Source organism: Silene latifolia, chromosome Y (genome assembly GCF_048544455.1).
Source record: "Silene latifolia isolate original U9 population chromosome Y, ASM4854445v1, whole genome shotgun sequence".
NCBI classification, from domain to species: domain Eukaryota; kingdom Viridiplantae; phylum Streptophyta; class Magnoliopsida; order Caryophyllales; family Caryophyllaceae; genus Silene; species Silene latifolia.
The window spans coordinates 376,334,297-376,406,385 of NC_133538.1; the positions used below are offsets into that span (position 1 = coordinate 376,334,297).

Sequence of the window (72,089 nt, forward strand, 5' to 3'; positions counted from 1 at the left end):
TCATCTCTTGGGGCTCCTTCCTTCCGTCTTGACGTGGGGATTTCGCTGCTATTAACGGTTCTTATTTCTTGCGCTTTTTTCCTTACTTTTGTTCTATTCGTTCGTTTCCTTTTGCTCGATTTTGTCTTTCGTTATGGGTATAAACCCTAATCGACGACCTGGAAAGGAGATTATGGGGTGTGATGGTGGTGACTCTGGTGGGATTTTCGAGTGGGAACCGGGTGAAGGGAGGGAACAACAAAAACATAACCTAACCCTAGTGGGAAAAATTTGGATGACGAAGGCGGTTAACGCGAAAGCGGTAATTGATACTATGACGAAACTTTGGAACCCAACTAAACCGATTATAGGTAATATTGTTGATGCGAAAGAGAAACTCTTTGTGTTCAAATTTCCTGACACCCGTGAGAAGGAGAAAGTCCTTGAAGGGCAGCTTTGGCACTTCGATAAAGCGGTGTGGTGCTTCAATGAACCTAACGAGAATGGGAAGACGACGGATGTGCCACTGTATCGCCTACCTATATGGATTCGAATTTACGATTTGCCTATAAGTGGGAGAAGTAACGAGAGTAATATCCAGAGACTAAGTGGACAGTTGGGGACGTTTGTTGCGAAAGGGGAGGATGATAGTGACGGTGTGGATATGGCTATTATATTACGGGTTCTACATGATGTTCGCCAGGCAGTGAAAGCTTCGGTAGATGTCAAAATGCGTGGAGGGGAGGTGGTTCGATTTGATGTAAAATATGAGAGGCTCCCAAATTTCTGCTATGGTTGTGGGTTGATGGGTCATGGGGAAAGAGATTGTGAGGAAGGTCCGTATGAGGAACACGAACTGCAATTTGGGGACTGGCTCCGTGCTTCTCCGAGTAAACTGATGAAGACAGCAGGGCCCGTACCTATGAAAGCAGCCAAGAACTTAAACCCGGCTTTTGAAGCGGAAAAGATGAAAAAAGAGGAGCTCGACATTGAAGCTATGATCCATAAACTACAAAATATTGCGGTCTCGCTGAAACATAAAAAGACTCAACAACGGGATAAAGGGGGAGATGGTATGACTGCTGTAGTGAGTGCGAGTGGAGAGCAGGAGGGGGAGGTAGAGGAGTTGGTGATTTGTAATATGGTCGAGGAGAGGGGAATAGGGGATGTAGGAGGTGAGCACGGGAGGGGTAGTGAAGAGCCGAACAGGGGGTCTGATGGTGTTGGCAGGTGGAGCAAGGTTACTCCTAAGGGTGGTACTTGGACGAGGGTGCAGCGAGTTGAGGTGGCAGAGGGGGGGGAGTGATGGCTGTTGATGGAAGTGGGGTAGGGACGGGCTCAAAAAGGAGACGGGATGGGCAGGAGATTGATGAGGAGGGCGTGGCAAAGAGACTTCATTGCGACATGGATGTGCATTCATCTGAGGGGTGGTTGAGGGCACTCAACCCCGCCGGGCCCAATGAGTATTTTGAGCCTTAACTACAGGGGTTTGGGCAACCCGGCTGCGGTAGGCGGTCTCTGTAACTTACTCCGGAAAGAGGCCCCGAGTTTTGTTTCTTGTGTGAGACAAAGCTTCGTAGTACAGAAATGCACAAAGTTAGGGGGAGGTTGGATGAGTATGAAGGGTATGCGGTTGATTGTGTGGGAAAGTCTGGGGGTTTGGCTTTTTTATGGAAGAAAAAATATGTTTGCTCGGTTATTTCAGCGACGGTACATTATATAGATGTGGAGGTTGGAGATGGGGAGGAGCAATGGCGTGTTACGGGATTCTACGGGTGGCCGGCGGTTTAAGACCGTCATTTGTCGTGGCAGCAGCTAAGGATTCTTGCGTCGACGTCTTCGTTACCATGGGTGTGCCTGGGTGATTTTAATGAGATCCTTTATTCCACAGAAATGAAAGGGGGCTCGCGTATTGACACGTCTGTCGCGTATCTGTCAAAAATAAAACCTAACGGTCTCAACTAAAAATGTAGTAGAGGCAGTCGAGTATCGAATCCTCAGGGAGGTAATGCAACTACAGCTACCTATTTCTAATCCTATGGTAACAATTGGGTTGATTGAATTTTTGATTCTAAACTACGGAGTTGAAGGGAAAGAGAAATAAAGCAGAGAGCAGTAAAGCAGGAAGTGAATTTAAACTATCAATAAGAGGGGGACATGTCGGGAATTCGGTTCACTACGGTAGTTCAACAACTTAGCGAAAGAAATGACTCAGACGAACTAATGCGAGACGGATATTAGAAGGTCCTTTCGGTCCACTTCCCACCCTAAAATACCACTAACTTAACTTTCGTCCTCATTAGGGTAGTCTACTGTTTATAGCAGGCCTATTTAGTCCAATCTTTCGATCCAGGATTAATTGTAGCCAGATTAATGGGTGACATAGAAGCGTGCACTCAACTAGGTCGAGAATTACAGTTATATTGCTATAGTGACAGAGTCCCTTAATCAATTCGTCTAATTCATTCACTACGTCGTCATTATTCTACCGCAGATCCCTTAATCCCAACATGAAGGGAGATTAGCTACTCATGTTGATTGTTAAACTAACAAAGATATAAATTTCCAATGAAGACATAATGAAATAATAATAAAACGCAATAACGGAAATTAGGGCAAGAAAGAACGATAACATAAACAGGAATTAAAGGCAACAAGAAGGTTAATTATTATTAAGGGAAGAGAGGAGATTACAATCTAAGCGATTCCGGCGTAAAGAACGACCGAGTCCGAGTGAAATAATCCCAAACTAAAAGCAACAGTTGAAGGAGAAAAATAACGTATGAAAGTAGTAGTAGCTTTCTAAAGTAAACTTTGATAATGAAAGAGATGCCTAATAACCTAGTTAAACGTAGGTTAAATAGGAAACAAACAATGTTTAGCGAAAATTAAACACACGGACTGAATCAAAGCCCACGCCCGTGAAAACCTCTCGATCGAGTGGATTAAAACACTCGATCGACCATCATCTCAGCAGAAGTCCCTCGATCGACCAGCAGGTTACTCGATCAAGGACTTGGTCATGTTCAGCTAACTCGATCGAGGAAGGAACCTCTCGATCGACCAACAGGGGGGGCTAGAAACCACTCGATCGACCAGCAAACAACACGATCGAGTACTTGTATCTTCAATTCAGCTCACGTCCTCACCCAAGTGCCTCGTAATGTGTGCCACGACGCTTCCAAGTGCGGTACTCTACTCTGGGACAATCCCGTCTCCTCTAAATGCATGCAAAAAGGGCAAAAAGGAACATGGTTCCACTACTTTCGCGATCATTCCTACAAAAAGGACAAAATACACCAAAGTAGCCAATTCGGGGCAAAATACCATAACAATAGTATAGAAATGCATAGAAATACGTGCTGAAATAGGCTAAAAAGACTATACATTAGGCACGTATCAAATCTCCCCAAACCAAACCTTTACTCGCCCTCGAGTAAACTCAAAACTAAACTAATGGAACGGAAATGATAACTCAGAGCTAGCTTAACTTGTCTACTTGAACCAATTTAATGCAACGAAGATCAACAGTTAAAGCCCAGTAGTCAATACGCAAACGAATTATAAGTCGTTCGAAAATAAAGGCGACCTATCGACCTTGCAAGACCAACAAAACTGGACTCTCACGTGGTCACTCTTCTCTCATGAAGCAAAGGGCAAATGTAATATGTAAAAGAGGGAAGAAAAGACAGTCACTCACCTAACTGCGACCTACATAGCATGCATGCAACAAAAATGAAAGACAATTCAAGTACTAATGCACACACTCCAACCAATAATGTCCGTCACAAACAGAGGATTTGCAAATAATATGGGAATAGTGAGGTTCAGGTGAGAAAAGGCAAAACAAGTTATGGAAATGTGGAGGTAAAAGCGTCAAGCTAGTTCCTAACAGGACCATAATAAACCATCCGGATCTCAAACTGACTGAAAAACTAAGTACTAGTGCCCTTCACTTGGCACAAAACTCACTAGACTCAAAGCACAATCTCCTCAAAAAATATAGAATAAGAGTGGAGGAGTCAGACGGTCACAAAGTTCCCTTTTTTAAACACATCGTCTGAAGCAACTAACTGAAACAACCAACCCTCTTGTCGATTGTACATCTTCGAACATCTTCTCAACTCTGACAAGAGGGGACAACTTTTTACACAATCTCTATTTCTTTCTTTTGCATATCAGCTCTTTTTTTCTGTTTTTTTTTTCATATTTTTTTCTTTTTCTTTCACGTTTTCCTTCTTTTTTTTTCAATACTTCTTTTTTTTTCCTTTCCTCCTTCCTTAATACAAACACCAACTCCAAACAAGATGACAGACCAAACTGCAATGGAAAACATACCACAAGAGGACAGACTAACTAGCTTGACTAGGCAGGCATAGTTTGGAATGTAGCTAATGGGTCAAAAAGGCAAGTTTTGGCTAAAGTGGAGCTAAATGGGTGAAAGATAAGAAGAAAGGGGAAATTGCAAAACCCTCCCTGCATGTGACACCAACCACAAACCCGAATATGTGCATTTGACGAGAAATTGAATGTCATAAATGTGCAAATGAGACAAACATGCTATGCAAGGAGTACTACTCTCAAAATTCCTAATGAACTGGTCATGAATGTCACCAGTTATGGCTTTAAAACTCAGAATTTTTAAGTAGTTTGCCAGTTTATAGGTCAAGTCTAGACAGTCAGCTATTATTTGAACAGAAATTCGTAGATCATGCGTATGACAAGGCTAAAAACCATCAATAAAGTGCAAGGCTCAAGTGAATTGACAAGTTATAGTGCATTGTCATCATGAGAATCTACCGTTCCGACTCAACCTAAATGCAAAAATAAACGTGAAATTTTTTTTTGAATTTTGAATTTTTCGATTTTTTTTTTTTTTTTTTTTTTTTTTTTTTTTTTTTGGATTTTTATGAAAATAAACAACAAATGCAAACTGAAAAATTAAACGTGAATGCAAAACAAATGCAGATGCAGACTCAAAAGGATGCAATACCCTCCCCAAACCAAAACGGACAACGCCCTCGTTGTCCTCCAGCATACACCAGCAGAAAAATGGGGGATGGGGGTATACAACCAATCAAAAGAAAAATAAATAAAGGAGACGAAATAAAAAAAAGAGTAAGGTACATACAAAAAACGAACTTCCCCAAACCAGCCAGAAAACTGGGGAAGTGAGTAGACCAGTAGCTACTCGTCGTCGGCACCGCCGTCTCCTAGGTACTCCGACTCAACAAAACGGTCTCCCCAAACCAGCAACAAACAAGGGGGAGACTCGGTCGTCATCATCCGGTGATCCTCGGACCGGTGCGAACGGAGGGTCACTCTCCTCCTCTCTGCGGCTCGGCCGTGCCGCTGCTCCGCTCAGAATCGCACCTCTCGTGCTACCGCTGTCTCCTCCGGCTCCTCCTCTGAGTCAGAAGGTAGTGGAGGGTACCCGTCCGCTGGGTATCGGTAGAAGGAAGGATGCGGCCACCCCTCTGGAATCGGTCGCCGGGCTCGGATATGGAACTCGTAGAGCGGGAATACAGCCAAAGCCATATCCCGTCTCATCTCAGTAATGTACCTGCACATATCCGAAAGCACGGCATCACGACGCCCTTGGTCCATGACCTCGGGCGCCTCTAAGACAGGAGGGCAGACAAAGTTGGCCGGAAAGGCCGGATCAGAAGGAGGTGGAGTGAGTGAGGGTGGAGGTGTGGGAGTCTGAGTGGGTGTAGGCTGAGGCGTGGGGGTCGGTCCAGCCTGGGAGCTAGAGGATGCTCCGGCCTCCCGCTTCCTCTTCCTAGAAGAAGAAGGAGGGGTAAGTGTAAGGTGGAAGGTGGGTGTAGGTGGCCTCGCTCCCTCAGCAGCAGTAGGGAGCGGTAAAAGTAGCGGAAGGGTAGAGCACGGCAAGGTAACAGACGTGGAACCACAGATCTACCACGTCCTCGTGCTCCCCTTCGCCTTTGGGAACCAGGCGAAGTCAGTCATGGCTCCCAGGTCAAGGTAAGAAGCCTCCCTATCAGGTGGAGTAAGTGAAGGGTCAGTGGGGTAAAGGTGGCGGGCAATCCTAGTCACTAGCCCGCCACAGACAACAGCGGTCTTGACCCGAGTCCCAATTCCGTTCCAATGCTGAGCTACCAGATAGGCAATGTTTAGAACAAACGGGGTACCGGAGTCAATGTTGAGGTACCCCGCGAGAATCGCTAGCTCAGTGTTGGTCACGTTATTGGGCTCAGGTCGCCCAAAGATGGTCTCTCCTATCAGACGCAAGTAGTAACGGGGCGCAGGTAGGTGAACATGAGCTCCCTTCCGTGAGGGGAAGGGAGTGTGAGTAAGCGCAGCCCAAAGTGGCTGAAGGAGGTCTCGAGGTGGGTCGGTGGGACCGTCACTAACTAGTCCTAAAACCTGCCCAAACTTGGGCAAGGTCCAGTGGTGTGACTCATTGCGGAGTCGAAAGGAAATGCAGGAACTGGAGTGGTCAGCATCATAAGAGTCGGTGTCAAAGGAATAGGAGCTAAAGAACTCGTACGTAAGGGTACGAATAGTAGCTTCCTGCATGGTAATCAGACCCGACATACCCGTCCCGTTCAACAAACTACAGACCTCCTCAAAAATGCCTAAGGTCTCTAGGTCGATCCAAAGGAAACGGGTGGGGAGAGGGGGCAACGAAGTAAAGCGGTTAACCGTTTCCGGTGAGCCTCGAAGTGAAACGTCTGTGGGCATCCGCCGTAAAGGTGTGAGGTCGCCCTCTCCTCAGTAGCCGTAGCCCCGATGGGCTGGAGGTGATGGCTAATCGGCTAGCCTGCTGGTGTGGCCTCGGTGGTGCCATGCCGGCTGCGGAGACGAGGGTGAATCCGCATCCAAAGAGGAAAAGGGCCTGGTAGGAGTAGTGGATGGTGTAGCTGAACCGAGCTCCCGCCGAGCTGGCCGCGGAGTAAACCGTCCCCTGCAGTGAGACAAGGAGAATCGGTGCTGCGGTGGTGACCAACGCGGAGCTAGTGGCAACAAAGGGGACCACCGACTCGCTCACGGATGAGCTGGAGGACGTACTAGTAGAAGGCACAGAACTCGCGTCCATCCCGCAAGGTATCAAAGGGCATGATAAGAAAATATGCTTTCCGTGGTTAAAACAACCCGCTAACCAACATGTGACAAAGAATAATAAGGCCCTATCTGTGAAGAAATCCGACTTCCAAAGAAGTAAACCCAACAATTCCTCAAAAATTTCGAAGGGCGATGTGAGTGGTGGTGATATGATAAAAAAATAATCGCTAAAGGCGAATACAACATGAAAACCAAAAATGGGAGCATGAATGACTCCTAGCGATCGAAGATTTCTACTCACAAAGACAGATTTCCCAATAATTCACATCAAGTAATGGCGATAGGGGACGGTAACGGCAGTTAATAACAAATGATAAGTAAGCAAGAACGAAGTTAAGCAAGCAAGGCAACAAAAAAACGTCGAGACAAATCGACATATTCGACTTACAGGAACCCTAATCGCGGAAATCGCGCAAAATTCGAATTAAACATGTAGAAACAGCGAGGAATTGCGAAAAGATCATCAACAAGCTAATTAAGGGCATATAAACACAGTTAAGTCGAAACAAAATCGACTAGTCATGGATTTTCGAACCCTAATTCAAATCACCTTAATAAATTCGATTTAAGTGAAGAGAAAATGCAAAGAGTATGAAAGGAACACTTACTTGATGATGATTAACCTACAATAAGCAATTAAACTTCAAATAACAAGCAACAAAGGCGGATTTTGATCGAAAAAACCGCAAACCCTAATTCCCTTTGAAAACCGTGAAAACGAACACAAAAGAGGGGAAAAACAAGGGGCTATTGAAGAATTAAGTGCGAGTGATGGAATGTAGGTGGTGGATTTGATGATTTTGGGCAGAAATTGGGGATTTGGGGGAAAATGGGAATCGCAATAAGGGAAGGGGTTAGACGGGATTAGGGATAAATGAAAAAGGAATTAGGAAAATAAGAGTTTTAAGATAGAAAAACTCCCGTGTCCTATTCATTTCACTCGATCGAGTGATTTTAAGTCACTCGATCGAGGACTTTGATGTCCCTGCTGCTCGATCGAGTAAGAACCCTCTCGATCGACCTTCTCCTCTTTGGCCCTTCTCGATCGAGTAACCAGACAGCTCGATCGAACCAAATTCCACTCGATCGAGTACAAAAAGTACTCGATCGAGGACTTCTTCTTGTAGGCTCCTTGATTTTTGTCTTTACTTCCTCGAAATGCGTGACAATTCCCCAAACCTGCGTAAAACATATCCAAACACATCCCAAAATACCAAATACGCAGAAAACACAGTCTATAGTCTTAGTCTAAACTAAAGAATTGTCTAAACTAATTGTCCTAATTAAAAGCGTAATAAAGAGGTTTAAAAGAAATTCAAACAAATATCTATTACAATTTGTTACACGGGGCATTTCCCCGTTTAATTCCCATCAGCTTTCAGTAGCCCCTTGGTGGGCTTCTGACTGGAGGACGTCACTTCAAAATGATACGACCGTCCTCTTTGATTTCCATGAGCTTGAATTACTGTTTGCAAGAGGAGGAGGAACATAGTTCCAATCTATGTAGGTTCGAACTGTCTTCGTTCTCGCCCCTCTGTCATCTTTGGCATCCTTGGCTCCAGTTTGATTGATAATGGTTGCACCATGTCCCTTGACAGCTCCTTTCTCGCCTTCATCTGTACCTGCAGTAAGGAAAACAGACGAACTTTCCTCCTTTTTGCTCTCAGTATGAGGCGGAGGGTTAGCAATAATAGCAGTATTCTCCAGATTTTCATCTGGAGTGTCAATAATAGGGTCAACAGAAGAGAGGGCATTGCAAGGCTGAGCTTGCATGGGAGCCCTCCGGAACTTGGACCGATGGAAAGTCAACTCCTCGTCCCCTACCCGAAAGGTCAAAGTCTTCCCGACGTCTATTATCGCACGGCGGTGGACAAAAATGGTCTCCCTAAAATGATAGGGGTGTGCACATCTTCGGGGATATCTAAGACGACAAAATCAACGGAATAAAGAACTTCCCGATCCGAACAGTACGTCTTACACACACCTAGTGGCCGCGATAAACTACGGTCGGCCATTTGGACAGTCATGTTGGTGCAAATCAGCTTTGTCACACCAAGTCTCTTAGCTAGAGATAAAGGTAGAACACTTACACTAGCGCCTAAATTGCATAGCGCATTATCAATCAATTGCATACCGATGTGACAAGGGATCGAAAAACTACCCGGGTCTGATTGCTTAGGAGGTAGCTTATTTTGAGATAGGGCTGACCCCACCTCAGTCAAAGCTACGGTCTCATTATCGTTCATAGTCCTCTTACGTGCTAAAATTTCTTTCATAAATTTTAAATAAGAGGGTACCTTGGTCAAGAATTCAAACGGCACGGAAACTTCCAAACTCTTCAAAAGCTCAACAAATTTGCTAAACCGTTGATTAATCTTGGTATTCCTGCACCGCCTCGGAAAGGGAACCGTAATTGGAATCTCGAGCCCCTTGTTTCTCGCTTCCAAAGTGTCTTCCGGAGCAAGTTCGGTATCCTTCTGACGCTTCTTACCTCTCGAACGAGGCCTTTACGTAATTTCTCGCTTAAACGAGCACTAGCAGGCTCTCGAATAAGCTTCCCGTCATCAATATCACTCGATCGAGAACTGTGCTCACTCGATCGAGTAGTTTCTTCATCAGCGTCAGTCGATCGAGCAAACTTACCACTCGATCGACCAACCTCATCTTCTGATTCACTCGATCGAGCAGGAACTCTACTCGATCGACCAGCTCTTCGCCATTTCCACTCGATCGAGCGTCGGACTTGATCGATCGAGTAACTCTGTCGTGAGTCCTTTTCTTTTAACAGAACACTGTTCATCATCAGTGACAGCTTCCCTCGGGTCTGATTTCTGTACTTCCGGTCCCTCATAAGAAAGACCGCTTCTCAACTCTATCAAATGTACCGTCTCATTTGGGTTCTTCTCATTTTGAGTCGGTAAATGACCCGGCTTCCTCGAGGATTGATTCGCGGCGAGTTGGGCAACTTGAGTCTCAAGTGCCTTTATGGACGCGTCTCTCTGTTGATCACTTGTGCTTCTTTGTTGATCACTCGCATGAAGCTGCTTTGTAATGGCTTGCATCATAGACTTTAACTCGCCCATTTCACTCACCCCACTTGAAGATGAACCGTGGTTAGGAGGGTTAAAAGACGGAGGCTTCTGATAGCCTTGTTGAGTCTTATGGGGTGGAATATCTGGCCTCTTCTTTCTGCTGATTCGGAGGAGCGGTGGGGTTGAGTACGTTCTGGTTACTCCACCTCAAATTGGGGTGGATATTCGGCTCGTAATGAGTGTTGTTTTGCCTGTAATGTTGGAAGGCAGCACATTGCTCATAAGGACTAGGACAATAATCAGAAACATGTCCATCTACCCCACACCTTGTACAGACGAAAGGACCGTCTGTCATAGCATTAACCTGGTACATCCCTCCCTTGAGAGCTCCCCCTAATTCATACTTGTCAAACCTCGCGGTAAGGGCTTCTAATGCGGCTACTGAAGAGGATTCAACGGCTCTCCTTTGGTTTCCCCTTGAATTCCCATATTCAGCCCTATGAGTGGCTAAATCATCTATAATCTTCCACCCTTTGGTTGCTCCCAAGTTGTCGACAAATCGACCATTGGTCATGGCATCTAATATAGCCCTCTGATCATCATATAAACCATTGTAAAAATGGTTACACAGGCTCCACTTTTCGAAACCATGATGCGGTATGGTCCGCACCAGTTTCTTAAATCGAAGCCATGCCTCGTGGAAGTTCTCGTCAGGCCCTTGTTTGAAACTTGTTATCTGAGCTCTAATGGCGATGGTTCTCGAAGCAGAGAAGTACTTCTTATAAAACGCCAATGCTAGCGAATTCCAATCTGTTATGCCGTGAGCAGCTCGGTCCAAATCCCTGTACCACTCCCTTGCAGCATCGCGGAGTGAGAAGATGAACATAGTTTCTTTGATCTGATCAGCTGTCACGTCGGTGGGAGGAGGTATGGAGCAACAGTAATCAATGAAAGTCTCCATATGCTGAGTTGCGTCTTCAGTTGCAGCTCCCTCGAACTGATTTTTCTCGACCATATTGATGTATGCAGGCTTAGGCTCGAACTTCCTAGCATCTCCCGGCAGTTCGAACCCTTTATAGAGATTGTCAGCCGTGGGCTCGGAGTGACTAGCAATGGTTGCTTCCTCAGCCATTTCGGAAATTCTCGGAAAAGTAATAGATTCAACGATGAATTGGAAACCGGAGAAGACGGTGGATTGTCTTGAAAAGCTCGTTCTCGTAAAAGCTACCACGAGAACCGGGCTCTTCCTCCGCTGTTGTTCTTGAAATAGTCTCCTTTTACGTGCAGAGATCTCTCAATCTCGGGATCAAAAGGTAGTAGTGGACCACCTTGCGACCTGCGCATAAGAAGAAACTACAGACAAGATATGAGAATAGTCTAAGGAACGATGTTCCTTAAACTAACGAAAGAATTAAAAATAAAACAAATAGTAAATTGAACAATTGCCTCCCCGAATGGCGCCAAAATTTGACACGTCGTCGCTTACATCAAAAATAAAACCTAACGGTCTCAACTAAAAATGTAGTAGAGGCAAATCAGTATCGAATCCTCGGGAGGTAATGCAACTACTGACTACCTATTTCTAATCCTATGGTAACAATTGGGTTGATTGAATTTTTGATTCTAAACTACGGAGTTGAAGGAAAGAGAAATAAAGCGAGCAATGAAAGGGGAAGTGAATTTAAACTATCAATAAGAGGGGGACATGTCGGGAATTCGGTTCACTACGGTAGTTCAACAACTTAGCGATAAATGACTCGGAGGCGAACTAATGCGAGACGGATATTAGAAGGTCCTTTCGGTCCACTTCCCACCCTAAAATACCACTAACTTAACTTTCGTCCTCATTAGGGTAGTCTACTGTTTATAGCAGGCCTATTTAGTCCAATCTTTCGATCCAGGATTAATTGTAGCCAGATTAATGGGTGACATAGAAGCGTGCACTCAACTAGGTCGAGAATTACAGTTATATTGCTATAGTGACAGAGTCCCTTAATCAATTCGTCTAATTCATTCACTACGTCGTCATTATTCTACCGCAGATCCCCTAATCCCAACATGAAGGGAGATTAGCTACTCATGTTGATTGTTAAACTAACAGCATATAAATTTCCAGCAGAAGACATAATGAAATAATAATAAAACGCAATAACGGAAATTAGGGCAAGAAAGAACGATAACATAAACAGGAATTAAAGGCAACAAGAAGGTTAATTATTATTAAGGGAAGAGAGGAGATTACAATCTAAGCGATTAGCGTAAAGAATCCAACGACCGAGTCCGAGTGAAATAATCCCAAACTAAAAGCAACAGTTGAAGGAGAAAAATAACGTATGAAAGTAGTAGTAGCTTTCTAAAGTAAACTTTGATAATGAAAGAGATGCCTAATAACCTAGTTAAACGTAGGTTAAATAGGAAACAAACAATGTTTAGCGAAAATTAAACACACGGACTGAATCAAAGCCCACGCCCGTGAAAACCTCTCGATCGAGTGGATTAAACCACTCGATCGACCATCATCTCAAAGGCCAAGTCCCTCGATCGACCAAAGCAGTTACTCGATCGAGGACTTGGTCATGTTCAAACTAACTCGATCGAGGAAGGAACCTCTCGATCGACCAACAGGGGGGCTAGAAACCACTCGATCGACCAGCAAACAACACGATCGAGTACTTGTATCTTCAATTCAGCTCACGTCCTCACCCAAGTACCTCGTAATGTGTGCCACGACGCTTCCAAGTGCGGTACTCTACTCTGGGACAATCCCGTCTCCTCTAAATGCATGCAAAAAGGGCAAAAAGGAACATGGTTCCACTACTTTCGCGATCATTCCTACAAAAAGGACAAAATACACCAAAGTAGCCAATTCGGGGCAAAATACCATAACAATAGTATAGAAATGCATAGAAATACGTGCTGAAATAGGCTAAAAAGACTATACATTAGGCACGTATCACGTATGCAATGGCAAATGAATAATTTCCGGTATGCGGTAGATGACTGTGGGTTGAGGGATCTCCCTTATGAGGGGTATGCGTTCACGTTTGATAATGGCCAAGAGGGAGATGCGAATAGACAATGTAGATTAGATCGGGCTATGGTCAATGGGGAATGGTCGGATAAGTTTCCTTATGCTAAGCTTCTACACCTTGATAGGGAGTGGTCTGATCATGCACCTATTAAGGCTCTGCTTAATGGGCGCAGGGATGCGGAGGGGAGGGCTCCTAAGATGTTTCGTTTTGAGCAGATATGGGTGGGACATGATGGATGTGAAGATGTCGTGAAGAGGGCCTGGGAAACGGAGGACGGGGAGCTGATTTCTTCGTTACAGAGATGTGCAATTGAGTTGCAAAATTGGAAGGGAGTGAGCATTGGTAAGGTCATGCGAGATTTACAGAAAAAACGGAAGAGGCTGAAGTGGTTGAATGAAGGAGGTCGATCAGTGCGAGAAGTTAATGAACGGCGTAAAATTGTGAAAGATATTGCGGACCTTCTGAGACAGGAAGAAAGCTTTTGGAGGCAAAGATCTAGAGCCCTATGGCTTCGAGATGGTGATAGGAATACAAAAAAATTTCACCAAAAAGTGAGTCAAAGAAAAGAGAAGAATCACATAGCTAAACTTATTGACGAGAGGGGGCGAGTGGTAAGTGATAGACAAGGAATGGCTGCGTGTGCTGTGCATTACTTCCGGGGACTGTTAACCTCGGATCAACCGGAGAATTTTTAACAGCTGCTCATAGGAATTGAAGGGAGAGTGACGGATGCTATGAATGAGGGGTTAAGGGAGGAATACCGAGGGGATGAAGTCGTTGAGGCGTTAAACCAGATGCACCCTCTTAAAGCCCCAGGTCTCGATGGAATAAACGGTCTTTTTTACCAGACTTATTGGCATATCGTTGGACCAGCCGTGACCCGTTGTGTGTTGAATATCCTCAATGGAGCGCCGTTTCCTGAAGGTATGAATGAAACTAATATTGTCTTGATACCGAAGAAGGAGCCTGATAAAATGCAATAATTTCGCCTCATCAGTTTGTGTAATGTGGTCTATAAGTTAGTCTCGAAGGTGCTTGCAAATAGATTGAAGAAATTTTTTGGGGAGATTGTTTCGGAGAACCAGCCTTTACCCCGGGTCGGTTAATCACGGACAATATTCTAGTGGCCTTTGAACTGTTCCATTATATGAAAAACTCACGAAGCAATGGGGGACACATGGCTCTCAAATTAGACATGGCTAAGGCTAATGATAGAGTGGAGTGGCGGTTTTTGGAGGCGGTGTTGCTGCGTATGGGGTTCGACGAGAGGTGGGTTAACCGAGTGATGGGTTGTGTCATGACTGTTTCCTATAAAGTTTCGGTGAATGGGCCGCTTTCCGAGAAATTTGTTCCTGAGCGAGGGATTCGACAAGGTCACCCTTTGTCCCCTTTTCTCTTTATTCTATGTGCGGAAGTGCTGTCGAGTCTAATACGGAGGAATGTTGATAACGGATCACTTAAGGTAATTAGGGTATCTCCTCAAGCACCGATTGTTTCACATCTATTGTTTGCAGACGATAGTATTATTTTCACGCGGGCTAAGGAGGACGAAGCGATGATTGTGCGAAATATTCTTCGTGACTATGAGCGGGCATCCGGGCAACAGGTCAATCTTGACAAAACCACAATATCTTTCAGGCGAGGTACATCCAACGCACGACGAGAACGGGTCCTGGGTGTTTTGAATGTTCGGGAAGTGCATAAGCAGGAATGGTATTTGGGCCTTCCTACTGTTATTAGAAGGTCGAAGCAGGGGCTCTCCAATTTGATTCGGGACAAGATTAGCAAGCGGTTACAAGGATGGCGAGGCGAGCTGCTCAGTAAGGCGAGGAAGGAGATACTCATAAAGGCTATAGGCCAAGCAGTTCCAACCTTTGCGATGAGTGTTTTTAGATTGCCGGCTAATTTTTTCAATGAACTTCGCTCTCTTGTTTCGAGATTTTGGTGGGAGTAGACACCGAAATTTTATATTTTTGGTATCTATTTATTTTATAATATCTTTTGTATTTTAGAGATAATTATCAGAAAATAATGTGATAATATCTTAGAATATTCTAGAATATGCCGTCTTGCCCTCCAAGCTACTAGACTATAAATACAGCTCTTGTGTTTAGGGTTTAAGGGGGGAGCATAGATGGATTAAGTCTCAAACGACCCCGTCTTCCTACTATCAAATTGTAGGTAGGATGGAATAAGTCACAAAAAGACCCCATCTTTTCTCCCTACGAGATTAAGTCGATAAGACCCTTGTAAAAACTATCAAACCCTAGCCTTAGAGATGGAATCAAGAGAGTCACGGAAATTGTAACCCTTAATCTTTCAATAATAAAACTCTTATTTTCCGTATTATTTTTGTGCCTCTCTTTATTTATTATTGCTGGTTCAATTTTTATGGTTTACAAATTGGCACGCTCGGTGGGACGATTTTCGCTCTTCATCTCCATTCTCAAGGGTCAAATTCAGTAGCAGATTCGAGACCAAGTTGCAACCGACATCAAAGTCTCTACAACCAGTCTCGAGGGGGCATTTGTAGACACCGAAATTTTATATTTTTGGTATCTATTTATTTTATAATATCTTTTGTATTTTAGAGATAATTATCAGAAAATAATGTGATAATATCTTAGAATATTCTAGAATATGCCGTCTTGCCCTCCAAGCTACTAGACTATAAATACAGCTCTTGTGTTTAGGGTTTAAGGGGGGAGCATAGATGGATTAAGTCTCAAACGACCCCGTCTTCCTACTACCAAATTGTAGGTAGGATGGAATAAGTCACAAAAAGACCCCATCTTTTCTCCCTACGAGATTAAGTCGATAAGACCCTCGTAAAAACTATCAAACCCTAGCCTTAGAGATGGAATCAAGAGAGTCACGGAAATTGTAACCCTTAATCTTTCAATAATAAAACTCTTGTTTTCCGTATTATTTTTGTGCCTCTTTTTATTTATTATTGCAGGTTCAATTTTTATGGTTTACAAATTGGCACGCTCGGTGGGACGATTTTCGCTCTTCATCTCCATTCTCAAGGGTCAAATTCAGTAGCAGATTCGAGACCAAGTTGCAACCGACATCAAAGTCTCTACAACAAGTCTCGAGGGAGCATTTGTAGACACCGAAATTTTATATTTTTGGTATCTATTTATTTTATAATATCTTTTGTATTTTAGAGATAATTATCAGAAAATAATGTGATAATATCTTAGAATATTCTAGAATATGTCATCTTGCCCTCCAAGCTACTAGACTATAAATACAGCTCTTGTGTTTAGGGTTTAAGGGGGGAGCATAGATGGATTAAGTCTCAAACGACCCCGTCTTCCTACTACCAAATTGTAGGTAGGATGGAATAAGTCACAAAAAGACCTCATCTTTTCTCCCTACGAGATTAAGTCGATAAGACCCTCGTAAAAACTATCAAACCCTAGCCTTAGAGATGGAATCAAGAGAGTCACGGAAATTGTAACCCTTAATCTTTCAATAATAAAACTCTTGTTTTCCGAATTATTTTTGTGCCTCTCTTTATTTATTATTGCAGGTTCAATTTTTATGGTTTACAGTGGGGCTCAGATAACGGAAGGATAAAGATACCGTGGATGGCGTGGAACAAAATGTGTCGGTCTAAATATCAGGGTGGGATGGGTTTTCGAGACTTCCATAAATTCAACTTGGCCCTCCTTGGAAAGCAAGCTTGGATAATGATGACGGAGGATAGCTGCTTGACGGTACGGGTGCTTAAGGGGAAATATTTTCATGGGAGGGAGTTTATGGAGGCTGATCTTGGTACGAACCCTAGCTATACATGGAGGGGAATATGGGAGGCCAAGGAAGTGATCCGGCTGGGAGCACAAAAGCGGATAGGGGATGGGGTGAGTACGCGGGTTTGGTGTGATCCGTGGGTTCCTGGCACAAGCTCAATGCGCATCATAACACCTCGAGGAACAGCGAATGAAGATATGAAGGTGGCCGAGCTACTCAATGTCGACGGGCATGGATGGGATATTGATAAGGTAAATAGTTTATTCCTCCCATTTGAAAGTTCTCGTATTTTACAAATTTGTCTTAGCGATGCTAGACCGTCTGCCGATTGGTGTTGGGAGCCGGAGAAGTATGGTGACTATTTTGTTAAGTCAGCCTATCGACTCATGATGGAGGAAAACAATAGAGAGGAGTCGGGTCAGTCACTTTATGAGAAGGAGAAATGGCTTTGGGGTAAGATTTGGAAAACACCAGTATTGCCCCGAGTCAAAGTGTTCTTCTGGCAGCTATGCAACGATGCTATAGCTACTAAAAAGAACATAGCAGCCCGTATGGAATTGACGGATAATTTTTGTCCTCGTTGCCTAAACTGCGTGGAGACTTGTCTCCATGTGGTTCGGGATTGTGGGTGGGTCGAAGGGATATGGGAGGAGTTAGGGGTGGATGTTGTACCGGGGACGGGTTTTGGGAGGGTGAGGGAGTGGGCTGAGGAAGTGCTGAGAGGGCTGGATATGAGGGAGTGTGGGGTGTTCATGACGGGATGTTGGGCCATCTGGGAGAGGCGGAATAAAGTTCTTTTTTATGGAGGAGAGTGGCGGGGTGATGAGGTTGTTCGGAGGACGAGGGAGATTATATGGGAGCTGGAAGGCGCGGCCGAGGTAAGGGAGAAGGAGGTGAGTAGGGTAACGCAGGTGGACGGTGGGGATCGATGGAAGAAGCCAAGTGAGGGGTGGTATAAAATCAATGTTGACCCAGGAGTGGCGGAGGGCATGGGAACGGGGTTGGGGGTGGTATGTAGGGATGCTTCGGGGAGTGTGCGATGGGGAGTGGCGGTTCAATAAACGCGTTTAGTCTCTCCGGAAATCGCTGAAGCTTTGGCGGTTCTCCAAGGTATTAAGGAAGCACAACTCGCTGGCCTGTCCCTAGTTGTGATCGAGAGTGACTGCCGAGGAGTGATCGAAGATTTGAAGAACAAACGGTCTGGAAGAAGTGAATTGTTTTTAATTTATCAGGATATCTTACATCTTTGTAATTCGTTTAATTCTATTTCCTTTAATTTTGTGCGTAGAAACTTTAATAGGGTGGCACATGGCCTAGCTCATACTTTGCCATGGGTTGCTGGTAGGCGTAGGTGGATAACGGATTTTTTGGATTGGTTGTTGTCTTTGGCTTGCGATGATTTGATAGTAAGGAATTAACCCTTACGGGTTTTTATCAAAAAAAAAAAAATTAGATTGATGAAAATACACAAGTAGTACTACCTAAGTTAAACAGAAAAATCCACAATAAAATTAGAAGATTTTGATTAAATGTAATAAAAAAATATAATAAAAAGTTGCAAATGATAAACATCAGATTTACACAATACTTTTAGGGACGTGCTAAATCTCACACATCCTTTTACTCAATCCCGCATACTTCTACCTCTTATTCCGAATGTACCCTTCTCATTTCTCAACCCCCCCCCCCCCCCCCACAACGAGAGAAACTAGAAAAATGAAAATCTCTAAAATCAATATCAGGCACCCTCTCCCACCACACTTCCTGCTCCGGCATCCTCCCCCACCACCCACCCAACGCCGGCGACCACCTCACCACACACCCATTCCTGCGACGGCGACCACCCCCTCCGCGCCGACCTATATGCCTGAAATTCCTACCCTAAACCCAACCCCAACAAACCTTCGATCCCCCACCACCCTCCCATGCCGCCGACCACCTGTCCCCACCAGCTTCCACCCGCCGACCAACCCTTCACACCACCGTACTCACGCCGACCATCCCTACAAACCCCCGTACCCGCGTCGATTACACCCTCCTCGAAGCTAACTACCCAACCCCCGCCTACAACCTACAACCAGCGTCTCACTCGTCGACACATGGCTCACACTATCACTCGACGCCGCCTCCTCCGACCATCCTTCTCTGGTCTGACGTCCCCATAACCACCCATTCCACAAACAAACTTAATCCAAACCGTAATTGTTAAAAAAACCCTTTTAATTAAAAAAAATCAACTAAATCGATTAAAAGACGGGTCTTAATAAAATTGTTGATAAAACGACGAATTTACATCTGATATTTACGAATTACGATCCATAATTGTCGAACGATTAAGGGATTGGTTAGGTTTAGAGAGAGAAGTCTTTTTAATTCTTGTTTTTTTGAGAAGGGCAATTATGGAATGTTGGGATAATATGTGTTGGATTTAGCAAACTAGCGTGCGGGATTTAGCAATTGCATACTTTTAATAATTCAAAAATAAAATTGAAGAAAAAAAAATTAACCTTATAAGCAAAAAAAATCAACTTTACCATTAATTATCCTTCAAAGAATACATGCAAATATATATTTAAAGAATATAGATGAACTGGGAAAAACATAAAGATGAAATACTCCAAATTTATGTAGTGTGGGTTGAGGGAAACGATCTTGGTGGTCTTATGATAATAGTGATGAGAATTGAGATCATGAGATCAAATTTAGAGTGAGAGAGCTCGAGTGATATTGTGGTAACGAAATGAGGCGAAGAGTTAGGGTTAGTATAATAATAAGTTGATTTACTGCGTATAAATCTGGAGTAAAAGTAGAGATTAGAGTTTGAGGCGGATAGTTAGGTTTATTTTGTTCACATTAATGGTATATTGGGCCTCAAATTAAATAAGATCTCCTCACCAAAGTTATTATGTTTGTTGGCATTTGAATGAGTTACATAAAAGAGTTTTATCGACTATTAATATTTTTTCTTTATTTTACACCATTTGAATGTAGATATTTCCTTTTCTTATTTGTTTGCGTTTAATTAAAATATCTCTTATAAAGAATTTAAAAGGCAAATAAATGCTTAAATTCGTACAAACGAAGTAAATATATTGTTCTTTATTAATCTTTAACCGGTAAATCTCACATAACATATCGATTCAAAATATCTAATACTGGCAAATTGTCCTATCTTGCTAAATAGGGTAATACTGAACTCTTTTTATTCATTTAAGTTGGATATCCGAAATTTTGGAAATGGATGTGTATCTGAAACACAGTGGATGGATATTCGACTCGAACTTCTTTTCTGGAACAAATATCTATTTTTTTTAATATTACTTTGAATCGAATCGAAAAATGGATATTGTTTAACCATGTTGTTAATTTGTTATAACATGTCTTATTAACAATATCTCACTCACCGTTTTTTTATATAAATTCTGTACATTTATAGGGATGCGCTATCCAATATTTTTAGTTGGTCTATGGGTTCTCTTGCTAGCCAAATAAATTTAAATTAGTTAGTATTAGTTTAAAATATGACGTCTAATAATATAGATATATAATTAACATTAATATATTTTATGTTCTCAAAAGCAGCCCGCCGTGTATTTTCTGCACGAGTATAAAACTAGTTGTATTATTGTTTATCTAGTCTCTCATAAAATCGTGTCATTGTGCAATAGAGGTCACATAAGGTCAATTTCAGTACAAGCCCAAATTATGAATTTGCTACATCGAATTTTGTTCTTCTAGTTCTACTTAGTCGACTAACTTGCTTTGCAACTTTTGGATACTACTCCGTATAAGTTATCCTTTTTCCTCCTGAAAAAAATGGACTGTTCAGTTATAATTTCTCGGATCGGGTCAGCTTTAAACCGGTAGAGGACACCATCCCAAAACCCAAACAGTTGAAACAGAGGGAATAGCGTTAAACTAGTCTTATCGAGAAAACCAGAGCTTCAACAATGGCGTTTTCCAGAGCATTTATCGCTAGGAATTCACTACTCATGTACTCATCTCTATCATCATCCATATCTCTACTGAGTTTTTCTTCAATTATACCAACAATTACCACAACACGCAGCTTAACTCTCTCAGCTTCCGTTTCTTCCCAACAATCGAATACTTCAACTGATCATTCTTCGCCTTTCCCACTTCAAACTCTCAAACCCGCTTGGAAACCCATGTGCTTGTACTATACACAAGGCAAATGTACCTTGGTAAGCTTTAGTTTTACGGTCTTTGTTGTGCAAGCCAAATGTTTGATAAAATGTCTACCTGAATTATTCTATAGTATACTCCGTTCTAGTTAAAGGTTTTGGGATAAATATTAACGTCGTGTGGTATCGTGGGAACGTCTTACTTATCCAGTTTTTTTTGCTTTTCTTAAGGTGTCATGTAGGCTTGATTTTCTAGTGAAGTAGCGGTCATTCGATGTACGGAGTAGTTCTCAAAGAAGGACATGGGTCACCTGAAAATCGTCCTTTTTATACTGTTAGGTTGAGGTTGCTTATATTCAACCGCCGTACTCGGAGTCCTTTAGGTGAGACCATGTTTGCAAAGTGCTTGCTCCTTGATTATGCTTCTCTTCTGTTGTTGCATACTATTATTAGTGTTGTTTCTTTTGAAATATCATGGAAATGTAAGAATTTGAGCTTCAATGTAATAGATAATTCCACGACTTCTATCCCCTCTTCGTTGTTAGAGACTAGAGAGTCTATGTTGCAATTTTGAGTCAATAACAACTTCTGTTGAAATAATTAATATCTTGAGTTTGATTTTGGCACCATTGATGATAATTAATGATGTGGCGGCTTATTCTAAAGTAGCAACAACTCAACTAGGTGAATCCATGAAGAAAAACACATTTATCTTTTAGTGTTATTGCAACACTCTCTATAATATCTTATAATGTGGGAGTTTATTCTCAGAACAATCATCTTATAAAGATCTGGTAGCTTTTGGTGAATCCTAGTTTTGCACCCTCTTATAGTAAGATTGTCTTGTTCTCGAACAAGACTTGAACCTGTCTCAAGTCAGACTTGCCCTTTCAAGAGCTTTCTTGCTATAAGCCAGAAATTAAGGAGGATTATTTTTTTAACTCTTGACTTGTGGAAATTGTAGCAGTACTTCATCTAAATATAATTTAACAAATGCTAAACACCCTAGTCGTAAGGGAGCTAACCATTTGGTGCGGGCCTACTAGTAAATGAACAATATGCCTAGGAAGTTGGATTGACTAAGTTCAATCTATGCTAAGAATCTTGATTTTGGAAGTATGCAATCCTTGACTAAAACAACCAGAGCTGGTCTCCTCAGTGTTGAGAAGATAATTGCCTTCAAGAAACTGCAAACTCGCTTCATAAGATGCACAACATTAACAATACTGCTACAGTGTCTCAAAGCTCCTATCTATGGTGAGATAAGGGGTTCAGATGTGCTGAATCAAACTCTGTCTGTATGTGGAAAACACAAATTGGTTGTTTAGGGGTGACCCTTAGGGTGTGTTTGGATAGCGAAAGTAGAGGGAAAGGGAGGGGAGGGGGAATGGAGAAGTGGAGTTTTCCCTCCAAATCATTCCTATGGTGGAAGGATTTTGATTAGACTTGGAGGAAGGACAATGGATTCCTCCAAGCCCCTCCCCCTCCTATCCCAAATGTTATCCAAACGAAGGGATTTTGTAACCTTCTCTCCCCCTCCCCTTGCTTTCCCTCCAAATCCCCTCATCCAAACAATGCCTAAATTAAATTTGTATAGCCTGACCACAAATTTCAATATTAGAAGCATCGTGAATCCGTGATGCACAATTTGCTATAAATTTAATAGTCATAAAGATGGTTTGAATGCAGATGGATGATCCTTCTCATTTAGACAAATTCAATCACAGTTGCTCCGTGCCACTTGAAGAAGAAATTGCTAAATCTGAAAAGTTATGCCCACAGGATATAGATTTCCTGTTAGTGCTCGATTTAGAAGGAAAAGTTGAGATTCTTGAGTTCCCTGTTTTGATTATTGATGCCAAAACATTGCAAGCTGTCGATTTTTTCCACAGGTTTGTTCCTATATTGCAAGTGTAAAAGTAATTTTAATTATAACAAATAATTAAATTAAATAATTGTTGTTACATTACTGACCTCTCTGTTTTTGATCTTGTGCGAGCTGTGGCCTACGGATTGGTTTTTGGTGGCTAATTACATATTTTTTTACATATGTTGCAGGTTTGTTAGGCCTTCCAATATGAGCGAGAAAAGGATAGAAGAATATATTGAAGGCAAATATGGGAAACTAGGTGTTTCTCGGTAAGCTGTAATTTATAGAAACTTAAAATGTCCTGGAAGCATGATGTTGATCTCTTTATGGCAAAATCATGATTTTGTTGTGCAGATAGTTTCGTTCTTTAGTGGATTGGGGCAACGTAGAAGATTGTTTAGCAATGTACTGTGGTTAATTAAGGATCTCATTTTTGTTTAGATTTAAAAACTTTAGATTGGCAGGCTTTAGTTTCATGTCATTTGAGAAATTAATGGACTGTTCGTTAAGATAAACAGTTGAGTGGAAGACAATTAGTCTTTCAGCAATTTTGTCTAAACAGTTAACCCTATGTTTGTAAATGGTAAAGAATTGATGGATTTAATTTTGTCTTTTTAAATTTGTAGTGTTTGGCATGATACAGCCATGCCATTTCGAGAAGTCATTCAAGAATTTGAGGCTTGGATCACTGGCCGTCAGTTGTGGGAAAAGGAGCTCGGTGGACCACTACGCAGAGCTGCTTTTGTAACTTGGTGAGTGTCATTCTTTTTTTTTTTTTTTTTTTCTTTTGCTTTTTTTGCGAAATGTCGTCTGAGGTTAGACACTGTGATGTTCATAGCTCGTTTTATAATTGGGAGGGTGTGTTTGTGTGGTTTCGTGACCTTGTCACTGTAAGGTCAAAAGTCAAAAGCATGCCCGGAAGAGTTACAACTTACAAGGCATCTATGCTGTGTTAATGATAATTTAGTTAATCAAGCAAAATGCTAGTCGTTGACTTGCTGCCTATGTTACCCTGACTCGTCATATTAGCTCACGTACAAGGGTCCAAATCTCAACACTCTAACATGGGTATGACACTGGGACACCTCATTTTAAACGAAAAACACGCGAAAATATAGTCATGCCGATGCTTGAACATGAACCGTGTCGGATACTTCTTAGTTCTTACTAAATCTGAGTAAACTAGCTTGTAGCTTTGTTGCCTGCTTGCTTGGCAACAGAGAATGAAAAACAGAGGATATAGTGGAATAACTTTCTTGTAAAATTTCTGGCTGATAGTGGCAACAGGTACGAACTTAATACGACAAGTTCTGTTTCTCCCTTGTGAACCTGCTGCGAATGAAGGACATAGGCAAAAAAAAAAGAAAAAAAAAATTAAGAATTTGTTTTTCTTCTTTTTATACATTCCAAGTTTACTCTTCCATATCGTCCGATCTTATTCGATGTCCTTGAGGAGATCTCTGTGGGGTAATATCCGTATACTACCCTATAAAATTAGGATTATAACGCAAATTTTATATGTAATTTATAGTCATAAAACGAAAAACATAATGAAACGATAAAGATCAAGGAATAACCTTCGGTCCTAGTGCAATAAGGCAATGAGAGATCAAAGTAGACCTCCTCCTAAATGATGCACCCAAGATAGTCCGAGAAATGCCCTTGTGCTAGATCGAATCCTCTAATTGCCTTGCAATATTGAGAGGATTAATTTTGTGAGTTTTTGCTTAGATGAGAGATCTAGGTTTTAGAGAGAAAATGATCTCCAAAACCCTAATTTAATTTTGCAAATGACAATTAGGTTAGACAAGAGGAGAAGCTCTCCTTTTGTCTATGAAGGGCTCGGCCAAACCGAGTGAGAGGAGAGCTCGTGGGCTTTTTAATTTCCTCTTCACTTAATCTCGTGGTACGACCCGAAATGCGCTAAATGTATATGACACGGTTTAATTATAAATCGTCATCGGTTATCAGTTATTAAAGCATCAACTAATAAGACGGGTTAGTTGAATTATTAATACATGTCCGACAAAGACAATATCGTATAATTATATTCAATATACATTTAATTAAATATAAAACGTTTATATTCAATTTTTACGAATTAATCGCTTAATTCGCCTTAGCCATTATTATTTAATCCGTATTAAATAAAATATCTCAACATCACAATTTTGACTTATTATTAGTCAAATAACTCGTACTAACCGGTTAGTCAAATTTGGCATCTATATGACCGTATTTTCATACCGTCACATCTCTCAAACGTATCCTATAGGTGTGACTTTTAGGGACCAGTTGATCACCGCCATCTGTATGACAATAACGTCAAACTTATCTAGCAAGCCAACCGTTATTGATAAACGTGGACCAACGGATTATGATACAAAAGTATACCCTTTGATCCTTTTAGAGATTTAGAAGTCCTTGCACTAATCGTTAAGGACACCGGCCCAACAAGCTCCCACTTGTCCGTACAAGTGTATGTGCAATGACGTTATCCGCACTAACTGGAGGACACAAGCTCAACAAACTCCCACTTGTCCGTACAAGTGTATGTGCGATAACCGATTCTCATATTCATTTAAAATTTCTCCCACTCAATGTAAAACAATTTGCGGATCTGGATCCACAAAGGTCGTATTTCACAATCGATCCGGATCTAGAGTGGTTTCCCACTAGAGAGTAACTTAACGATAAAACGAATCCGTGCCCGAGCATGGCCATGCATTTCGATTCTGACTCCTCGAGTGGCCCTGAGAAATATCGAGTACCTGATAAAGGTTGAATATTTCCTTCAACTCGAACTCCTTCCGATCTAAGCACAGCATGAAATGACCCAGAAAAAATCTACTTGGCCCCCTGTTACGGATGACCGTGAGAAAGAAACCAAAGTCACCCAAAATCGCCATAGTCTCGAGACAACGATAGTCAAAAGAATCGACTCTTAGGATCACCATGGAGGTCCTATCCACGACCGGGCACGAATGTTATAAAACATTTAGGACTCCACGTCGATGTCACAATTGTGTCCTACGAAATATCCGTATAAATCGCCTCGTGATTGGTCGGTCAAGCGGTTGACTTATGGCTCGTTGAACCCACCATCAACCAACGTCACAAAATAATTGCCAGAGTTATCAGCTCATGTGGGCAATTAAGGACCAAAAATATAATGTTTGTTCAATTCACTTTGTGGTGTTCAAAATTTGTCGTACAAATCCACATGAAAAACAAAATATATATATAAAATATCAAAACGATGATGTCGTATAGAGTACAAAAGGAATGAATCTAATCCATAAAAGAGTACTACAACTTAGGAACACGTTTAATTCCCATGGAATTAACATGCCCTTCATGCTTATCTTGTCGTAATGCTTTAGTGAGAGGATCTGCTATGTTATCATCGAGCAATCTTGTCATCACTACTTCCTTTTGCTCCACGTAATCTCGGATTAGATGAGCTTTCCGTTGTACATGTCTAGACTTGTTGCTAGACTTAGGCTCCTTAGCTTGGAAGATGGCACCACTATTGTCGCAATAGATGGTGATCGGGTCATTCGAACTAGGCACTACGGATAGCCCATGTAAGAATTGACGCATCCATATCGCTTCCTTTGTAGCTTCGACGCGGCATAGTACTCGGACTCGATCGTAGAATCTCTCTTTATGTGATTTGTTTCGAACTCTTCACGTGATCGGCGCCATTAAGAGTAAAAACGAATCTGATCGAGATTTCGAGTCATCACGATCCGTTTGGAAGCTGGCATCTGCGTATTCGGTTGCACATAGCTTTTGTTCGCCTCCATAAGTCAATGCCCAATCTTTAGTCCTCCGTAGGTACTTAAGAATGTTCTTGGCCCAACCAATGTGGTTCACCGGATCTTTGTTGGAATCGACTTGTCATACTCAATGCATATGCCACGTCCGGACGTGTGCATATCATGGCATACATGATAGATCCTATTGCCGAGGCATAAGGTATCCGTGCCATGCGCTCTTTCTCTTCCGGTGTCTCTGGTGCACGAGACTTGCTCAAATGCACCCACGGAGACATAGGAAGGAACCCTTCTTGGAGTTAGTCATCTTTGAATCTCTCTAGGACTTTGTCTATGTAAGACTCTGACGAGAGATAGCATCCGTCGTGATCTATCTCGATAGATACGGATGCCTAGAATTCTTTGTGCCTCTCCCAGATCTTTCATCCGGAAATGGTTTTTCAACCATACTTTCACCGAAGTTAAGAGAGGTATGTCATTCCCAATCGGGAGTATGTCGTCAACATACAATATTAGGAAGACAATCTTGCTCCCACTCGACTTGATGTATAGACATGGTTCCTCGACCGATCGAGTAAATCCATTTTCTTTTATCACTTGGTCAAAGCGATGATTCCAACTCCTTGATGCTTGCTTAAGTCCATAAATGGAACGCTTAAGCTTGCACACTTTCTTAGGATGTTATGGATCGATGAAACCTTCGGGTTGTACCATGTACAACTCTTCCTACAAAAAGCCGTTTAAGAAGGCGGTTTTCACGTCCATCTGCCAAATTTCATAGTCATGAAAAGCGGCAATCGCTAAGATAATCCGAATGGAACGCAACATGACTACGGGTGCAAAAATTTCATCGTAGTGCAAACCTGGCACTTGGGTGAAACCTTTAGCAACTAGTCGTGCTTTGTAGATATCTTGTTGACCTTCCACAGAATGCTTTATCTTGTAAAGCCATTTGCATTGAAGGGGACGAACCTTAGCAGGTAAGTCAACAAGATCCCACACGTTGTTCTCATACATAGAGTCCATCTCGGATTGCATGGCCTCAAGCCATAGCTTTGAGTCAGAACTAGTCATGGCACCTTTATAGGTTGCGGGTTCACTACTCGTTAAGAGTAGAACGTCATCTATGTCATGTTCCTCGACCATACCAATGTATCTGTCCGGAGGAATAGAGACTCTTCCCGACCTCCTAGGTTCCTCAGGAATGTTAACCGCAGCCGGGATTGAAGAAATAGGTTCCTCCAATAGTTGCTCGGTACTTGGTTCTGGAATCTCCGACAGTTCGAAGGTTCTATCACTCTTTGCATTCTCGAGAAATTCCTTCTCTAAGAATGTCGCACTAGCCGCAACAAAAACACGTTGTTCGGTTGGCGAATAGAAGTAATGACCAAGTGTTCCTTTTGGATAACCTATAAAGTATGTCTTGACCGCTCGCGGGCCGAGCTTATCCTCGTGTCTCCACTTGACGTAAGCCTCGCAGCCCCAAACCCGTATAAAGGACAAGTTAGGGACCGTTCCCTTCCATAGTTCATATGGAGTCTTGTCAACAACTGACTTTAGACGGACTTCGGTTAAGTATTAGAAGCGGTGACAAAAGAGCATAACCCCACAACGAGTCGAGCAACACGGTGTGACTCATCATGGATCGAACCATATCAAGTAGTGTTCGATTTCTCCGTTCGGACACACCATTCAAATGAGGTGTTCCGGTGGAGTTAACGTAGGGCAATCCCACAATCCTTTAGGTGTTGATCAAACTCGTGAGAAAGATACTCGCCACCACGATCGAACGTAGCGTTTTTATCTTTCTACCAAGTAGGTTCCGTACCCTATTTTGGTATTCTTTGAATTTCTCAAAGGATTCACTTTTGTGCTTCATTAAGTAGACATAGCCATATCTACTTAAATCATCCGTGAAAGTGATGAAATACCTATAGCCTTCTCGTGCGGTGATTGACATAGGACCACATACATCCGTGTGTATGAGCCCTAATAGGTCAGCAGCGCGCATTCCAACACCTTTGAAGGAAATCCGAGTCATCTTACCGATGAGACATGATTCACACGTGCCAAATGATTGAAAATCAAAGGCCGAGATAGCTCCATTTTTAATGAGCCGTTTTACGCGTTTCTCATTAATGTGTCCCATACAGCGGTGCCATAGATACGTTTGATCTTTGTCACCAACCTTTAACTTTTTATTCATTACGTGTAATATTTCGGTCGTCGATCTAAAACATAAATTCCATTCATGGAGACTTGCTTGTCATAAATCATATCGTGTAATGAGAAAATGCAAGTATTATTCTCTATTACAAATGAAAAACCAAGTTTGTCAAGTGCAGAAACAGAAATAATGTTTTTGGAAAGACTGGGTACATAATAGCAATCATATAATGACAACTCAAATCCGCTAGGAAGCTGGATCACATATGTCCCCTTTGAGATGGCGGCCACTCTTGCTCCATTCCCGACACGCAGTCCACCTCACCCTTTACGAGGGGTTCGATGTTTCGGAGCCCCCGCACATGATTACACAGATGAGAACCACAACCAGTATCAAGTACCCAAGTTCAGTAACTTGCGTGGTTAATCTCAATCATATGAATAAAAGTAGAAGAGAGAGAAGACATACCAACAGGTTTAACACGACCCGCCTTTAAGTCCTCATGATAAACAGGACATGTACGCCTCCAATGCCCAGTCTTGTGGCAATGATGACATTCCATGTTTTCATTCTTGCTCTTTGTCGCGCTTGATGAGGTGCTCGACTCACCAGGCCCACTCTTACCCGAACCCGACTTCTTGAACTTCGGTTTACCTCTTTAGGGTTTGCACGAGCTTTGCCCTTACCTTTCCCCTTGTTTGACACAACGAGAACATCCTTTTCAAGCTCCCACTGAACTTCATGTCCTTCTCGGTGCATACGAGAAGGGAGTGCCGTTCATGTGGGGTTTTCTTCAAATCATTCATATAGTAATTCGCTCTAAATTGCGAAAAACCATCGTGGAGTGAATGAAGCATGCGGTCGATAACAATGTTCTCGCGATGTTACAATCAAAGGTCTCGACTTCTCGACATTCTCAATCATGCGAGAATGTGTGGGCTAACCGGTTGGCCCTTACGAGTCTCGCATCAAAGAAGCGAGTGGTATGCTCATAGGTCACGATTCTCGGTGCTTTCGAGAATTCCTTAGTGAGCGTGGTGAAAATCTTGTTTGCACCATGGGCTATGAAGCGTTTCTGCAAATTGGATTCCATTGCAAAAATGAGCACGTTTTTAATCGCACCCGCTTCCATACGAAAATCATTAAACTTGGTGATTTCAAAGCGACTCTAGCCGTGGGACTGGGTTTGCGGGAGGGGCTCAATAGATATTTGAGCTTCCGTCGGCGGCAAGACATTCCGTAATGCCGCCTCCCGGTCTCCGAAGTTTGATCCATCATTTTTCGCCGAGTAGATCGATTCATCCGATTCATGAAGATCCGAAGCCAGGACTCACGGTCCAATGTGGCACTTGGCATTGGGTTATCAGTAGAACCAGCCATTTGTTATTAGCAGTTTAAAAGTTCGTGATCTACACTGAAAAAGAAAGAAAAACAAAACGAAATAAGCAACTCATCGAGGTGATTTAAGTTTATTTAAAAATCATTTTAACGTGTAGACTCAATGCACTTGCATTATTGATCTCCCTCAAGAATGATACAAGTGATCCCAAGACTCAATTTCTGTAAATTGATAAGCCAACTGTTTAGCTAATTCTTCCGGAAGAACTCTTGGTCGATAGATTTCCGTAAATCCTATCTATAGTCCACCATTTTCACAGGATCGTACGAGTGACCATAGTGTTGAGATAAAATAGGTCAATCGGTTCCAACTTACCCGACGTAGAAGGGGTCATATTATGCCTACCGACGAAGAAGGGACTCATTGGAGTTTGACCTATAAAGACCGTTCTCAATTTTTGTTTATACGAGGAAGATCCCATCAACTAAATTATAATTCATATTAAGTGAACGAATAACTAGCGTCTGCGTGAATGAATTAATTTGGGTGATGGCTTAAAAATCGTGTGACATGAGAATGTCAATGAAAACTAACTCGTGACCTCTATATGTGTCAGTTTTCAGCAATTTTTAGGTGGTTTGGTTTTTAGGCGGAATATAATGCATACTATCGTTACAATAAAATAAATAAATGAATGCGATACGTAAATAAAAATTCCTAGGGTGGCCTATCCTAGTAAAAAGAACAAAATACAACTTTGGAATCCACCGTTGGACCCGAAAAGCTTGTCTTGGTGTTCCATCTTTGTCCATGTAGCGGGAGTGAGCATCCGGTCTCCATCTTTAGTCTTCTCAAAAATTACAATTTATAATTTACAAATATAAACCTATTTACATTCTAAATAAAAACTGTAATTAAAAGAAATAAAAATGGAGATACGAGATCTCAAAATACAACCAAGACCGTGTTCCATCATTACGGTAACACGTTCTACTAAGGCCACACTATGTTACAACCGTTTGCAAAATAAATAAATACGTAATTAAAAGCATTCAAAACAATTAACAATAACGATAAATAAAATGCATCAACTAAAATTAAAATTTATTCGTGACATAATTCCGTAATTATGTTAAATTTTTATCCAAACCACCAAAGATAATTAAAATTACATGACAAAACCGCTTTAGTCAAGTTAATTTTAATCCGAGATAATCCGTTACAATAAATTGTTTTAAAGTAACTTTATTTTACGTGGGTGAAACATTTCACTAACAAGCGAGAGCATAAAAACGTTTTATGCAACAAAGGGCCGAAAAAAAACAAAAAATTTTTTTTTTTTTTTTTTTTTTCTTTCTGTACTGCTGTACGTGAACAGTACCAGTACCAAAAAATTTTTTTTTTTTTTTTTTTTTTTTTTTAAATGCTGTAAAAACCGAGAGCATCAAAAAGGCCAAAAAAAAAAAATTTATACGGCTCAAAATCGTGAGCAACAAGAGATCAAAACAAAACGGTTTGATAAAACACAATTGCAATTTTAATCTAATCCGTATAGAAATCAAACTACAATTGTTAATCTTCAACATATTGCAATAATTATCGGTTAAAATTACAACATGTGAAGAACGATTGAAAACAAGAGATCGATTGATCTAACAAAATAGTGTAGCACGCAAAACGATGAAAAAAAAAAAACAGAAAATCAGGCCGTGAACATGAAGGCCAACACGGTTTTCCAAAAAAAATTTGCCGAGACAAAAATTTTTGTGCCACACGAAATTTTATGCAAACATTTGATGGATCTTTCGCATATTGCAATGAATATCGTTTACAAAACATTATGCAAAGATCTAAATGTAAACAAAAAAACAACCAATGCCGTGTATACAAGACACGGTTCCCAATGCAACCCAAAAAAACGCAGCAAAGCAAAAAAGAAAAAAAATTTCTGCCGTGTAAAAAAATGGCTGCCGAGACAAATTTTTTTGAACAAAAATTCATCGATTCATTTCGTTTGATGAAAAACACATAGAAAATTTACGTGGCCTCGCTCTGATACCACTTGTGGGGTAATATCCGTATACTACCCTATAAAATTAGGATTATAACGCAAATTTTATATGTAATTTATAGTCATAAAACGAAAAACATAATGAAACGATAAAGATCAAGGAATAACCTTCGGTCCTAGTGCAATAAGGCAATGAGAGATCAAAGTAGACCTCCTCCTAAATGATGCACCCAAGATAGTCCGAGAAATGCCCTTGTGCTAGATCGAATCCTCTAATTGCCTTGCAATATTGAGAGGATTAATTTTGTGAGTTTTTGCTTAGATGAGAGATCTAGGTTTTAGAGAGAAAATGATCTCCAAAACCCTAATTTAATTTTGCAAATGACAATTAGGTTAGACAAGAGGAGAAGCTCTCCTTTTGTCTATGAAGGGCTCGGCCAAACCGAGTGAGAGGAGAGCTCGTGGGCTTTTTAATTTCCTCTTCACTTAATCTCGTGGTACGACCCGAAATGCGCTAAATGTATATGACACGGTTTAATTATAAATCGTCATCGGTTATCGGTTATTAAAGCATCAACTAATAAGACGGGTTAGTTGAATTATTAATACATGTCCGACAAAGACAATATCGTATAATTATATTCAATATACATTTAATTAAATATAAAACGTTTATATTCAATTTTACGAATTAACTGCTTAATTCGCCTTAGCCATTATTATTTAATCCGTATTAAATAAAATATCTCAACATCACAATTTTGACTTATTATTAGTCAAATAACTCAGACTAACTGGTTAGTCAAATTTGGCATCTATATGACTGTATTTTCATACCGTCACATCTCTCAAACGTATCCTATAGGTGTGACTTTTAGGGACCAGTTGATCACCGCCATCTGTATGACAATAACGTCAAACTTATCTAGCAAGCCAACCGTTATTGATAAACGTGGACCAACTGATTATGATACAAAAGTATACCCTTTGATCCTTTTAGAGATTTATAAGTCCTTGCACTAACTGTTAAGGACACCAGCCCCAACAATCTCTTCACCTGTTATTCATTTACTTAAAACCAATTTTTTTTACTCCCTCCATTTTCCTATTTTTTTTTCCCATTTGCTTTTGCGCAGTCTCCTAGCTTTGACCCTAGTTTTTGATGTGTATATAGTACTTTTTTTTGGTCGAAAATAATTTTTTGTGAAAGATTTTTTTATAATAAATATAAATATTTTAGTTTTATGTATTAATATTTTTTTTTTCCAAGATATCTACGGTCAACGTTGGTAACTCTTTCTCTCAAAAAACAAATGGGAAGAAAATAGGAAAATGGAGGGAGTAATTATTATTCTTAAAGATTTCATATTGTGTTGTTTTCTTTGAATATGTGCTCAAGATTTATAGACTGTTGACTGTAAAGCCTGATAAGTTATGGGATGATGTTGCCTTATTGGGTGTTGAAACCAATATAAGACTTGTTGCGACTCACTCATTGGAGATGTATTTTAGAATATGAGGTAAATTTATTTCACTGATTTAATGTCAGTAGTACGTTTGAGTTAATTATCAAAAGTGTGAGGCTGACTAATTGACTTTTGCTTTCTGAATAATTCAGAACCAACAAGTTTTAGATTAGACTATAGTACTACGGTAGGACATGGTTATGTTTCAAGAATTTAGGGTGAATTTTTAGTTTGGAGGTTAAGTAGCTCATTCCACTACTCCTGAAACTTAAATCTTCATACCTGATCTGCTATAAGATCCCCCCTTATTTTTTCGAGTGGATGAACTTAAAGGACATCTACTTGAACTTCTATAATCGAAGGGTGGGTTGCAGGTCTCAGTTACTTATACATTCCTGAGCTTGATTTATGGAGCTTGCAAGTATGTTTAGGCAAATAAGGATCATTTTTTATCGAGAAAAAGACTCACTTACTTTGGTATTTGAATTATGAATTTCTGATGGAATAAAGCAAAAGATTGTTGCGTTTTTTTTGTTGTGAAATAAGAAATCATTGGATGCAATATTTGACGCAATTTTCATTATGGATCATTTATGTTGGAGCAAAGTTGCCTACATTTGACAATTGACATCCCTTACTCCTTTGTTGGTGTGATAATGATGTTGAAAGACAATGTGTAGTTACTTGAGCCCGTTTTCCAATTTTGTTAGAATGTACTCTATAAGATAAGGGTCATGTTCAAAAATCAAATGCACGAGTTTTGTTTTTGTCATGTTAATCCTGTTTTCCCACTTTTTTCTAGCTGATTTGCTGTTGCCTTACGCCAGGCCACGGGAATGAGGATCATGTTGAATGAACTCAAATTAACATTGTTGGGAAGTCATCACCTTGGGATCGACGACACAAAAAACATAACTAGGGTGGTGCAGCGTATGCAGGGGCGGATGCAGCCCGTATTTCCTAGGGCTATAGCCCTAGATAAAATGTCAAATAAAAATAAGTAAATTAAGTTGACATAGTTACAATGTAAGCGCAGTTGGTTGTTGTGTTGTCTACCAGCCAAATTATTAGGGTTCGATCCCTATTGGAAGCATTTTTTTTTCTAATTGCTTATTTAATTTTTCTAGTCATCATTCATTAAATTAATACCCAACTTTATTTATTTTGTATTTTGTATAATTTTCAATACATGAGCCTTCCCTAATTTTTATTGCCAATCATCACAAACTCCAATATTATGTATTTGTCTTTATCAAAATCCAAATTAAATAGAGTAATTATTAATTATGTTATATTTTCATCATCATAAAGTGTTTGATTTATGAAAAAATCGTTTATTCCCGAATTAAAACTTTTTTTTGTAAAGCATGCTTTTTTTTGCTAATCTTTACAAGATTGTCTTATCATGCTAGATTTTAATGGTATTAATCATATAAGATTGATTAAAATAGTAAATATCCGTCGACGTCTCAATAGAAAGGTATGTCACGAGTTGAATTTTTTTTTAAATCAAAACCTTTTCGTAGTCTATCATATTAGCCCTAGATACATTTCAGTCCTGGCTCCGCCTCTGAGCGTATGCTAGCAGATGGCTCTGTAATGAGCATAACTGCTAAAAGGAAACTCGACAGTCCCGAGTCTGTAGACTTCCTTTTCAAAAATCGTATCAGGTATTGCTCCTTTGCTCAATTTTAGTTAAGTTTATGATTGAAAAGAAAGTAGTAGTTGAACATTATAGCTATCAATTGGGACAGACGGGAAGGGTTCATGCCGGTACAATACGGACTCAGGCTGGGTTAGGGTTCGAATTTGAACTAAAAATGAAATCTCAGGCTTTTTTTCTTGACCGCCTTATGATGCATAAAAAAAGAGATTATGTGGTCACGTATAATTTCACCCCGTAGTTTATATCCTCTGAATACATTTGCAAATTTTATCCAGCTTTTTAGTGAAAATGAGTAGGTTTGGGTTGAAGCTTGACTCAAACCCTAAATTTACGAGTCATTGGTCAAGCTTTACGTGTCTATGACCTTATGAAAAGGCAGTTTTTCGGGTTATATTTTGACAAGTCTAGTTGATTTTTTGACTTGACTCGGCATCATATTCTCTTTGGTTAATGACTCTTTGTAGGTGACGTATCAGTAAGCTATGAAGTAGTAAGGCTCAGCAAAGCTTAAAATGGAGAGATATAACAACTAAACAGACTTCTTTCCCGGGAAATGTAATGCCATAGAACTGGGGGGCATGGGGTTAATTATGTAAAACTGGGGCCTGAGGTTTAAGAGTTGTGAAAATGTAAATCTTTTTGTATAATGAATTGGGGCTTCGATACAATTTAAAAGGGTAAGCTCCATGGTCCGTCTCTATCCCAGTTTTTTTTTTTTTTTTTTTTTTTTTTTTTTTTTTTTTTTTTTTTTTTCATTTTTTATGCCTCTTTTTAGCACTGTAAAAACTAATAAGGGAAGAACCGTTAGGAACATTTATGGGAAAAATGTTGAACAAGGAATAGAAGGGATAATTTTATTTTCTATTGTGTTTTTTGTGTGTGATATATTTCGTATCGTTGATAAACTCTTGTGTTACCCCGACTCTCCGACATGGGTGTTGTGTCTGACACGTGTCGGATACGGCTATTTGATGCGGATTTTTCAATATTTTGTTCTAAAGTGAAGTGGCAGTATCGCACGATAGGTGTCGGACAATCGACACGGCAGTTAAGTGAAGTGTCGGAGTAACATAGATAAACTCTTTCAGAATTTATTGTTACATGGTACTCCTATAATAATTTTGGTGAACCATGTATATTTCACTTAACAATTGGTCTCCCTTGTGACGGGTTACCATTTGTGGCGGATATTTTGTGAGTTAAAATGGTAACAAAATGGGTTAGTGGAGAAAGGGACCACATGAATAGTGTTGCAGAGAGAGAAAAAGTGGATACTTTGTGAGGTAAAATGGTATCCGTCACTCAAGAGTGACGGATATGTGCCGTCACAAACAAGAATTTGTGTTCACTTAAATACAAACTTTGAAAGGGATAGAAAATGAAAAGTAACTGTTTCCAAATGTGGAGTGAAAAAACCAACTGATCACTAATGGAGTATTTTTAGAAAAAATAAAGATTTATAGTATTACTCAGTCAAGGCCAACTCCTTAAGAATCGTGATCTAACAAGAATTTTATCTCATTTTTTTTTCTTGAATTTCATTGTGAAGGTAAAATCACCATCATTAGCACCATCTCCTTCACAAGAAAAAAAAAAAAAAAAAAAAACAAACAAAGAAACAGTGTGAAGGATTAATGGAGAAAAAACTTCATATAGTGATGTTTCCATGGTTCGCCATGGGACACATGACACCATTTCTTCATCTAGCTAACAAACTTGCCGAAAGAGGTCACAAAACCACCCTTTTACTCCCTAACAAGGCTAAACTCCACCTTGAACTCCTTAATCTTCATCCTTCTCTTATCACTCTTCATCCAATCACCGTCCCCCACGTCGACCCTCTTCCACAAGGTACAGAGACGGCCTCCGACATCCCCATCCATCTCACTAACCACCTTGCTACCGCCCTCGACCTCACCCAGCCTGAGGTTAAGGCCATTGTTGCCACCCTATTGCCTGTAGACCTTATGTTTTATGATATGGCTCATTGGATACCTGAAGTTGCATCTCTGTTTAACATCAAAACTGTGTGTTACAAGGTGGTTTGTGCTGCGTCTCTTGCCATTGCAGTGGTCCCGGCTAGGAATTTGGCTCGTGATAGGCCCATCACGGAAGAGGACGTGGCACAGCCTCCGCCGGGCTACCCCTCCAAGGATGTTGTCCTACACGGGCCTGAGGCCAGGAGCTTACTTTTCATAGGGTTGGAATTCGGTAGCGGGCTTACGTTTTATGAACGTGTTAGTATGTCAGTGGCGTCTTCTAACGCAATTGCCATACGTACGTGTCGTGAGATTGAAGGCTCGTTTTGCGACTACATGGGTAGCCAATACAACAAGCCTGTTTTCCTGACGGGACCAATCTTACCCGAGTCCGGTCCTGCCAGGGGGTCACTGGACGCCCCATGGGCAGAGTGGCTAGGCCAGTATGCCCCAGGGGAGGTCATCTTCTGTGCTTTTGGGAGCCAATTCATCTTGGAGCAGGATCAGTTCCAAGAAATAGTCCTCGGATTTGAAATGACCAATTTACCCTTCCTCGTTGCTGTCAAGCCTCCAACCGGGTGCGCTTCAATCGAGGAGGCTTTGCCAGAGGGATTCAAGGAGCGAGTTGGCGATAGAGGAGTGATCACGGGCGGGTGGGTCCAACAACCGCTAATACTAGCTCACCCATCCGTAGGATGTTTCGTGAACCATTGCGGGTTTGGATCGATGTGGGAGTCCTTGACGGCTAAGAGCCAAATAGTTTTAGTACCGCAATTAGGCGATCAAATATTGAACACAAGGTTAATGGCCGGGGAGCTTAAGGTGGCTGTGGAAGTAGAGAAAACAGAGAATGGATGGGTGTCTAAGGAGAGTTTATGTAATGCAATAATGTCAGTTATGGATGAAAAAAGTGAAATTGGTTGCTTGGTTAAGAATAATCATGCAAAATGGAGGGATATGATTTCTAGCCAAGGGTTTATGAGTGGCTATATTGATAATTTTGTTAAGGATTTGCTAAATCTTGTTGCTTAATTTTAAATGTTCCCATTTTAAGGATGTTTAGTTTTATCAGTTCTTCATGTACAATAAACAATCCCACAATTGTTTTATCACCCTAGAACTGTAGAATTTGCAGATTTTAAGCAGTAGATTTCAGTTATGTGTTGGACTTAAATTCGGGTTTTATTTTCGGTTGAATAGTCTTGAAATTAGTCGAATTTTGGAAACGAAAATCCTTAGATGAGGGTATAAAAGCTTACTTATATGATGAGAATAAGGTACATATTGAAGTTTCATTAGACAAGCCGAAATGTCTTTGAAAATGAAATTATAGATTCATCGTCACACTCAGATTAACCTACGATGAATCATTGTCGTCGCTAAAAGTAGTGAAGTCTTCGACAGCACCGTGAGTCTCAGTTTGTTTGTTTTGTGAACGCATTTCCTATATTTCGACTGATAACAAGGCGTCGCAAACCACTCTTGAAGTGAATCGACGAATCATACAAATATAGAATTGATGGTGTTTACCTTCAGCAGGACAATTGTTAGACTTAGTGGTGTGCCAAATATGATGCATAATTGCTTCTTTTTCGTAGACATGCTTACAATCCATGTTGCCATATTGAATATAGTAAGAAGATCGTTTAGCAAGGGAGATGCAATAGAAAAGATAGCATCTTTAAATAGATTAATATAGATTGCGATTTTGTAAGAAGATGTCGTTAACTCATTCTTCTTGTGCGAAATGGAACCCGTTTCACCTTTTCTAGAAGATCTGTAACCATATTGTCACTGATTTGTCAGAGCTAGTTCGCAGGTTTGTACTCAATCTTATCTTTTGATCGATTTGGTTAAGAAGCAAACAATAATTTTTCTGGTATAAGCCATTTTAGTGTTTAGTAGTCAGCAACCATCTTGAATTCTTTACGCTCTTCGCCAGGCATTGGCTGATCTGCATGATGAACATTCTGCAAGCCAAACCGATTCAAGACATCCGACCATCCGTTATAAAGGCCGCATAACAACAACATAACTGAATCCAACATACCCAAACAACTTCTTTGAAGCAACGTAGGAGAGGATCATTTTGAAGATTTGTGGCAGAATGCCCTTCAAATGTTCTTTTTTCATCATCAAGCATCTTCTTAAAATTAGTTAGCTAAAAATTTAAGCGGAAACAGAACTGTCACACACATAAATATAGCAATAACAAAAACAAGAGGACAAGAAGGTTCAGTTATGGAACCTGTGGACTAGGGCCAGGCTGGTAATTTTTCCCAATCGATTTCATCACACTGGAAAAATAGTTGCATTCGTTGTTAGCATATACTCCCTCTGTCCCGGTCATTTGTTGTTCTTTTCCATATTGGGGTGTCTCAGTCATTTGTTGTCCTTTCTATTTTAAGAATGAACTTGATGAGTAATTTGATCATTCTCATTCAATTTGTTCCACTTGTCATTTAGTTATTGGCCTTTTCCTCTTTCCTTGGTTTTTGTGCCAAAACGAAAGGGCAACAATTGACCGGGACGGAGGGAGTAATAGTTGTAGAAGGGCATCTTCAATCTCTTTTACCTGCACACGCTTTTGATCCTTAACGCCTTACAACACAGAATGGAGCTAAACTTAATGACATGATAAAGAGAGCTCGACGAATGTCAAGAACATGTTGAACAGAATCGTTGGAAATTTAGAAGCCTATGAACCACATCAAATTCGGATGCTCCATGACAAAGTAGATTGACTGAGCTCATATTTTAGCCTCTATCAAACTTGCCAAAATATGGTTAAAAAAACCTAATCCCCGTATTTAATTCATATGGTAAATTATCCCCGACTCCTTCTAAAGCCTACTCGGCCATTACTTGAATTTGTTTTCTTTGACGGTTCACTTGGTTGTTTGTCCCAAGTCTGATGCTCTGACTTTCAGACACGATGAAATATTCGACACTTCATTTATCCTAAAAACATACTTTTAAATTATTTCACAATATAGTTATATGTCCGATATTAAGGCACCACATCACATCAACACTTGAAGCTCAGGTAAATAAAATCAAACGTATGAATTTGTTTTGAAATGCAAACAAGTTCCTTACAGTTAAGTAACTTTATGCTCGTTACGCCGCATTTTTCTTTGAAAATTCGCCTATTAAACACTCTAGGGTTACGAGGACCGTGTCTTACAATAAAATGTCATAAGAACGTCTCATACAAAATTAATGTCCTTTTTAATGTAGTCTGTCTCGCTACAAATGAGCTTATGCCCTGGTTTTTATTATCGAAACTACATATACTGAACTTAAAAGAATTGAACTGAAGAACAAAATAAACTAAACGGCTAAACTTATATAAATTAAACTGAATGAAATGAGCTCAAGTAATCGTTAAGAATATTCATAAGGATTGTGGTTAATCTTTTCATATCTTTATTTATCTTGTTAGTTATTTGATATGATTGTATTCACTGTATCTTAGCCTTTGTAATCTTCTCGTATATACTTAACTTAGGATTTAGGCTACCATTGTATTGTATAAATATGTGATTCCTCTAATTAATGAAATCAAGCTTTTCCAAAACTCCTTTGTCAATTCCTTTACATGGTATCAACCTTCGATCCGCTCTTCCCGATGGCTGCCACGATTATCCCTAACAAAAACGATCCCAATAATCCCTTTCTTGTCGTCAATATTCACTTTGTTGAAAAATTTGATGGCTCAATCTATCAACAATGGAGGATGCAACTCCAACCCCTCCTTGTTGGCTACGGACTGTTCGGTTATGTGGACTGCTCCGTCGTTGCTCCTTCCACACATATACCTCCCGCTGACAAAACTAGTGCGTCAACTCCTAATCCCCCGTACAACACTTGGTTCTGTCAAAACAAGTTGTTACACGGTGCTATAGCTCGTACCCTCACCACTCTCGTTGCTGCTCTTCTTACCCGCACTACAACTGCCAAAGAAGCGTGGGACACCCTCGCTTCAACCTATGCCCTACTCTCTCGAGGCCACATCAAACAATTGAAATTCAAACTCAAATACCTCACCAAAGGCTCCCTCTCCGTATCCAAATACCTCACCAAAATTAAAACCACCACTGATGAACTTGCCTTTCTAGGTAGTCCCCTCTCCGTCGAAGACATCACTGATAGAATATTGGACAATCTTGATGATACACGCTATCAGTCAGTCATAGACGCCGTTCATGCCCCTGACACATCTATTTCGTTTGTCGAACTTCATGAAAAACTCCTCAACAAAGAATTCTCTCAAAACTGCCGAACAAACTAATATCCACCCCTTTCCTGCAACCGCCAATGCCACCCATGCTCGCCCATACTACCAAAACCGTCCCTCCTATCAACCCCATGCTCCATGCCCCTACCACTCCTTCTCCTACCACCCAATCCGCTCCTACCCCTAACTCTCGCAACCCTTATAAAGGTAAATGTCACAGGTGTAATGTACAAGGTCATTCCTTGTTCTATTGCCCCGTCTTTAAGGAACTCTACTGATGTATCACTTTCATATATACTTTTATAGCTCCCTTTATACCATTTTACATACCGTTTCGTGCCTATTATACCTTTTATTATGCTTTATTTCAATGAATTGTCGATACTGCCGTTATTTTGTGTTTTGATGCAGAAATGACTCGTTATGAGTATGATCAAGCCAAGATTAGCATGGCGGAGACGGCATAGTAGAATACACGAAGTATGGCACGGGAAACGAGGAAGCACGAAGACTAGAAGTGAAAGAAGGGAAGAAACTGTCTGTGAAGCAAGTTCTTCGATCGAGTCACCACTGGCTCGATCGAGCAGCTGTCCTCGATCGGGTCACCTCTGGCTCGATCGAGGATCCTCTCTGGCAGACTTATTTCCGGAATTTCCTAAAACGATTATCTTTTGTTATAAATTAGAAACTCGTGTTTTATTGTTAGACTACGCTTTATTTTACTTGGATACTGCTGGAAAACTCTCTTAGAACTCTAATCTTTCCCTTGTATGGTACTAATCTTTCCTCATTAATTAATCGTTGATTGTTTTATGTTCATTAATTATTGTTTTATGCTTTCAATCATGTTTTCATTCTTAATCATTATTGTTGTTGTTATCATTATGAGTAGCTAATTCCCTCATCTAGGATGAAGGGGATCTAGGTTAATTAAAAGGGAAAATCGATTAATTCCTATTGATATCGTTTAAGTTGTTGTTTGATTATTGTACTTCTTCTAGTTAATCAACTTGAGGCCTGAGTTATTAATTAGTGTAGCGAATTGATCCTATCGCCGACCGGGTTAGAATTAATATAGGCTGCGATAATCAAATAAGTAGTATCTAATCATAGCGACCGCATGTTAGAATCGATCTAAAGGGCATAATTGAGTCGACCGATCTTATGACCTTAAACAACTTGATAGATTTAGCAATTGATTGATAATCCCCGACTGATTGACCTAGTGAACCGTAAATCCTAGACTTTTAATATTATCGTTAAAACCTTCATTTAATTACTTGCAATTAGTTATTAGAATCAAAACAAAGCAAACCCCCAGAAATTGGTTACCTTTAGACAGCTTAAATATTTACAAACTTAACTTTTACCGCCTCCCAGTGGATTCGATACCTGTCTTAATACTAGCTATTCTTGTTAGTCCTGAGATAGATTTACTTTGGTTTGGTAATACGACTTTAGCCACATCAAATTTGGCGCCGTTGCCGGGGAAGCAACAATTGTTTAGTTTGTTTGTGTTTATTTTGTCTTTTTGTCTCAGGGAACCCAGTTCCTTGAGACTGTTCTCACACTTTTCTTGTTAGTTCCGTTTATGCCCAGGTCTAATAGGTCCGAGATTATTCCTTTTGATCCTGAACCTGAGAAGACTTTTCGCTACAGACGGAAATTTAATCAAGAAGTGGGTCAAGTAGAAGACTTGAGTATACTTGACGTCGAAACGGCGAGCTCAACAGAGACAGCCGGTCGGTCCTACGAAGAGTAAGAGGACGAAATTCCTATTCCTGAAATTCCAGTCACGACTGATATTCCCGAAACTATCATCATGCCTACTCTAGCCAGTCACTCTGAGCCGACCTTAGCTTCTATCCCACAAGGATTTAAGCTGCCCACTACTACCAATGAAACTTTTGAGATTCGGCCATCGTATATCAATTTGGTGGAACGAAATATGTTTGGAGGGACAGCTGCTGAGGATCCTGCGACGCGCATGGAGAAATTTGTCACTTACTGCTGTTCTATTCCATTAACAGCTGGAGTGACACAAGATCAGGTTAAGCAGGTGCTCTTTCCTTTCTCCCTGAAAGATGGAGCTGCTGAGTGGTTGAGAGATATGGATATGGATACTGAAGGAGTTACAGACTGGAATTCCTTGGCTCTTGCTTTCTACATGAGGTACTTCCCACCTCAAAAGACTAATGCTTTGAGGAATCAAATTACTAGTTTCAAGCAAGGAGCTACTGAAGATTTGAATGAAGCTTGGACTCGCTTCAAGCGTTTAGTTCGATCAGTTCCCCATCATGGTTTCTCAAAGTGGTTCCTTTGCAACCAGTTTTATAACGGGTTGTTTGACGATCATCGTGCCCTTTTGGATTCATCTGCTAATGGGAGGTTTCAAGATAACACCAATGATGGTGACGCGTGGAAGTTGATTGATCAGATTGCTACCCATACCGCCAGATATGGAAATCCTAGGGAAGCACGCGAGGTAATCGGAGTTGATAGTGCCCTGGCAAAGACAAAATGAGACTATCTCTGCCCAGATTGCTGAGATAAAGACTACCCAATCATTGGGTAGCAAAGAGAGAGTTCATGCTATGAGTCAGCAAGTAGAGGAGTCTTGTGCTAGATGCGGTTTGGATGGTCACGGTGCAGCTGATTGTATGAGCACATTGGAGCAGGTTAATGCCTTTCAGGCTTACAGACAAGGTGCACAAGGTACACCTTTCTCCAACTTTTACAATGAAAGAACGAAGGAACATCCATTCCTTCAATGGTCTAGCCAGAATGTGAAAAACCCGCAGCAGTCACAACCGCAAAAGAACACTTATATCCCTTCCAACAATCGTGGTAGTCAACCACAAGGGGGATATCAAAGGCAAAATCAAGGAGGACAACAATTTAACAATCAATATCAGCAGCCTTCTCAGCAAACTCCTCAACAAGCTCCGAATAATGATATGGCAGAGTTGCGCAACCTTTTGCAACAAACTTTGTCGATGCAGCAGAAGCAGACGGCTCAAATTTCTGAGCTGATTGCCCATAACAAGATGCTAGATAATCAAGTGGCTCAGATGGCACTTCAAAACCCATCAAAACAGGCAGTGGGTCTTCCTCCTCAAGGTAAACAAGCTCATGAGCAAGCTAATGTTATTCAGCTGAGGAGCGGTACTTCTTATGTGAATCCCGACCTACAAAGCCTTGAGAAAGACGTGCCCATTATTGTTGATGAGGTCCCTTATATGCATCCCAAAGGATTGGGTAATTTGGAGCTTAGTGATGATGAAAAAGAACCTGACGAAGTTGAAACACGAGCTGACGATAAAAGTACAAAAGACGAAGAAGCTGAACCTGCAGAGGTTCCTCAATCGAGTCACAGGCGACTCGATCGAGGATCCAGACAGCTCGATCGAGTCACCCCTGGCTCGATCGAGGAACCAAAATCGACAGCTGACGGTGTTTCAAAAGTTGTTTCTAAGGACAAGCAAGCCGAGCCCATAACTATTGCACTACCTTTTCCTCATCGACAACAAAAATCCAAGCTGGATAAGCAATTCGGTAAGTTTATGGAGGTCATGAAGAATCTACAGGTAAGTGTCCCTTTTACTGAATTAATTACTCAAGTGCCGGCTTATGCGAAATTCATGAAGGAGATTTTGACAAGGAAGAGATCCTTTGACGTGGTGGAAACTATTGCTTACACTCAGAAGTGCAGTGCCATGTTGCCAATTAACTCACCACCGAAATTAAAGGATCCAGGAAGTTTTTCTATCCCTTGTCAAATTGGTCATCTTTCTATTAGTAAAGCTCTTTGTGATTTAGGAGCTAGCGTCAGTGTTATGCCGTATTCTATTTGTAAGAAATTAAATATGGGTCCGTTGACAGTTACTAATATGACACTGCAGATGGCCGATAGAACTGTTAAGCACCCATTGGGTGTGTTAGAGGATGTTCCCGTTCGTATTGGGAAGTTTTTCATCCCCGTTGATTTTGTTGTCATGGACATAGCTGAAGACAACCAAATCCCTATCATTTTGGGCAGATCGTTCTTACATATTGCGGGGGAGGTCATAGATGTTAGGCAAGGGAGATTGACCTTAGCTGTGGGGGATGATATGATTAATTTTAACTTAGAAAAAGCATTGAAAAACCCCATGATAGAAGAAACTTGTCATAGTATAGATGTTGTTGATTTTACTATTGATGAGTGTCTTCCTATGTGTTTGGACAGGGATCCTCTGGAGATTGCCCTTGTCACGAATCCAGCTGATCAGACGAGTTCATGGAGTCCAGAAGTTCATCAGATTGAGAGGCTTCTAACTGGAGAGGAATGCCCACATCATAAGGTATACAGTTTGGGTGTCACACCTAAGGTAACTGAGGTAAAGAAACCTGAACTGAAACCTCTTCCCTCTCATCTCAAATATGAATTTCTTGATGAATGTGAAATGAACCCAGTGATCGTCAATGCTAGCCTAACTAAAGGTCAACTATCTGCTTTGTTGACTGTTTTGAGAACTCATAAAAAGGCAATTGGGTATAGCATTGATGATCTCAAAGGTATTAGTCCTGATTTTTGTATGCATCGAATTCATTTGGAAGAGGGCCACAAGCCCGGTCGCAAGGTCGAGATTTACTAAATCCTCCAATGCAGGAGGTGGTAAGAAAAGAGGTACAGAAATTACTTGATGCTGGTATTATTTTCTCTATTTCTGATCCTAAATAGGTCAGTCCTGTCCAAGTTGTACCTAATAAGGGAGGTACTACAGTAGTAAAGAATGATAAGAATGAATTGATTGCTACTAGACTTGTTACAGGGTGGAGGATGTGCATTGACTATAGGAAGTTGAACACGGCCACTAAAAAGGACCATTTCCCACTTCCTTACATTGATCAAATGTTAGAGAGATTAGCATGTCATAGTTATTTCTGTTACCTAGATGGCTACTCCGGTTTCTTTCATATACCCATTCATCCTGAGGATCAGGAAAAGACCACTTTCACTTGTCCGTATGGTGTATTTGCTTATAGGAGGATGCCCTTTGGTTTATGTAACGCTTCTGCTACCTTTCAGCGTTGTATGATGGCCATATTTTCTGATTACATAGAGTCTATAATGGAGGTCTTTATGGATGATTTCAGTGTATATGGTACTGATTTTGATATTTGCTTGAGAAACTTGACTAAAGTTTTGCAGCGCTGTGAGGAGAGCAACCTTGTTCTCAACTGGGAGAAGTGCCACTTCATGGTTACTGAAGGGGTGGTACTCGGTCATTTGGTGCCAGGTAAGGGTATTCAAGTGGACAAAGCTAAGGTTGAGGTAATTGAGAAACTCCCGTACCCGGTTAATGTTAAAAGTGTGCGTAGTTTTCTTGGTCATGCAGGGTTCTATCGCCGCTTTATTAAGGATTTTTCCAAAATTGCTCAACCTCTAACTCAGCTTCTTCATAAAGATACACCTTTTGTGTTTACTGACAAGTGTATTCAAGCCTTTGACAGGATCAAACAAGCTCTTATCTCAGCTCCCATAATCCGATCACCGGATTTGAGCCTTCCTTTTGAGATTATGTGCGATGCCAGTGACTATGCAGTTGGAGCTGTTTTAGGGCAGAGAAAGGACAAGGTGTTACATGCCATTTACTATGCAAGCAAGACTCTCGATGATGCACAAATCAACTATGCTACTACAGAGAAGGAGCTTCTTGCAGTTGTCTATTCATTAGACAAATTTAGAGCTTATCTTGTTGGTTCTAAAGTTATTGTTCACACTGACCATGAAGCTTTAAAGTATCTTTTAACCAAACAAGAGGCTAAACCTAGACTTATTAGATGGATTTTATTGTTAAAAGAATTTGATTTAGAAATCCGTGATAAGTCTGGTGCTGAAAATGTTGTTGCAGATCATTTGTCCAGATTGAGATTTTCAGGAAGAGAGATTTTGCCCATTGATGACTCTTTTCCAGACGACCATCTTCTAGCTGTAGCTGCAAATACCCCATGGTTTGCAGATTATGCCAATTATTTGGTGGGAGGTACACTTCCTCTTGACTTATTTTATCAGCAGAAGAAGAGATTTATGCATGGTGTGAAGAGGTACTTCTGGGACGATCCCTATCTGTTCCAAGAGTGTGCCGATGGTATCTACAGACGATGTATCCCAGAGGGTGAGGTACATGCCATCCTTTCTCATTGTCACTCTTCTTCATATGGCGGTCATCATGGTCCTTCTCGGACATTTGCTAAGGTAATGCAATCGGGTTTTTATTGGCCTACTATCCTTAAGGATGCTACTAACTTTGTTCGTTCTTGTGATGCTTGTCAAAGAACCGGCAATATCTCGCAAAGGCATGAGATGCCTCAAACTGGGATCTCCGAAGTGGAGATTTTTGATGTTTGGGGCATTGATTACCAAGGGCCGTTCCCTACATCTTTTGGGAACCAATACATATTAGTAGCTGTAGATTATGTTTCTAAATGGGTGGAGGCAATTGCCACCCCCATTTGTGATGCTAAATCTGTTGTTAAGTCGTTTGTTTCAAGACTATCTTTCCACGGTTTGGAGTGCCTCGCGCAGTGATCAGTGATGGAGGCAAGCATTTCAATGAGCGTCATCTTAATTCTCTCTTGAAGAAATATGGCGTTACACACCGCAGAGGATTGGCTTATCATCCTCAAACCAGTGGACAAGTAGAGATTTCCAATAGAGAGCTGAAACAGATCTTGGAAAAGGTAGTAAGCAAGAACAGAAAGGATTGGAGTCGGAAGCTCGATGATACTTTGTGGGCTTACCGTACTGCTTTCAAAATGCCGATTGGAACCTCACCTTACCGTCTCATCTATGGCAAGTCCTGTTATTTACCTGTGGAGCTTGAGTAAAAGGCTATGTGGGCCATAAAAGAGCTGAATATGGATCCCTCACTGGCGGGTGAGAAACGACTGATGCAGTTGAATAAGCTTGATGAATTTCGACTGCATGCCTACGATAGTGCTCAAGTATACAAGGAGCGAACGAAGAAGTGGCATGACAAGCATATCTTGCAAAGGGAATTTCATGTTGGTGAGAAAGTTCTCTTATTTAACTCTCGTTTGCGCTTGTTTCCAGGTAAATTGAAGAGTAGATGGTCTGGACCGTTCACTATTACTGATGTGAACAAATTTGGGTCAGTTACACTGCATTCTGACATAGGAAAGACCTTCAAAGTGAATGGGCAACGCTTGAAAACATACTATGAAGGTGCTTATGTGGGGGTAATAGAGGCTCTTGACCTCTTCCCCATTGATTCTTCTTGCTGATGAAGAATTACGGTCGTGCGGGACCGCAAAAACCAGCACTACCGAGAGGCAGCTCGGATTTTATAAATTATTAGTTTGTAATTAGGATTTTAAATTTAAGTTTTTGTTATTGCTTTTAAGTTTCCTTGAACTTTGAGAGATGAGGAGAGGGTACTTGATGTGCTTTCATGTATTATTTGCAGGGATTTTGACGGAATTTGAAGCTATGAGTAACAAATGACGAGAAAAGAAGCCAACCCCAACTTCCTCGATCGAGCCAGGAGCGACTCGATCGAGGATCCAGCCAGCTCGATCGAGCCAGGAGCGACTCGATCGAGGCACCTATGTAGAAATTCAGAAAGTTTAAAACGAAAGTTTGGTAGTCATGAAATTGGTTCCTCGATCGAGCCAGGCGCGACTCGATCGAGGATCCAAAATAAACCCGGTTCCGCGTTTAATTTCTACCGGCTTTATACTTCAATTGTTCTTACTTCTTTCAATTCTATTCTCTTATTTCGTCCCTTTTTCCTGCATTCTTCACTTCTATTACTCTTTCTATCTTCAATCATCATCATTCATCATCAAATCTCTCTTACAACTTGTGTTTAATTGCTTATTACTTGTTTGCATCATTCTCTTGTGCTTATTTTCTCAATTCCATTGCTAATCTTGCTAAGGTATGTCACGAATTGCTATTTTTGTCCCGAAAAATTCTGAAATTTCTTGCCTATAACTTGAGTTTATTGTATTGAATCTTCCCTTGCTAGTATACAATTGCTATTTCCTTGCTTTCTAGCCCCTTAATTGTTGAAATTCATGCCTAATTTGCTAATTTGGGAATTAGGGTTCTTCAAAATCCGGGTAGAAATTATGCATTAAATTGGTTAGAATTGTGTTCTTATGCTTGGAATCTTCATTATTTGATACTTACTCATGTTCCCCTATGTTTTTGGATGCTTTCATTGTGATTTTGAGTCTTAAAAATTGATTTTTTTGACCCATTTATGCCAAAAACCGGGATTGCCATATGCTATGATTGAAGTTTAATTGTTTACTTACTTTTATGTAGATAATGTCGACTTCTAGGCAAGGAAATAAGAGGACTCGAGAAAGGAGAGCCCCGGTTCAGCAACCCGAGGTGATTCCCAAAGAAGTTGTGTCTTCGGAGGACGACTTGTCTCCTTTGGACGATTATCCATTCATCGAATTCCGTGACAAAGCACAAAAGGACAGGTTCGAGTATCTGTTAACTAAATCTATGAGTGCCACTCGATGCGTTGATAGGAAAATTTTGCGAACATTGAAGATAGATGACATTATGTATGGCATGTTCAATGAGATAGGATTACAGGGTCTTTTCACGCTCCATGAATTATCTTACCCTGCTTTAACTCTCGAATTTCTAAGCTCATTTACTTACTTTCCCAGTGATCATCTTATCAAGTTTCGTTTGCTTAATGTTGAACGGTCCTTAACCTTTGAACGTCTGTCTGAAATTATGGGAATAGATAAGTATACTGACGGAGACTTGTATGGTGTTGGTGGGCTGTCCGCTATTCGTTATTTCCCGTTGTTTACCGGTTATGCGGATGCGGACGTCAGTGCTATGGCTTTGTTGGACGTCCAACACGTTTGTCTTCGTATGTTCTTGAGGTATTTGAGCTATTTGTTGTATGGCCGGCACGACAAGAGCAAGACCTCCACTATTGAGGTCTTAATCCTTGCTAGTTACTTGAATCCTTATCGGGAGGAGACATTCCAGTTCTCCCCTCCTGCTCTTGTGTGCTCGACTTTTGATAGGATGATTGAGAGGTATGGGAACCTTGACTGTGGTGCTCTTGTCACCAAGATAGCTAGGGCTGTTTGTGATTTTGAGGGTGATGACCCATACGAGCCCATGGATGACCATGAGCCACTTGTTGATGATGACCACCTCCGTTATGAGATTTCTTATATTGACATCAAGAATCGGAAGGACCATTTCTGGAGGGTCCGGGGCGAGTCCTACATGCTTCTACCTTGCGACCGTTTACCTGCTGTAGACCCCCTTGAGGAGAGTACGGCGGTGGAGCGACCTCCACCCGTTACTTATCTGATTCCTGAGGACCTTCTAGTCACTTTTCCTGAGTCTAGTACTACTACCACTAACGGCGGGCGCCGGAGACGTCGTCCACCCACTACCCATCTGCCTGGCTCATTCCAGCCTGCTCCTCCTCCACCTCCTTCAGCCTATCCCACTTCAGGCTACCATTTTGATCCGGTTATTGCGCGAGAAGTGAGGATGCATGAGGGCATCAACACTTATTTGACAGAGAGACGGATGTGGGAACAGATGGAGGCCATGTCTCTTGCTTTGGGGGGGACAGTATCGGGGTGTGTCACCTAGCTATTACACTACTCCTGGTGACGACAGCCGTGTGTTCCATCTCTATGGAGTGACTCCTACGGAGTTCGGACAGTTTAGTACTGCCTACGGTGCCTTGGGCCGTCCCTTTTACACTCCAGTCCGCACCCCTCAGCCTACTTCTGTTTTTGCGGAGGACGCCGGTATTCCTTGCTCCCAGAGAGGCCCGTTTGGCCAGTTTAGTGCTTCTACTTCCGCCGCTATTCCCGGAGGCGTGTGGTAGAGGCCGTGTTAGGAGACCCACCCGTGGTAGAGGTCGTGGTACCCCAGTTCCTGATCCTGAGCTGATGTCTCTTTATGCCGAGATCGATGATTTTGATGATGGAGCCCAGTAGTGACAGCTGGTCACTACATCCCTCTCTTTCCAGCTGGTTTGGGGGAGGCTACTGCATTACAGCTGGTATTATCTTTCTTGTTTTGTTTTATTGCATTTCTTTTTACCCTCTTCCCTTTGTTAGTGGTGTCCTATAGGTTGCTGGATTTCTGTGTGACTGTTATGCTGTAGGTGTCATAATGAGGAGACTGTGACATTTAGGTTTGGGGGAGTGTGTTTATTTCTGTTGTGTGCTTTTATTTATTGTTGTGTGAAAAAATCAAAAATTCAAAAAAAAAAAAATTTTGAAAAATTATAAAATACAAAAATATGTTTTTATTTACTTTTATTTATTTTGAGTCAAGTCTTTGTGAATTGTATAACAATGATGATAATTTGCTTTGTCTTTGCATTTGAGTCTCATTTAGTTGTCCATGTACATTGTTTTGACCTGTTAGCTATGATGAACAAAGCTCTTTACTCAAGTCTTGACCGTCACAATATGCCTTTTGCCGAGTAGACTTGACTTTATTTTGTTAGTAAACCACTTAAATTTCTGAGATCTTTAGAGCTTCCTAGGCCGGGAACATTAATAAACCGGTCTCATTGTTATTTAGGCTGATGAGTGTGGTCTCCTTGTGGAATATGTAATATCAAACTGCATAAGTGTGACATTAGTTTCTTAGCTTTTGCGCGTTCATATGATTAAGTACATGAGGGTAGGCAATTCTTTTTGTTCAAATAAGCCTTACATTACCCAGTTTTGTTAGCCCGTTTGAACCATGTACCCATTTTATATCCTATTTCTTAGCTACATTCTAGAATTTGCCTACCTTTTTCGGGACAGTCGCAGTTGTTTGAGCCTTATTGTTATAGCTACTTTGGTTGGGTTGGGACTTTTATTGTCATGTGGGTAGTAGCTATCTTTTTGTAGCAATTGTGTGACCTCCTATGTTGAAAAAGAGAAGTATTATGAAGCAAAAGAAAAAAAAAGAAAAAAAAAAAGAAAAAAAGTTTCGAAAAAAGAATTCAGAAAAAGAAAAAAAAAATGAGAAAAGAAAGAAAAGAAAAGGAAAAGAAAAGAAGAAAAATGTTTGCTTCATTGAGTTATGTTAGGAGGTCGTGTGTGGTAATTACTGGAGTCTAATGCACATTTGGAGAGCTTTTACATTTATCTCATATGTTGTCAAAGTTGAGATTATTTCTCCAGTTGGATGATTGTTTTATTTCTTATTAGATTTGGCTATTGGTCTAGCGCTGCGACTACCGTCTGAGCCTCACATACCCATACGTGCTTTTGTACAAGCCACTTCTATACCCATGCCACTTTACCACCATTCTGTCCTTGATACATGTACTTGGTCTGTTTCGTGAATGCGTATTAGTTGGAGAATCTCTTATCACATTATATTGCATGCATATTTCATAAGTTGAGTGAGAGTCTTATTTCTTTCTATCTTACATATATCTCACCCATTATGAGTGCATGAGTGAAAACGCGAGAATCCAACAAAATTGTCTTGCAAGGTTGAAAAGTATTTGGCTGAGTCTCGGTATCATGTCACATCTTGAGTAAGAGTTGCGTTAGTCTATTACCCGTGCTTTTGAATTTGTCTTATTAGCACAACTTTGGTCATTACTTTGTTATAGATATGGACAGCTGAGACTTGTATGTGCCTAGACATTTGCTCTGAGTTATTCATTCACCATATGTTTGCTGTTCTTTGTTTGGCCTGATTGCTTTGCTTGAGGACAAGCAAAGGTTTGGTTTGGGGGAGTTTGATGTATCACTTTCACATATACTTTTATAGCTCCCTTTATACCATTTTACATACCATTTTGTGCCTATTATACCTTTTATTATGCTTTATTTCAATGAATTGTCGATACTGCCGCTATTTTGTGTTTTGATGCAGAAATGACTCGTTATGAGTATGATCAAGCCAAGATTAGCATGGCGGAGACGGCATAGTAGAATACACGAAGCATGGCACGGGAAACGAGGAAGCACGAAGACTAGAAGTGAAAGAAGAGAAGAAACCGTCTGTGAAGCAAGTTCCTCGATCGAGTCACCACTGGCTCGATCGAGCAGCTGTCCTCAATCGAGTCACCTCTGGCTCGATCGAGGATCCTCTCTGGCAGACTTATTTCCGGAATTTCCTAAACCAATTATCTTTTGTTATAAATTAGAAACTCGTGTTTTATTGTTAGACTACGCTTTATTTTACTTGGATACTGCTGGAAAACTCTCTTAGAACCCTAATCTTTCCCTTGTATGGTACTAATCTTTCCTCATTAATTAATCGTTGATTGTTTTATGTTCATTAATTATTGTTTTATGCTTTCAATCATGTTTTCATTCTTAATCATTATTGTTGTTGTTATCATTATGAGTAGCTAATTCCCTCATCTAGGATGAAGGGGATCTAGGTTAATTAAAAGGGAAAATCGATTAATTGTTATTGATATCGTTTAAGTTGTTGTTTGATTATTGTACTTCTTCTAGTTAATCAACTTGAGGCATGAGTTATTAATTAGTGTAGCGAATTGATCCTATCGCCGACCGGGTTAGAATTAATATAGGCTGCGATAATCAAATAAGTAGTATCTAATCATAGCGACCGCATCTTAGAATCGATCTAAAGGGCATAATTGAGTCGACCGATCTTATGACCTTAAACAACTTGATAGATTTAGCAATTGATTGATAATCCCCGACTGATTGACCTAGTGAACCGTAAATCCTAGACTTTTAATATTATCGTTAAAACCTTCATTTAATTACTTGCAATTAGTTATTAGAATCAAAACAAAGCAAACCCCCAGAAATTGGTTACCTTTAGACAGCTTAAATATTTACAAACTTAGCTTTTACCGCCTCCCAGTGGATTCGATACCTGTCTTACTACTAGCTATTCTTGTTAGTCCTGAGATAGATTTACTTTGGTTTGGTAATACGACTTTAGCCACATCATCTACCCTGACATCCGTGTCCCTTGACAACCTCCCCGCACCACAACGCATCTCCCCAAGCCCACACCACCGCTGTTAAACATACATCACCACCCTCTGCCTCTCCATACCTCCTTGATAGTGGTGCGTCGCATCACGTTGCTTCTGATCTCTCCAATCTCTCCCTCCACTATCATTATGATGGTACCGATGAGATTGTCATCGACGATGGTTCCGGTCTTGCCATAACTCACACTGGTTCATCTCTGCTCCATTCCCCTTCTAGTGTCTTTTCACTTAATAATGTCTTATGTGTTCCTAGTATGCACAAAAACATAATCTCTGTGTCTTAGTTTTGTTGTGATAACAATATTTTCATTGAATTCTTACCTGATATTTTTTGTGTTAAGGACCGTCGCATGGGGGCAATTCTTCTCCTGAGACATGCTAAGGATGGAGTCTACCTTTGGCCCACTCATCACTCCTCTCCAGTCGTGTCAGCTGCCTCACTCAAATCCATCGACCTTTATCACCGTGTCAGTCATCCTTCCTTGAAAGTGTTGCGTATTATTGCTTGTTCTTTTCCTTTTAATGTCTCGAATTCAGTTGATTCTCCTTGTAATTCCTCCCTTATCAATAAAAGCACCAAACTACCATTTACGTCTTCCTCCTTAATTTCTACTGCTCCATTAGAAATAATCTTTAGCGATTTATGGACTTCCTGGGTGTATTCTGTCAATAACTTCAAATATTATGTAATCTTTGTTGATCAGTACACGAAGTACATCTGCTGGTTTTACCCACTAAAAGCGAAGTCAGACACTTATCCCGTCTTTGAACAATTCCAAAATCTAGTGGAAAAACAATTTTAACACTTCCATTCGTACCTTTTACTCTGACAACGGTGATGAGTTTAAGAAACTCGCTCTGTTCCTTCGTAAGCATGAAATCTCTCATCTAACTTCTCCTCCACACACTCCGGAACACAATGGCTAGGCTGAGCATAGCTATCGTCACATTGTCGACACTGGCATTGCCCTCTTATCTCACACGTCTATGCCCGTTGAATATTGGCCTCACGCCTTTCAGACCACTTTCTATCTTATCAATCGTCTTCCTACCCCCACTCTTGCTAACAACTCTCCGTACTCTCGTCTCTTTGGACAACCTCCCAAATATCACTTCCTCCGCAAATTTGGCTCGCTCTGCTATCCCTGGCTTTGGCCTTACACATCCCACAAATTAGACCCTCGGTCCATCGCCTGTGTCTTCGTTGGGTACTCACCAAGTCAGCATGCCTATCTTTGTCTTGATCTTAAAACTAATCGGATTTACTGTTCTCGTCATGTGCGTTTTGTTGATCATGTGTACCCTTTCCGTCATCAAACCTCTCCACCTCTCCCCTCCACTCGTGAGTGGTGTGACCTTCCCCTCCATGTCCTTAACCTTACGGCTACACAAACAGCAACACCAATGCCTTCATCTCCCTCCACTACGCCTCCTACCTCTCCTACCACTTCCGCACCCTCTGTCTCCCCTCCATCAACGATCTCCCCTGTTTCCTCATCACCTTCGCCTGTCCAGCCACCACCCCCACCCCTCCACTTCCCCACTTGCCTACTCCCATATCACTCGTGCATCCTAAAACATATTCAAACCAATAAAAAGAATGAATCTTTCTGCCACCCTTACCTCTACCGAGCCACGAACTACCACCCAAGCTCTCAAAGAACCCACCTAGCGTCAAGCTATGCAAACACAATACGGTGCCCTCATTGCTAATGGGACTTGGACACTCTTACCACCCCCACCTTCCCAAAACGTCGTAGGTTGCAAATGGGTGTTTCGCACCAAGTATGTAACAACCCGGAGTATAAAACAAAGGGAAAACGTATAATAAAAGAATAATCAGAGTATAACACTGATAAAAGGGTCAAGGTAGCGGAAACACTTGACCAATCCGGTTCGCTACTAAAACTAAAGTCATTACATTATTGAAGGGTTATCAAACATAAAAACAAAATCCTAATTTATTATTCGTCTTGTCCATCGATGCATCCCAAGCGACATCATCCAAACAACGATGAGCATTCAACCTAAGAGTGGGGGTCGACAATCAGTCGGGAGTAACTAGATGCTCTCCAAGACATGTTTACAACAAGTGAATATAACCAACAATCATTAACAATTGAAATGTAAAACCAGTAAACATGTGAGACCATCTATACTCATGAAAGCTTAACATAACTTATCAAACTTTACCGACCTTAGACAGACGCAATCATGAAAGCCTAGACCATATGCAACCACTAGACTATGTACACTTACAACCAAAGTAGCACACGACCCATAACAACTTAATGCACAATCCTAGCATTAAAGCATAGCGAATATGGAGACACACGATCCACAACAACAGAAGGCACAAAGCTAGCAACAAATTATAGCGAATAGAGAGAACGCCCGTTAGAGCGTATTACCACTGCCTCTAACTTGCCAGAGCATATAACCACTGCCTGTAGCTGATGGAGTCTATAAACACTACCTCCATCTATGCGGAGCATATAACCACTGGCTCCACGGTACTATATATAGCGTATAACCACTGCCTGTATGTCTAAGACCTGGCCAGACTCTCTGGTGCAATAACTGTACACCGAACGACATTCGTGAACCAAAGCGTATAACCACTGCCTCTGGTTAGTTCCAAACACAGACCAAAATAAATCCCGCATCAACGGGTGGCGTTAGTTCATTCCGATAGTATATAACCGATACTACCGTCATCTATTCATACTACCAAACAACAAATGCACATTATAACTAACTGTATCAACATGCGTGAACAACACCACGACTCAACTCATAGGATAGTATAACTGACTATCCTACTTATCATATGAACAAGGATACCCAACGGCATATGCAAACATACCGTTATATAATAACAACTAGACATAACATAACATATGATACAAGTATTACCGATCAAAGTTACAGTGACCTTAATCGTAACATCAACTCTGGGTGTGAGGTTATACTAACCTCGACTATAACTTCTACATATATAACCCTGAGGTTATACTAACCTTAACCATAACCTTGACACGAAACTCAAAGTTATATTAGTTCCAACCATAACCTTGAGCCATAATCTCAGGGTACGTGATACGACTCATTTAGTCGTAGTTATTTTAAGAGAATTAGTGTGGTTTTGACGGTTTAAAGTAATGTTGTGGAGCTTAATTGTAGGTTATTTGTTCGTGGGTTTTGATTGGATTATGGGTCGATTTTACAAGTTAAAGATGAAGTCCAAGTCCTGAAGTTCGAGGATTGGTGGCCAGAGAAATTATAAAGTCATTGTGCGCATGAATTGGGCGCACTATTCATGCGTGCATATGAAAGAGGAGGAGTTTGGCAGCAGCGAAATTCACAAAATTCATGACTGACGTTCGACCGAGGCGCGACCGAGGCACGACTGACCTACATTTGACTTGCTTCATTTCTTTAGTTTAGTCGGTTTGTTCCGATTTATTATTATTGTTGTTGTTGTTGTTGTTGTTGTTGTTGTTGTTGTTGTTATTGTTGTTGTTGTTGTTGTTGTTGTTGTTGTTGTTGTTGTTGTTGTTGTTGTTGTTGTTGTTGTTGTTGTTGTTGTTGTTGTTGTTGTTGTTGTTGTTGTTGTTGTTGTTGTTGTTGTTGTTGTTGTTGTTGTTGTTGTTGTTGTTGTTGTTGTTGTCGTTGTTGTTGTCGTCGTCGTCGTCGTCATCGTCATCATCATCATCATCATTATCATCATCATCATCATCATCATCTACTACTACTACTACTACTACTACAACTACTACTACTACTACTACTACTACATACTACTACTACTACTACTACTACTACTACTACTACTACTACTACTACTACTACTACTACTACTACTACTACTACTACTACTACTACTACTATTATTATTATTATTATTATCATCATCTAATCTAGTTATTTTACCTTATTACTATATAACTTTTTATTCTAGCTATAGGATAGACTTACGCAGCTTTTAGAGAAAAACCCTATTATTGTTATTTTCAGACGATATGTAACTAATCTTATCTCTTGGATTCAAGCAATTGAAGCACTTTTAAACCGATTGTGAGTTTGAATGTTTTAGTTCCTCTTCTTGATTATTGTGAATTGTTTAGTTATTATTTATATGAATGTTGATTGATTATTGCTAGGTGTACAACTAGTGATTGATTTCTCCATTCTATTGTTAGTATTGTTAATTGAATAGGATTTATTGATTAACTTACGCTTGTAACAACTAGGAATTAATATTAAACGGGAAACATTGATATTAGTACTTAGAAGCGATTCACATAAATATCTAAAGTGCAACTGGATTGTATGCATTATTTATTCTCTATCGAGTTCTCTATTTTATATTGTTGCTGTTGAATTAAATCTTGAACTTGGTTGTTAAGGTTGTTTAACATTTAGGTTTGATTAAGAACGAGATTCGTTTTAATTAACTATTCGTAAGGAGGGTTGGAATTTGTCATTCACGATAGAGTAATCAAGATTAGTAATTGAAACCGTCTTACAGTGATCAATTGTTATTGAGTGTGGATATATGCTTGGCTCTAAGATCCTTTTAAATCATTTGATACACCGAAAGTCATTAGCTCTATTGCTTAATTTGTATTAGTTATTCATTTTAGTTCGTCAAAAAATCAACTCAAATCTCCCCCCTTTTTGTTACTACGATCTTTAATTACATTAGAGGTCGACTTTCCTACATTATTTTTTACATAAATTGTTAATCTGATTCCCTTGGGTTCTACCCTTATTTCCGCTTTACTACTATTTAGTATTTGGATTTAAGTGATATAAATTGTTAATTTGAGGCATACGACTTTAGCTTGTCAAATTTTGACGCCGTTGCCGGGGAATTTGCATTAATTGTTTTTGTGTTTTAGTGTAGGTTATGCATAACACTCGTATTTCTAACCTAAACCTCGAGCCTTTCGATCCAGAGATTGAGCATACTCTTTTCAGGTTACGGAAGAACAAACGAGGTGCAATAGTGGCTATTCCCGAAGGCAGCGAGTTCGACGATTTGCATTCTGAGTCTGACAATTCGGAAATTTCTGAAGAATCTGATAAGTTTTTTTATCATGGTTGGTACTATTAAGGAACTTATTGCACCCGATCTAACCCAACAACCTCTTTATATTACATATCCCCCGTTGGGTGAGAATGGAACTTTTGAGTTGAAGTCGGGGTTGATTGATCAATTGCCCACTTTCAACGGTCTAAGTGGAGAGGACCCCAATAAGCATTTGTCGGATTTCCATATTATTTGCTCAAGCATGAAGCCGGCTACAGTTACTGATGAAAAACTTAAATTGAGAGCCTTTCCATTTTCTCTTAAGGATTCTGCACGAGATTGGTTGTATTACTTGCCACCTACAAGTATTGATACATGGGTGAAGATGAAAAGACGTTCTTAGAAAAATACTTTCCTGCATCCCGAGCCTCTCAACTGAAGAAGGAAATTAGTAATACCGAGCAGAAGGATTGTGAGACTATGTATGAGTACTTGGAACGCTTCAAGAAGTTATGTGCTACATGTCCATACCATGGATACACCGCTCAAGGCCTTGTCATGTACTTTTGTGGAGGTCTTTGAATGGAATATGCCCGTACTGTGTCTGCAGCATATGGTGGAAATATTGTGAACAAAAGTCCACCTGAGGCTTGGACAATCATTGGTGAGTTGGCTGAGAGCTCTCGAGATTTTGCTAGAAAATACGCAAAGCGTGGAGTAAATTTGGCGGGTTCTTCTTCATCTTCTTCCCATCTTGAAGAGAAAGTTGATACTTTGACAAGTCTTTTCAAGGATATGATGTCAGGGCAAAGGATGGCAATGGTTTGTGCAATATGCTCCGATGGACATCCTAGTGAGCATTGTCCACTCATGCAAGAAGGTTCTCAAGAAGAGGTGAATGGAGTATGGGAGAGAACACCTCAAAAGAAGTGGGATCCTTACTCTAACACCTTCAATCCCGGGTGGAAAGCGCATCCAAATTTTCAGTGGGGTAATTCTCAAAACATCCAAAACACCCAACAGTTTGGACAAGGTGGCCAATCCGGTCAAGCTAAGACCCAGTTCATACCTCGATTAAAAATATGCCTCCTAACTGTGGGATTTATCTGTATGCATCCCTTTAATTTAAGGATTATAACGAATCATAAAGTGATGAATACTAGTCATAAAATTAAATTGCATAAACAAAACATAAAGGATTAAGAAATAACCTTCGGTCCTAGCAAAAACGGCCTAAGAACAATATCAAAGTTGATATTCGCCTATCAGTTGCACCCAAGACGATATGAGAAATGCCCTTTGATTATGCTAGAATCGATCCAAAAATTAACTGATTAATTTTTTAGGTTTTTTTTTTGTGTTTTTCGTAGAGATGAGAGACAAGAGTGAGATAGAAAAATTAGGTTAAGAAAAATTCACTCCCCTTCCCCTTTAACCGTGTATGAGGAGGAGATTAGTGTAGAATTTTTCTTCCTAATATTCTCGGCCCATTTACCGAAATTAGGAGAGTTAATTTCTCTTTTTTCGGTTATTCCAAAAATGTATAAAATGTGTAAATTGTCATCTAGTGAGGATCGAATCCATGACCTCTTGCTTTGAGTACCCTCACTATTACCACTATGACACATTCATCTTGTTGATATTAAATATAACCGATTACATTTAATTACGAATTAACAGATTAATTCGTCCAAGCTAACATTACATACATTTAATTAAATATAAGTTATTATATTAAATTTACGAATTGACAGTTAATTCGTCTCAATTAATATTATTTAATCTTCATTAAATAATTGTCTCATCAACATATTGACTAACTGTTTAGTCATATAAGGCATCAATGTGATTATATTTCTATAACCACATCTCTCAAACACATCCTATAGGTGTGACCTTTAGGGACCAGTTGATCACCGCCATCTGTATGATAACAACGTCAAACTTTCTAGCAAGCCAACCGTTATTAGGTAATCGTTAATCAACTGATTAAAATACGAAGTATACCCTTGTGAACCTGTAAGAGATTTACAATTGTTATCACACTAATTTGTGGAGGACACAAGCTCCAACAAACTCCCACTTGTCCTCACAAGTGTCTGTGCGATAACCGATTCTCATATCCTAAAATTTCTCCCACTCAATGTAAAACAATTTGTAAATCCGTATTCACAAAGGTCGTATTTTACAAGCGATCATTATCAAGAGTGGTTTCCCCGACTAGAGAGTAACTTAACTGATAAACGAATCATCATTCGAGCATGGCCATGCATTTCAGTTATAACTCCTCGAGTGGCCCTGAGAAATAACTATACCTGATAAGGGTTGGATATTTTCCTCAACTCGAATCCTGCAGATGTAAGCACAGTATGAAATGACCCAGAAAAAAAATCTACTTAGCCTCCGATTCACGGCAGGCATGAGAAAGAAACCAAAGTCACCCAAAAATTGCCTTAATCTCAAGAGACAGTCGATAGTCAAAAGAATCGACTCTATGAACACAATGGATGTCCTATCCACGACTTGGCACCGAATGTTTTTAAACATTTAGGACTCCATTACGTTGTCACAAAAAAATTGTCCTACGAGGTATCATTATAATCTCGCATTTGTGATCGATCAGTCAACAGTTTGACTTATGGCTCGTTTAACCCACCATCAATCGACTGCACAATATAATAGCCAGAGTTATCAGCTCTTGGAGGCGATTACGGACCAAACAAATATAATATAATTCAGTTCACTTTGTGGTGTTCAAAGTTGTCAGTACAATCCACATGAAAAATAAAATATTATAATAAAACGATGAAGTTATAAATAGTATATGAAAAAGATAATGTATCAAATCCATAATCAAGTACTACAACTCAGGAACACGTTTAATTCCCATGGAAATAACGTGTCCTACATGCTTATCATAATTCAACGATTCAGTAGTAGAATCTGCTACAACACTCTGTCTGGAACTCTTCTAGCTGACCTCAACACCATTAAGAGTGAAGACGAACCCGGACTGAGATTTTGAATCATCTCGATCCGTTTAGAAGCTACCATCTGCGTAACCGATTGCGCATAGCTTAGTATCGCCTCCATAAGTCAATACCCTATCCTTAGTCCTCCGTAGGTACATGGATTCTTTTGGTACTGACTCGTCATACTCAATGCATATGCCACGTCTGGAAGTGTTCATATCATGGCATACATGATTGATCCTATTGCAGATGCATAAGGAACACGACTCATGCGCTCAATCCCTTCAGGCGTCGTGGGTGACTGAGACTTGCTCAACTGCATCCCAGACGTCATTGGAAGGTTCCCCTTCTTGGAGTTGGTCATGCTGAACTTCTCAAGAATCTTATCCAAATAAGACTCCTGACTAAGTGATAACGTCCGTCGTGATCTATCTCGGTAGATACGGATTCCCAAAATGCGTTGTGCCTCACCCAGATCTTTCATCTGGAAATGGTTCTTCAACCATTCTTTAACCGAAGATAGGAGAGAAATGTCATTCCCAATCAGGAGTATGTCATCGACATACAATATCAAGAATACAATCTTGCTCCCACTCGACTTGATATATAAGCATGGTTCTTCGACCGATCGAGTGAAACCATACTCTTTTATGACCTGGTCGAAACGATGATTCCAACTCCGAGAAGCTTGCTTAAGTCCATAAATGGAGCGCTTAAGCTTGCATACTTTCTTAGGATATTCAGGATCTATGAAACCTTCGGGTTGCACCATGTACAACTCTTCCTCCAAATAACCGTTTAAGAAGGCGGTTTTCACATCCATTTGCCAAATTTCATAATCATGAAAAGCGGCAATCGCTAAGATTATCCAAATGGAACGTAGCATGACTACAGGTGCAAAAATCTCATCATAATGCAATCCGTGCACTTGAGTGAAACCTTTTGCCACAAGTCGTGTCTTATAGGTATCTGGTTGCGCGTCTACAGAATGCTTTATTTTGTAAAGCCATTTACACTGTAGAGGTTTTACCTTATTAGGTAAATCAACTATATCCCATACGTCATTCTCATACATGGAGTCCATCTCGGATTGCATGGCTTCGAGCCATAGCTTTGAGTCGGAACAGGCCATAGCACCTTTATAGGTAGTGGGTTCATTACTCTCTAGGAGTAAAACATCATTCTCCTCGACCATACCAATGTTACTGTTCGGAGGATGAGAGACTCTACCCGACCTCCTAGGTTCCTCAGAAATATTAACCGTGTCATCAGTTGGAGGAACAACTTCTCCATCCGTTCCTCAGTTGTTGGTTCTGGAATCTCCGACAGCTCGAAGGTTCTATTACTCGTCTTGTTCTCGAGAAATTCTTTCTAAAAGAACGTCGCACTAGCCGCAACAAAAACTCGATGTTCGGTAGGCGAATAGAAGTAATGACCAAATGTTCCTTTTGGATAACCTATAAAGTATGTCTTGACCGATCGCGGGCCGAGCTTATCCTCGTGTCTCCACTTGACATAAGCCTCGCAGCCCCAAACCCGAATAAAGGACAAGTTAGGGATCGTTCCCTTCCACATTTCATATGGAGTCTTGTCGACAGCTTTAGTCGGACTTCGGTTAAGTATAAGAGCAAATGACAAAGAGCAAAACCCATAATGAATCATGCACTACCGTGTGACTCATCATGGATCGAACCATATCAAGTAAGGTTCGATTTCTCCGTTCGGATACACCATTTAATTGAGGTGTTCCGGTGGAGTTAATCAAAACGATTCCACAGCTTTTAAGGTGTTGATCAAACTCATTTGAAAGATATTCGCCACCCCGATCTGAACGGAGAGCTTTAACCTTTCTACCCAGTTGGTTTTCAACCCTGTTCTGGTATTCCTTGAATTTCTCAAAAGACTCACTTTTATGCTTCATTAAGTAGACATATCCGTATCTACTCAAATCGTCCGTGAAAGTGATAAAAATATCTATAGCCATCTCTAGCGGTAATTGACATAGGTCCACAAACATCAGTATGTAGAGTCCTAATAGGTCACTAGCGCGCATTCCAACAATTTTGAAGGAAATTCGAGTCATTTTGCCAATGAGACATGATTCACACGTGCCATATGTAGAAAATTCGAATGCGGGAATAGTCCTATTATCGACGAGTTTCTTCACGCGTTTCTCATTTATGTGTCCCATTCGACAATGCCATAGATAGGTTTGATCTTTGTCACCAACCTTTAATTTCTTATTATTTACGTGTAATACTTCCGTGGTTTGATCTAAGATGTAAATTCCATTCATGGAAACTGCTTTACCATAAATCATTTCATTAAAAAGAAAATACAACTATTATCCTTTATTGAAATTGCAAAAACGTCTATATTGAGTACGGAAATAGAAATAATGTTCTTAGATAAACTGGGTACATAGTAACAGTTATATAAAAATAACTCAAAACCACTAGGGAGTTGGATTACGTATGTTCCCTTCGAGACTGCAGCAACTCGTGCTCCATTCCCGACTCGCAGGTCCACATCACCCTTTTCGAGAGGTATGATGTTCTTTAGGTTCTGCAATTAATTACACAGATGAGAACCACAACCAGTATCAAGTACCCAAGTTCCAAAACTTGCATGGTTAATCTCAATCATATGAATATAAGATGACATACCAACAGGAACGACGCGGCCTGCTTTGATGTCCTCACGGTAGACGGGACAGTTCCTCCTCCAATGTCCAGTCTTGTGACAATGGTGGCACTCAATGTCACCGCCCTTGCTCTTTGCCTTGCCCTGTGAGCCACTACTCTCACCAGGCACACTCTTACCGTTTCCTGGCTTTTTAAACTTTGGCTTACCTGCAGCTAGGTCGCCATGAGCCTTGCCCTTACCTTTACCCTTGTTGGAAATCGTGAGAACATCCTGCTTCATGCTCCCACTCAATTTCATATCCTTCTCGGTCTGTACGAGAAAGGAGTGTAGCTCATGAGGACTCTTTTTCAAGTCATTCATGTAGTAGTTCGCCCTGAAAAGGGCAAAACCATCATGAAGAGAAGGAAGCATTCGGTTAATGACAATGCTCTCACTGATTTTGCAATCAAGAGCCTCCAGCTTCTCGACATTCTCAATCATGTGAAGAATGTGTGGGCTAACCGGTTGGCCCTTCTGGAGTTTCACATCAAAGAAGCGACAGGTATGCTCATATGTAACGATTCTCGATGCTTTTGAGAACTCGTTAGTGAGCGTGGTGAAAATCTTGTTCGCACCTTGGGCAATGAAGCGTCTCTGCAAATTGGTTTCCATTGTAAAGATGAGTACGTTCTTTATCATACCCGCTTCCATAACGAAGTCACTGTAAGCGAGTGAGTCGTTGACTCCTGCATTGGGGCCTGGGTTTACCGGTATTGGCTCAGTTAAGTACCTGAGCTTACCGTCGCAATGGCAAGATTCCGTAGTCTTGCCTCCCGATCCGCAAAGTTGGACCCGTCGTTTTTCGACGTGTGAACCGATTCATTTGGTCCATGAATATTTTCAGCCAGGACTCGCGTCCAAGTGTGGCACTAGCCATTTGGATTGCGTTATTTCCAGGACATTTTGTTGTAACAAAGATTATCAAAATAAATGTGTTCTACATCATGAGAAGAAGAATAAAAATAATAAGCATATGCATCGTTTATATTTTTAAGTCTAATGAACTACTGTCATAACGCGAAGACTCAAAACATTTATACAATTGACCTCCCTCAAGAATTATATAAATGATTCTAAGACTCAATTCTCTGTAAATTGATAAGCTAACCTTTTAGCTAATTCTACCGTTAGAATTCTTGGTCGATAAATTTATGTAAATTCTATCTTTAGTCCATCATAATCACGAGAAACTCTTCGGACTATGATGTTGAGGTAAACTAAGTCAACACAACTACTTACCCAATGTAGAAGGGGCCATATTATGCCTACCGACAAAGAAGGGATTCATAGTTGTTTGCCCTTATAAAGACTAATCTCGATTTCCGTTTTAGAGGAAGATCCCATCAACTTTTTTTTTAATTCATTTTAAGTGAAGTAATATCTAGCATGCGAGAATGAATAAACTAAGGTGATGGCTTAATAAGTCTGTGACATCTTTATGTCCATGAAAACTAACATACAACCTATATGAGTCAATTTTCATGCATTTTAGTAGTAGGTGGTTTGGTTTTAGGCGGAATATGATGCATAAACTATCATGTGAATGAAAAGCAATATGAATGAAAATGTAAAACAATGAAAGTCCTAGTGTGGCCTATCCTATCAAAATGAACATTAAATACAAGTTTGGAATCCATCCTTAGACCCGCGAAGCTTGTCTTGATGTTCCATCTTGATCCATGTAGCGGGAGTGAGCTCCAATCTCCATCTTTAGTCTTCTTTTGAAAAATACAATAAATAAAATTTACATAATAAACCTATTTATTACATTCTAATTTCAAAAACCAAAACTAAAGAAAAATAAAGGAGATTCGAGATCTCATAATTACATAAAAATTATGTTTCCTTCATTACGAAAACATAATTAACTAAGGCCACACTGATTATTACAAATTACAACCGATTGCAAAAAAAAATTACGTAAATAAATTCATTCAACGATTCATTCAACAAAAATAAAATGCATCAACTAAAAATAAATTAAACATACATGACACAATTCTTTAATTATGTTGATTAATTTTATCCAAACCACCTATTTAAATCAAATTAAGTGACAATTCCTCAATTAATCACATTAAATTTAATCTTAATTCATATTAAACTTGTAATATAAATTTAATCCATCAATATTTTAAACTGCTTTAAAATAATTTGGTATCTTAAAATTGTGAACCGTTTCACAACAATTAATCATACATTGTAAAGGTAATGTATAATTAATATTGACCAAAACAAACAAAAACAAAATCCCTTTTTTTTTTTTTTTTTTTTTTTTTTATGTCTCGGCTAATCAAGGAAAAACAAAACAAGTTTTTTTTTCGGCAATAACAGCAAAAACAAAAAAACATCCCTTTTCTTATTTTGTACACGGTTTTATCTGTAAAAACCGAAACAAGACATTTTTTTTTTTTAAAATATGTCCTCTGTGAACAGTAACCCGTGAACAGTAACAGGAAAAAAAAAATTCTTTTCTCGAATGCTTTTCAAATCGGCATAAACAAAAACAGCCGCAAAAAAAACTTTAATCGGTTTTTCAGGAGAAACCGAAAGAAAAAAAACATAATTTTTTTTTTAATAATACTGTTCATCCCTGAACAGTAACTGAAACGAAAAAAAAAAATTCCACGGCTCAAAAAAAATCCAGCCGATTATATTTTTTTTCCTCGCAAACCCTAATTATTGTTTACAAACAATTTTAGGAAAATCATCAAAATTAAAATTCGTGGCCTTGGCTCTGATACCACTTGCGGGATTTATCAGTATGCATCCCTTTAATTTAAGGATTATAACGAATCATAAAGTGATGAATACTAGTCATAAAATTAAATTGCATAAACAAAACATAAAGGATTAAGAAATAACCTTCGGTCCTAGCAAAAACGGCCTAAGAACAATATCAAAGTTGATATTCGCCTATCAGTTGCACCCAAGACGATATGAGAAATGCCCTTTCATTATGCTAGAATCGATCCAAAAATTAACTGATTAATTTTTTAGGTTTTTTTTTGTGTTTTTCGTAGAGATGAGAGGCAAGAGTGAGATAGAAAAATTAGGTTAAGAAAAATTCACTCCCCTTCCCCTTTAACCGTGTATGAGGAGGAGATTAGGGTAGAATTTTTCTTCCTAATATTCTCGGCCCATTTACCGAAATTAGGAGAGTTAATTTCTCTTTTTTCGGTTATTCCAAAAATGTATAAAATGTGTAAATTGTCATCTATTGAGGATCGAACCCGTGACCTCTTGGTTTGAGTACCCTCACTATTACCACTATGACACATTCATCTTGTTGATATTAAATATAACCGATTACATTTAATTACGAATTAATAGATTAATTCGTCCAATCTAACATTACATACATTTAATTAAATATAAGTTATTATATTCAATTTACGAATTGACAGTTAATTCGTCTCAACTAATATTATTTAATCTTCATTAAATAATTGTCTCATCAACACATTGACTAACTGTTTAGTCATATAAGGCATCAATGTGATTATATTTCTATAACCACATCTCTCAAACACATCCTATAGGTGTGACCTTTAGGGACCAGTTGATCACCGCCATCTGTATGATAATAACGTCAAACTTTCTAGCAAGCCAACCGTTATTAGGTAATCGTTAATCAACTGATTAAAATACGAAGTATACCCTTGTGAACCTGTAAGAGATTTACAATTGTTATCACACTAATTTGTGGAGGACACAAGCTCCAACACTAATCAACCTCCTCCTAGTGGTCAAATGTCGATTGAAGGCATGATTCGTGCTCTGGTTACTAGTCAAGATACTCTCCTACCAACAGTGATTCAAAATCAAAAAGAGAACAAGGCTAGTATTTAAAATATTGAGACTCAGCTGGGGCAAATGGCGACCACTATTCTAATGCACTACCGCCTCAAACGGTGGTGATTCCAAAGAATGTGAGTGCAGTCTCTTTGAGAAATGGGAGACAACTAGTGGAGGATGAGAAAGTGAAAAGAAAAGACAAGGAACCGGTGATTCATGAGATAGTGGAAGAGATAGTGATCAAGAAAGGTGAAGAAGCTTCTATTGTTAAGGAGAAGGAGCAGATTCCCTCTTCTATACCGATGGTGGAACCGGAGGTACCCTTTCCTGATGCACTTAAGAGGACTCACCACTTTGAGCACGACAAGGACATTTACAAGGTATTTCAAAAATGTGAGGTAAACATCCCCTTTCTTATAATCTTTTGAAAAGTATTCCTAAATATGCAAAATTCTTAAAGGAGTTGTGTACTATTAAAAGGAATAATAAATTGAAAGGGGTGAAGAAAGTGAAGGTTAGTGAACATGTGTCCGCTATTTTTCAAAGAAAATTGCCTCCTAAATGTAGTGATCCAGGCATGTTTACTATTCCTTGCACCATTGGAAACACTAAGATTCAAAAGGCCATGCTAAATTTAGGAGCTTCTATTAATGTGATGCCTTACTCCTTATATAAATCTATGAAACTTGGTCCTTTGCATGATACTAGTGTTGTTATCCAGTTAGCTAATAGATCGAATGTCTACCCAAAAGGAATGGTTGAGGATGTGCCTACTTTGGTTGATAATCTTATCTTTCCTGCTGATTTTTATGTGCTAGACATGGAACATGATAAACACGCGGCTCCTATTTTGTTAGGTAGGTCATTCTTGAAAACTGCTAGCACTAAAATTGATGTATCTAGTGGGTCTATGACTATGGAGTCTAATGGTCAAATTGTGCGGTTTAACATCTATGATGCTATGAAATATCCTGCTGATTACCACTCTATGAATTTTGTTAATGTTGTTGTTGATCCAGTAGCTCAAGATTTCTTTAATCTTAATGGTGATGATGAGTTGCAGGTAGCTTTGGAGAATAGTGTAGATGTTCAAGAGTTAGAGTATGCTTTTTACACTAACTTGCAAGAAGTTGTGACCGAATTACGTAAATTGGAGGAGCTCCCTTTGAATTTCAATAATAAATTGCCGCTAACTATTCCATCGGAGAAATTGTTGCCATCTGTTTTGCAGGCACCTGTGGTAGAACTTAAGGCTCTTCCTGAGCATTTGAAGTATATCTTCCTTGGTGAGAGAGAAACACTTCCTATTATCATCTCTAGTAAGCTCACCGAGGAACAATAAGCAAGGTTGAAAGATGTACTCGTGGAGAACAAATTAGCTATTGGTTGTACTATTGCCGATATCAAAGGCATTAGTCCAAGTACTTGTATGCACTGGATTCTGCTAGAGGATGATGCTAAACCGGTAAGGCAGCCACAACGTCGATTGAATCCTCCTATGATGGAGGTAGTGAAGAAAGAGGTTCTCAAATTGCTTCAAGTAGGTATGATCTATCCTATTTCTGACAGTAAATGGATGAGTCCTACCCAAGTAGTCCCTAAGAAGTCTGGGGTGACCGTAGTTGAGAATAAAGATGGTGAGCTTGTACCGACTAGGATCCAAAATGGGTGGAGGGTTTGTATAGATTATCTTAGGTTGAATGCGGTAACTAGAAAAGACCACTTCCCTCTTCCCTTCATTGACCAAATGCTTGAAAGACTAGCGGTTAAGGCTTATTATTGCTTTTTAGATGGGTATTCGGGGTATTTTCAAGTAGTTAATGCCCCTGAGGATCAAGAGAAAATCACATTTACTTGTCCTTTTGGCACATTTGCGTATCGACGCATGCCTTTTGGACTTTTTAATGCACCTGCTACTTTTCAGCGAGGTATAGTTAGCATATTCTCTGAGTATGTTGAACGCTTTATTGAGGTATTTATGGATGATTTTACGGTGCATGGTGATTCTTTTGATACTTGTTTACACCATTTATCTCTTGTTCTTAAGCGTTGTATTGATACTAACCTTGTTTTGTATTCTGAGAACTATCACTTTATGGTGGAACAAGGTATAGTACTTGGACATGATGTGTCTTCAAAAGGTATTGAGGTAGACAAAGCTAAGATTGATACTATTTCGTCTCTACCTTACCCTACTAATGTTCGCGAAGTTCGATCTTTTCTTGGTCATGCAGGTTTCTACCGCAGGTTTATCAAGGATTTCTCTAAGATCGCTTCACCCTTATGCAAGTTGTTGCAAAAGGAGACAAATTTCATCTTTGACAAGGCTTGTAAGGATGCTTTTGATGAGTTGAAAGGTAGGCTTACCTCTGCTCCAATTATTCAAGCACCGGATTGGTCTCTTCCCTTTGAGATCATGTGTGATGCAAGTGATTATGCATTGGGAGCAGTGTTGGTTCAAAAGGTGGGGGAAGGCTGCGCATGTCATTCATTATGCCTCCATGATCCGTAATGAACACAACGGAACTGCACCACAACTGAGAAGGAGCTTCTAGCTGTTGTTTTTGCTTTGGAGAAATTTCGGTCCTATTTACTTGGTACGAAAGTGGTGGTATTTTCAGATCATGCGACGCTACGCTATTTGGTGTCCAAGAAAGAAGCTAAGCCGAGGTTGATAAGATGGATTTTATTGCTTATTGAATTTTATTTGGAGGTGAAAAACAAGAAGGGAGCAGAAAATGTAGTAACAGACCATTTAAGCCGGTTGGTGGATGTTGATGCGAGTCCACATGAGAAAAATCCGGTTAAAGGAGTGTTTCCCGCTGAAAGTTTGTTTGCTTTTCGTTCTATAGAGACATGGTATTCTAATATGTAGAAACCCGTATCTGTCGATATTGGAATTTACAGAAATCCCGACAAAACACCCGATGATGATAGGACACATGTTTACTTACATCGCTCGTTAGTGGTGATGCGTATTGAGCGGAAACGAAAAAGAATAAAAGGGATATTTGCTCCGATATCTTGTGAAGAGATCGAACC

The 72,089-nt window shown here is 40.2% G+C and overlaps 4 protein-coding genes and 1 pseudogene across 4 annotated transcripts; 4 read left to right on the top strand and 1 right to left on the bottom strand.

Moving 5' to 3' along the window:
- The first annotated feature begins 13,068 nt into the window (after positions 1–13,068).
- Positions 13,069–14,112, top strand: LOC141631893 (uncharacterized). The gene is made up of 2 exons (XM_074444505.1): positions 13,069–13,740; positions 13,828–14,112. The coding sequence occupies exons 1-2, from the start codon at positions 13,069–13,071 to the stop codon at positions 14,110–14,112; spliced, it is 957 nt and encodes a 318-aa protein (XP_074300606.1).
- Positions 14,113–20,676: 6,564 nt separating this feature from the next.
- Positions 20,677–34,813, top strand: LOC141634092 (putative exonuclease domain-containing protein At3g15140). Its single transcript, XM_074446394.1, has 5 exons — positions 20,677–21,093; positions 22,723–22,925; positions 23,092–23,172; positions 23,530–23,655; positions 34,493–34,813. The coding sequence occupies exons 1-5, from the start codon at positions 20,839–20,841 to the stop codon at positions 34,503–34,505; spliced, it is 678 nt and encodes a 225-aa protein (XP_074302495.1). The 5' UTR covers positions 20,677–20,838; the 3' UTR covers positions 34,506–34,813.
- Positions 34,814–36,807: 1,994 nt separating this feature from the next.
- LOC141634093 (anthocyanidin 3-O-glucoside 2'''-O-xylosyltransferase-like) lies at positions 36,808–38,482 on the top strand. Its single transcript, XM_074446395.1, has one exon. The coding sequence runs from the start codon at positions 36,966–36,968 to the stop codon at positions 38,340–38,342; it is 1,377 nt and encodes a 458-aa protein (XP_074302496.1). The 5' UTR covers positions 36,808–36,965; the 3' UTR covers positions 38,343–38,482.
- A 185-nt stretch (positions 38,483–38,667) lies between these two features.
- On the bottom strand, positions 38,668–39,660 carry LOC141631894 (E3 SUMO-protein ligase MMS21-like; annotated as a pseudogene).
- A 20,514-nt stretch (positions 39,661–60,174) lies between these two features.
- On the top strand, positions 60,175–70,389 carry LOC141631896 (uncharacterized). The gene is made up of 3 exons (XM_074444506.1): positions 60,175–60,583; positions 69,117–69,427; positions 69,508–70,389. The coding sequence occupies exons 1-3, from the start codon at positions 60,175–60,177 to the stop codon at positions 70,387–70,389; spliced, it is 1,602 nt and encodes a 533-aa protein (XP_074300607.1).
- The last annotated feature ends 1,700 nt before the right edge of the window (positions 70,390–72,089 follow it).

Bases quoted from the DNA above. Each gene is read 5' to 3' on its own strand.
- LOC141631893 (XM_074444505.1), top strand. From the start codon at position 13,069: ATGAATAATTTCCGGTATGCGGTAGATGACTGTGGGTTGAGGGATCTC. The intron at 13,741-13,827 runs GTAAGTGATAGA...AATTTTTAACAG, and splicing joins TTGACGAGAGGGGGCGAGTG to CTGCTCATAGGAATTGAAGG.
- LOC141634092 (XM_074446394.1), top strand. From the start codon at position 20,839: ATGGCGTTTTCCAGAGCATTTATCGCTAGGAATTCACTACTCATGTAC. The intron at 22,926-23,091 runs GTTTGTTCCTAT...CATATGTTGCAG, and splicing joins GCTGTCGATTTTTTCCACAG to GTTTGTTAGGCCTTCCAATA. The intron at 23,173-23,529 runs GTAAGCTGTAAT...TTAAATTTGTAG, and splicing joins GGGAAACTAGGTGTTTCTCG to TGTTTGGCATGATACAGCCA.
- LOC141634093 (XM_074446395.1), top strand. From the start codon at position 36,966: ATGGAGAAAAAACTTCATATAGTGATGTTTCCATGGTTCGCCATGGGA.
- LOC141631896 (XM_074444506.1), top strand. From the start codon at position 60,175: ATGGAATATGCCCGTACTGTGTCTGCAGCATATGGTGGAAATATTGTG. The intron at 60,584-69,116 runs GTAATTCTCAAA...ATTGAGACTCAG, and splicing joins GCATCCAAATTTTCAGTGGG to CTGGGGCAAATGGCGACCAC. The intron at 69,428-69,507 runs GTATTTCAAAAA...AAATTCTTAAAG, and splicing joins ACGACAAGGACATTTACAAG to GAGTTGTGTACTATTAAAAG.